This window comes from Monodelphis domestica, chromosome 4, assembly GCF_027887165.1.
Source record: "Monodelphis domestica isolate mMonDom1 chromosome 4, mMonDom1.pri, whole genome shotgun sequence".
Taxonomy (NCBI): Eukaryota; Metazoa; Chordata; class Mammalia; order Didelphimorphia; family Didelphidae; genus Monodelphis; species Monodelphis domestica.
This window is the reverse complement of record NC_077230.1, coordinates 195085312-195157400: the sequence shown is the minus strand read 5'-3', so window position 1 is coordinate 195157400 and position 72089 is coordinate 195085312.

Genomic DNA, 72089 nt, shown 5'->3' with positions numbered 1-72089 from the left:
AGGAAGGAAGGAAGGAAGGAAGGAAGGAAGGAAGGAAGGAAGGAAGGAAGGAAGGAAGGAAGGAAGGAAGGAAGGAAAAAAGAAAACAGAATCACTTGTAATAAACATGCATCATCACTCAGAACAAATTCCTATATAGCCCATATCCAAAAACGTATATCCTATCCTGCATCTTGAGGCAGAATTCCCTTCATCCCTCCTTGAATATGATGAATCAATGAATCCTAGAGTAGTAATCATTCCTATATAACTTGTCTCAGTATCCAAAATTCTGGGCTTAGTTGGACCAGCTCCAATAGTTATAGTAAACTTTAAGTATCAAAACAAATTAAGAAGCATTTATTGAGTGCCTGACGTGTGTTCCATTTTAAGGTCTGGAGATATAAAGAAAATTGAATAGGCTCTGTCCTCAAGGACCTAATAGGAGGCAGTTAGGTGGCTCAGACAGGAGGTCCTGGGTTCAAATCTGGCCTCAGACACTTCCCAGCTGTGTGACCCTGGGCAAATCACTTGACCCCCATTGCCTAGCCCTTAAAACTCTTCTGCCTTGGAACCAATACACAGTATTAACTCCAAGACAGAAGGTAAGGGTTTTAAAAAAATCAAGGACCTATTAGTCTAATGGAGAAAAGGACCATTATCCATAGTCTCCAAGAAAAATCATGGAATATAAATCAAATACCTAGATTTCCAAAATTAAGGGGTCTCCAGACAAGCACTCAGGAGAATAATAAATATGAGTTATAGGACAGCTTTTATTCTGTCTTGCAGAGAATACATAGGAATTCACAGTCATCCCTAAGCAATTCCTCTCTAGCCAGTCTAACCTTCTGCTCAGGACCTCTGCAATCTTTCAGACTCAGGGCACTATCTTGTGGTTTGGACTCTCCTCAGATGAGTAATAAATACTGGGTTGCTAGAGGAACCTCAACATGCTGGTGCATATTGTCACGCCTTTAGACCTATGAAACTGCCTTAGGGTCATAGAATCCCCAGCTGGGAAATATATTTGGAGACTTGACAGGGAAGTCCCCCAAATCCTGTAACTCTCATATATACAAGGACTGTGAGTACAACTATTCTTATTTTTCATCCCAGGTCTATGATTTCATAGATTCCAAAAGTTCAAGATTGCAGCAGGTCAAGAGGATTGCTGATTAGAAAATCCTTTGAGGTGATCTTAGATTTTCTTTAAAAAGTTCATCTCATATTCATTCTGAACTAGTCCAGAATAAGGGAGAATTAACTGAAGTGGAATAGGTGTTTAGAAATGAGATATACTGGAGATATAGAGACTCTGTTCCTATTAAATTATTTAGAAATTATCTAAGGATATAGAAGGTTGTACCAGTCAGTAAGAAAAAAAAAAGCCCTTGTTTATTTGGGTTTATGTTTTGATAAGATTACTTACAGGGGGCAGCTGGGTGGCTCAGTAGATTGGGAGCCAGGTCTAGAGACAAGAGGTCCTAGGTTCAAATCTGACCTCAGATACTTCCTAGCTGTGTGACCCTGGGCAAGTCACTTGACTTCCATTGCCTAGCTTTACCACTCTTCTGCCTTGGAACCAATACACAGTATTGACTCCAAGACAGATGATAAGGGTTTAAAAAAAAAGATTTCTTACAAAAATGAACAATATGGAAATAAAAAAAGAAAGAAAAAAGAAGCCTTAAAGTAGTAGGGAGAAAAAGAAAAAAAAGGTAATGAGATAGTTTAATTATACCTAGAGTTGACAGAGTATTTTAGGGTTTTCAAATCACTTTTAAAGTATTATCTCATTTTATCCTGATAGCAACTATGGAATTTTGGTACTATTATTATTCCCATTTTATTGATGAAGAAAATGAGGATGAGGAAGGTGAAAAAGTTTGCCCAGGGTCACACACAGGTAATAAGGTCTAACATTCTATCCACTAACCCCCTGCATATGCCTTTCTTGGTACCTGTTCTCCTTCTCTTCAATACCCCTCCATATCCCCACAAACATGGTAGGATAGCAAAAATTGGATTAATATTACTATGTCAATGGGGGAAAGTGTTGTTGCTGTAAAAACTGTAACTTCAGCAAGAAGCCCTCTTATCTGCCTTTATCACAGTCTCAAAATTAAGCCCGATGGCTATGAAGAAAGAGACAGGGGTGGGGTATATTCCCAGAATATCTCATTTTTGAACCCTGATTCCATCTCAGTTTGTTGTTGTTCAGTCATTTTTGTTCCTATGAACTCTTCATAACCCCATTTGGGGTTTTCTAGGTAAAGATACTAGAGTGGTTTGCTATTTCCTTCTCCATCTCATTTTACAGATGAGGAAACTGGGGCAAACAGGGTTAAGTGACCTGCCCAGGATCACACAGCTAGTAAGTTTCTGAAACTGAATTTGAAATCAGGAAAACAAGTCTTCCTGACTTTAGATCTGGCAATCTATCTGCTGCCCTACCTGGTTTTCCTCTTCTCAGCTAATTCTCTCTAATACTAGTCAATTTCAGAGTAAATATGAAATGAACTTCTTGAAGGCAAATCTAAGATTATGTCATAGGATTTTTCTATTCGGCAACCCTCTTGACCTTTTGGAATGACACGTTCAGTTTTTGTGTCCAACATGCTTAGTTTCCCTTCCCTCTTCATACTGTGGCATTTGGCTTTGGTATTCTTGACACTCTTCTCCCAACCCCCAGTCTGACTTCCTGGTTTCCTGAGAATGACCTGATTATTAAATTCCTCTTCACTTAATTCTGGCTTGAAAACAAGCTCCTCCATTCTGTGAAACTTCTCTAGTTTCTAGCCTGTAGTGTTAAGTAGGGAGCACACACATCACTGCTGCCCCCATCTGGGGCCTGCCAGCCACAACCTCTCCTAAAGCCTCAGTTATTCCTTCATGTCCTGAGTGGCCAAGCACAAATGCACACATGTACACACACCAATAACCAGTTTGTTTTACTGTCAGCTTTGTATGATGATGTGTGTATTCACTCCCTGAGGAGAAACAATGGAGATTAGTTAAAATTAAATGTTTCCTCAAAATGTTGCATGCTTATTGGTCTAGAATGAATGACTGAATCTGTCCTATGTATGATACACAATCAACATAAGTTCTTTGAAATTCCTTGTCCAAGTATGGTGACTTGAACTTCATAGATGCTATAAGATGTTTATTGAATTGAGTGGAATTATCCCTTTATCTTGCAAGCTAATCAGGCTCCATTAATACTTTATTTTTTGATCTTGTAACTTGATGTTCTTTTACTTTATTTTTAGACTAAAGACCTATTATGAAACAATTGGGTAAGATCAGGAAGTTTGAAGGAACAAAAAAGAAAAAGTGCTAATACACAAGCTTCTTGGCAACCATGAGCGTACTCAATTTAGTTGAACCAAAAAGTAAGAAAAAACTAAAAACAACCCCAACATAAGAGAAATCCACTTGTGACAATCTCTATCTCCAAGCTGTTCATCTGCATTTTGCATAATAATTCACCCATAAGAAAAAAGCAGATGACTTTCTAAAACTCTCAAGTTTTAGAGCAGTTGTCAATCTGTATTGGTGAAGGGTATTTCCTTTCTGGGAGTTTCTTACATCAATGAGGTCACAAATCCTGTCCAAAAAAAACCCCCTAAAATAACTTTCATTTTAATATGTCAATGAGAATTACAGGACCCAGATTAGATTTTTTTAAAAAGATTTCTTACCTTCTGTCTTGGAATCAATACTGTGTATTGGTTTCAAAGCAAAAGAGAAGTAAGAGCTAAGCAATGAGATTTAAGCTTCTTGTCCAGGGCACAGCTAGAAAATGTCTGAGGTAAGATTTTAACCAACATCTCCCATCTGTGGACCTGGCTCTTAACCCATTTAGCTGCCCCCTAGATTGGATATTTAGTGGTGATTCCCATTCTTTGATCATGAGTGGTCCAATTATCTTTCATATTGTCCCATCACCAAAGAGCAGGATGTGTTGGTATGTAAATGAATGTCCAATCTAATAAAGACTTTTAGGGGGGAAAATAATAGAAACTAAGAATTAGAAGAGTCCTCAGAGCCTGTTTAGCACAATCCATAGGTGATCAAGAATGCCCTCTCCTATATCCACAAGTGATGATCCATCCAAGTTTGAATAAGAGGAAGTGTTTTATTAACAATATTTGTTTTAAGTCTGGAAATTCACCAACTATAGTTCAAGAAACCTGACATAATTATCATGGTGCTCATATAGTTTACCAACAATATTAATTAAATTAAGGCTATGATTGGATTTCAGCATCTTTCAGCTATGAACAGAATTGAAATGGTCTACCCTTGGTCACTGGATCAACCGTCTTCTCTCCAATGTGAGAATTTATTTTTCATATATTGTATTAATTCCTATATATTGGGGAGAATTACTGTGTATCTGGGATCTCAGTCAGATATACCATCTAGTTTACTACTTTTTGCATTTTCTTTTTCCTTGGAAATCTCAATTAATGTCTTCAATTTTAATAACATTTGGTTAATAGATGAAGGATAGAAGGGTCCTTTTCTGTCATTTGTGGGGATATGGAGGGGTGGATAGGTTTATTGGCCACTTTTTAATTAGCTGTTACAAATTAAAAATGGCTCTGAATGTTCAAGGCAGGAACTGAATAAGGAGATTCTAAAAAAATCTATTTATACGACTGTCTGACCCAGGTCAGGTCATCCCTAGTTGTGAAAGAATGATAAAGACCTATATTACTTTATCATTTATTATGTTGGCCTAACCAATAAGTCTGATATAATCAATAAACTTATATTCTTACCCCATATATCAGTCTCTTGGGACAATTTTAATTGCAACACGTTTTCCTATAGGAGAATCTAAAAGTTTGACCCCAACTCCAAATCATTCTCCTTCCATCTCCTTTCTCTAAGGGTGTAAAATGATAGATGAAGGAATGTGCATTATACTGGACAACAGAACACTATCCCTGAGTGAATTGTTATTTAAAGTGGTGTTGTAGAGTGGGTAGAGTAGGGAGTTCATAGTCAGTCACCAAAATAGTACATAAACATAAAATTTTGACAACTCATATTCTAGAAAAAAGAGGTGGCAACCCTCTAGAGGTGGCATACCAAGTCTGAATTTAATTTTTCTTATCAATGTTTATGTGAAGAGGGGGAGGGAAGTTATGTAGTAGGAAGAGGGTAAGATGTTTATAAGCATATATTTATATTTCATTTCTCTCCAGAAGGAACTGTTATGGAATTCATTTTTGGACATTTCAAGATTATCTGAGAGATCAAACCTCAAAAGAAAGGTCAGGGCTAAAAATACAGAATGGAGAAATCATCTATGTGACCCAAAGATATATAGATAGATAAGATAGATGGATAGATGGATGGATGGATGGATAGAGAGAGAGAGAGAGAGAAATAGAGAGAGAGAAAGAGAGAGAGAGAGAGAGAGAGAGAAATAGAGAGAGAGAAGAGAGAGAGAGAGAGAGAGAGAGAGAGAGAGAGAGAGAGAGAGAGAGAGAGAGAGAGAGAGAGAGAGAGAGAGAGGCTTACAAATTATATAACAGAACCAAAATACAAGGTGATCTTGGTAAACAAAAAGCCCAGTGCTGAATCTAGTGGGATAAAATGTGATGGGACTAAATGAAGACCTGACCAGAGAATATTTCATCTGAAAAAATCTGAATATATTAGTTGACTGAGTACTATATAAGTCAACATCATAATATTACAAATAAAGAAAGATATCATTATCTTAGACTGCATTAAGAGAAATATGGAGTCCATAAGTAGAGGAAAAGGCAGGTAATGCTTGTTCTGGTATTTACGGTTCTGATTAGTCCAAATATAGAGTAGAGTTCTGAGCAGAGAATATAAAAGACATTAAGAAGCATTCAGAGGAACATGGCCAGGATTGCAAAAAGACCAAAGATCATGATATGCTAAGATAAAGGAACTCTGGATGTTTACCCTGAAGATGAGAACTTTTGGAGGAAAAGGAATCTTAATTGTCTTCACATATTTGAAGTGTGATTATGTGGATGAGAGATCAAAATTACTTTTCTTGGTCCAGGAGTAGTGAATGGAAGTGGCTAAGATGCTCTTTGGTTTGAAAGAGGGAGAGCTACCCAAAAGTGTAATGATCTGAGTAGGAAGGTAATAAGTTCTCCCCATTTGAGATCTTAAGTTAAAGATATATGTTTATTTATTGGGGAATGCTATGGAAAAATATTCCCTTTATAATAGGTAAAATTATCTATCATAAAAGAGACACAGAAGTTGGCTTCTGGTTGCCAAGATGGCAGAGCAAGAAACATTTGGATCCTACCAACCACCCTCCAAAGAAGAACAAAAAGAACCAACAGAAGAAGGTGTGAAGCAGTGTTCTAGACTAGAAAAGCATGGAGGGACAGCAAGGAGGACTCATCTCTTTGGAGCAGGAGGAGAGAATGCTGAGCAAGTTTTGATGTAATTCAGACTCCATACAGTAGAAGAGGAAATAGCAAAACTGACTTGGTCCAGCCTTGGCAGGGGAAGAGCAGAAACCAATGCAATAAAGAATAAGCAGCAGCTGAAGGAATGTGGCCTCACAAAGTTCAGCAGTAACAAAGGCCATGTATGACCCAGTAAGAGCAACAACTAGAAGGAACTCAGCCAAACAAGGTCTAATCTCAGCAGGATTAGGCAGAACCCAATTTTACTCTGTGTAAATTGTGTCTGAACTGAAGAGTTGAAACCTCCACACAACAGGTCAACCAGGCCACCTCTGCAGAGTGCTCAATCTGGGACCAAGACAGCTGAACTTGTCCAGTGTACTAGAATAGACCACATTAAAAGTATGGGACATTATTCCCTTCAACCCAGTAATGGAGCTAAATTTCAGCATATAGTCAGAACCAAGAGAAAAATAATCTCCAAATGAGCAAAAGACAGAGGAAAAAGTCTGATCCTAGGAAAAAAAAATATTACAGCAACAGAGATTACCAAGATAAAGCTGAGGAGAGGACAACAATACAAAAAGAAAACATGTGAAACCTCTAAGGAAAATGTGAAAGCAGGTCAAGCCACAAATTAACTTCTGGAAGACCTCCAAAAAAGAGCAAAAAAAATCCAAAACAAAGTTGTAATAACATCCATATTCAATAACAGAGAAATCAGGGAGTAAGTTGAATACAATGGGATAATATCCTCCCCACAAAGATCAAGGAATAAAGAAAAGGAATACATTTCACAGGGAAAAGAGAAAAGGAGAAAAAGTTGGGGATAAATTATCTAACGCAAGGAGGCATCTAATCATTAATACAATGGAAGGGAAAATGGAGGAGAGGTGTTGCAGGCAATGATTAAACCTTACACTCAGTGGAATTATCACAAAGTGGGAATAACATCCATATTAAATAACATAGTTAATTATCACAACTGTGAATGTGAATGGGCTGAACTCACCCATAAAATGGAAGGGGATAATAGAGTGGATTAAAGACCAGAATTCTATAATATGCTATCTACAAGAAAAATATTTAAATCAGGAACACACACACAGAGTAATGGTAAAGAGCTGGAGTGAAAATTACTGTGTTTCAGTCAAAATTTTCAAAGTACAAGTAGCAATTATTTCAGAGAATACATGTACACTGTAATAATTATACAGAAAAATGTAAGGGATTGAAGAACAGGGGATATTGAATGTTTTGTAACAGGGAAATGAGTTGAAGGGAGAGAGGGAATATGGCTGCCACTGAGGTAAAAGGAGAGAGATGCCCCCTGCCAAGAGGGGGCAATTTTAACAATGGGGTTTCCAAGAAATGGGCCACTTATAATAGCCTGAGGGGATTTCTTTTCTATGGATTGATGTTGAAGATATCCCAGAGCAGGTAAGCACAGACCCCCTGAGGGGCAAGTCTCTCCCCAGACCAACGTCATCCAATAGGGGTCCAATAAGGATCATCTATGTTGAATTGCTATCCTGAGGTTCAGCTCCCTTATTATGTCCACCTGAAATGATAGTCCTCTTATCTGACTATTGTTATTTAAACAAAGATGAATTTTAATAACAATTTGGATTGGGAAGTATCAGGAAAGAGGGAATCAGGATTTCCCTAGATTGGGTCTGGGTCTCTCTCAGCTTTTGAGCTGAGGCCAGGCCTTGCAGGCTGGTAGAGGGTTTCTTTTATTCCTGTCTATGCTAATCTATGTTATCTTTCTTAAGTTCACAGTCTTTAGCAGTAGACAGCAAGAAGAAGAAAAGGTTCTGATCTTCAGAACTGGTTGGGCCTGTCTCTTCAGGCTGATGCCCCTAAAAGACTGGCCTTACAGTTCAAACCACTTCCTTTAAGTCCTTTTATTTGATGACATGATCACAGGAATCCAGGTAGAGCACACAGTTGGGAAAATTAGGTATAGAGGCACTTCTTTCCAGAGACAGGAAGAGAGGTTCCTTTCAGTCCGAGGGTCAATAAGAGAAAGAATCATGAGACCAACTGCCACTCCCAGTTACCCCTCCCCCACCAACTGTTATTCTCAACAATATCTTCTCTCTAACATTCCAACTGCTGTTTGTTCCATCTGATTGGCAGAAAGTCTGAAACTTGCTTCAGTTTTCCTTTCCACAATACATATATATGTTGACAAAATAAACCAAAGACACTGAAGTGTTATTAAATTAAACATATATTCAGCTAATGGCATAGCATCCAAAAAAGAGAAATTACATGAGTTATAAGAGAAAATAGGCAATAAAACTATGTTAATAGGAGACTTTAACCTTCCCCTTTCAGAATTAGATAAATAAAACCAAAAAATACTAGTGAGGTTATTACAATATATCACAAGGATCATACAATATGACCAGGTGAGTTTTATATCAGGAATGCAAGGGTGGTTCAATTTTTAAAAAACTATTACCATAGTTGACCATATCAGTAACAAAACTAACAGAAACTATATGATTATTCCAAGATATAGAAAAAGATTTTTATAAAAAGCATCTATCTAAAACCATCAGCAAGCATTATGTATAATGGGGATAAGGTAGAAACCTTTCTTAATAAGATCAGGAATGAAATAAGGATTCCTATTATTACCACTACTATTCAATACTGTACTAGAAATGCTAGCCTTGGCGTTAAGAAACTAAGAAGAAATGGAAGGAATTAGAATAACGATCTAGGAAATAAAGCTATCACAGATGATATGTTTGTATTCCTAGAAAATCAACCCTAAACCAATTGAAATAATTAATGTTATCAAAGTTGTAGGATATAAAATAAATTCATATACATTATTAGCATTTCTCTTTATTACCAATAAAATCCATAGCAAGAGGGAGAAAAAGAAATCCCACTTAAAATAACTGTAAACAATATAAAATACCTGGGATTCTACCTGTAAAGATGAACCTAGTATCTATATGATCACAACTATAAAATACTTTTCACACAAAGTCAGATCTAAACAACTGGAAAAACATTAATTGCTCCTGGGTAGTCTAAGCCAATATAAGAAAGGGGATAATTATGCCTAAATTAATTTGCTTATCCAGTGCCATACCAATCAAACTATGCAAAAAAATATTTAATAGAGCTAGAAAAAAAGCAAAATCCATCTGGAAGTAAATTAATAAAAATATAAAAGAAGATGGTTTAGCTGTATTGGATATCAAACTATATCATAAAGTGCTAACTATTCAAAACAATCTGAAACTGACTAAGAAATAGAGTGTTGGACTAGTGGAATAGATTAAGCACTCAACACACAACGGTAAATCACCATAGTAACCCAGTGTTTGACAAACCCAAGGATCTAGGCTTCTGGAAAAACTTGCTATTTATCTGGGAAAACTAGAAAACAATATGGCAGAACTATGCAAAGAATAACACATCATTCCAAATACGAAGGTAAAGTTAAAGTTGATTAATGATTTTGAAATAGTGTTTGATACCATAAAATAATTAAAGGAGCATAAAAATAGTTTGCCTGTCTGAACTATTGATAAGGGAAGAATTGATGTCCAAACAAGACAAAGAGAACATTAGGAGATATACAATAGATAAATTTGACTGCAATAAATTTAAAAAGATTTTACACAAACAAAATCATGTGCAAATGGTATTAAAAGGCAAACAACAAACTGGGAAAAAATCTTTATAGCAAGTGTCTCTGACAAATGCCTCATTTCTCAAAAATATAGAGAACTGAGTCAAATTTATAAAAAAGAAAGCATTCCCCAATTGACAAATGGACAAAAGAGATGAATAGGCAATTTTCAGATGAAGAAATTAAACTATCTTTAGTTATATGAAAATTGTTCCAAATCACTATTAACTAAAGAAATGGAATTTAAATACCTCTGAAGTACCACCTCATACCTATCAGACTGTATAAAAAAATTATTAATGTTGGAGAGGATATGGAAAAATTGAGACACTAATACACTGCTTGTGGAACTGTGAACCTAAGATGATCCAGGATAAGGGGAAAGAGCTTGCTTGTATAAAAATATTTATAGCAGTTTTTTCTTTGTTTTGACAAAAAAAAAACAACTGGAAACTGAAGGGATGCCCATGAATTTTAGTACATGATTGCAATGGAATACTGTTCTATCATAAGAAGTGACAAACACAATGATCACCAAAAAACCTGGAAAGACTTATATGAAGTGATACAAAGTGAAATGAGCAGAACTAGGAGGCATGGTACACAGTAACAACCATAATGTATGATGATCAAAAGAAAAACGGAAGTATAAAGAGAAGAGCTATAAAACTTCTTACCCTTTTACCCAGCAGTACCATTCTAGGTCTGTATTCCAAAGATATAAAATAAAATGGGGAAGGATCTATTCATACAAACACTATTTATAGCAGCTTTTTTGTGGTGGCAAAGAATTGGAAACTGAGGGCATACCCATCAATCGGAGAATGGCTGAATAAGTTGTTATAATTATGATGGAATGCTGTGCTCTGGGAAATGATGAGCAAATGCTTTCAGGAAAACCTAGGAAGGCTTATATGAAATGATAAAGAGTTAAGTGAGCAGAACCAGGAAATCATTTGTCCTCAATACACAGTAACAAGAATATTCTGACAATGATCAGTTGTGAAGGACTTAGTACCACTGATCAATACAATAATTCAAAACCATTACAAAGGGCACGTTAGAAAACTTATCTACCTGCAGAGAGAGAACTAATGAACACAGTATCAATTGAAGAATAATTTCTTTACTTTCTCTATTTTTCTTGCTTTTTTTGCAATGTAACTAGTTAGGAAATGTGTTTTTTCATGTCTTCAAGTGTATAATTGATATTCCATTGCTTGCCCTATCAATAGGAGGGGGAGGGACTGGACGGAGAGAGAATTTGGATCTAATTTTTTTATTGTAATAAATTTTAAAACAATAAAATGTTCCCTCTCCTTGGGAAGACTAACTCCTTTTGATTCTCCATCCTACTGTATTTTCTGGAAGTGCATCCTCTCTATCTTTTCATTATACCCTCATACCATCACCTTCACTATCTCCTCATTAATTGGTTCATTTCCCATCCCCTCCAAACCTCATCCTTTAAAAACTTAACTCGACTTTGCAATCCTTTCAAAATATTATCTTATATCTCTTCTTCCTTTACCAAACTCCTAGAAAACATTGTCTACGTGCTTTCCCTCTATTTCCTCACCAGAAACTTCTGATCCCATTGCTTTATTGAAACTTTTCACTTCACCTATGCTCTCTTGACTTCTAAATCGAAAGGCCTTTTTTTCAGTCCTAATCCTTTCTGTAGCTTTTGAAACTGTCAGTCTCACCATTATCTGGGACTTTCTCTCTTTCCCTGGATTTTTTGATTCTGGTCTCTCTTAGTCCTTCTGGCTTGTCTGTCTTCTTCTGTCTCCTTTTCTAGATCATATTCCTCCACAGGTTGACTTAATGTGGGGATGCCCCAAGTTTCTGTTTTATACACTTTTCTCTTCTCTCTTTATTGTCTCCTTTGGCAATCTCATAAATTCCCAAGGGTTCATTTATTATCTTCAAGCAGATGACTTTCCAATTTATATACCCATCCCTAATATATCTCCTGAATTCCAGTCCTGAATTATCAACCATCTTTTAGAGATTTCTAATTGTATGCCCTATAAGAATCTCAAACTCAACATATCCAAAATGTAACTCACTATATTTTCCCCAATTTCATTTTTTATCTAAGCTTTCCTTATTTTGTTTATGTGAAGGCCCTTTATTCCTGTCATAACTAGATTTGCAACTTTAGAGAGAACCTAACTTTCCCTTTCCCTCATCCTTCATAACCAATCCGTTGCTAAGTCTTGTTTTACCCTCCACATCTCTTCTCTCCATATTCCTCCCCTTCATTCCACTACTGTGACCATCATTCCACTTTGGGTTCTAATTACCACTTGCCCAGACTATAAAAATAGCCTTTTAATTGATCTTGTTGTCTCCATTCTCTCTTCTTAATATATATTTTCCACTGCTTTTCTCTATGTAGGGTTTAATTCATATGATAACTAAATAAGAGAAAGAGATCAAAGGCATAACTATAGCTCCAACCATGTTATACTCCTATACAAAAATCTTCATTGGTTCTATAATTGTGTCTAGAAAAAATCCAAAATTCTTTAGTCAGACATTTAAAGCCCTCTATAAGCAGGCCTTTGGACATCTAGGTGGTGGACCTGGACCCGGAGTCAGAAAAACTCATCTTCATCAATCCAAAACCATCATCAGACACTTACTAGATGTGTAACCTTTGGCAAGTCATTTAACCCTATTTGCCTTAGTTTCCTCATTTATGAAATGAGCTGGAAAAGGCAATGGCAAATCACTCTAATATCTTTGCCACAAAAACCCCCAAGGGGGTCACAGAAAGTAAAAAATGATTTAAAATGACTGAACAACATGATAATCAGGCTTTTAAAGTCTTCTATAATCCATTATCAGACTCCCACTTACCTTTGTCATCTCATTTAAAATCTTTCCCCTTCCATGATCTCTGTTCTCCTCAAACTGACTTGTTAGTAAAGATGAATGCAGGGCAGTTCATCTTCTCGCTCCAAGTCTTGGGGTAAGGGGCATCCCATATCTGCAATATACTCTCTTGTCATTTCTGCCTCATGGAATACTGAGCTTCCTTTAAAGCAAAACTCCCATATCAGGCCTTTGCTGATTCATCCCAGTTATTGACATTCTCTCCCTCTTGTAATCACTTTATATTCTTTCGCATACAGGCTTTATTCATTAAGTAAAATATAAGATCCTTAAGAACAGGAACCGTATTGTGGTTTGCCATTGAATTCCCTGGTGCCTTGCATATGGTAGACACTTGATATTTGTTGAATTGAAATAAACCCTTGCTTAGATACCAACTATATTAGATGGCCTCTGAAGGCGCTTGTAGCTTTCAGTTTTCTGATTCTGTGACGTAGGGATATAGTTCATGACTTTATAAAAAAACAAAACTGAAGGGATTGGAGATTCTGACTAGATGTGCTCACATAACTGTGGGGAACCAGAAGTTGATTTGAGACAACAGTAGAAGGAAGGCTTGCAATGCCCTCCGTTCATCTTTCTCTGTTCAGCTCTAATATCAGCTTAATTTAAAATTTCCTTTTAAAAAGAAAATACCTGGTACAAGGAGGATCATTCATTAAAGAGGCTATTGTTAAGAATGTCTTACATTTGTATAGCACTTTACTATTTATATACTACCATTCTCCATGCCTCAATCTTCCAAGGTCTAATAATTTTATTGTCATATCATTGACCAAAATCCCCCTTCAAGCCTCTAACACTGCCACCATCCTTGTTCAGTCCTTCATCACCTAAAGCCTATTGCAAGAAGGCTGCTGGTGGGTCTGCCTGCCTTAAGTTTCTCCTCACTCTAAGCCATTCTTCATTCAGCTCTAAGATCTGACCTTTTCACTCTTCTACTCAATAAAATCCAGTGGCTCCATATCACCTCAAAGATCAAATATAATATCCTCTATCCTTTATAACCATCCCTTCCCCTACATCCCCTATATGCTACCTTTCCAGGTTTCCTTATTATTCTTTAAACACAACATTCTCTCTTTTGACTATCATTGCCTTTTGACTTCCCTAGCTTCCCTCAAGTCCCAGATAAAATTCCAACTTCTACAGAAAGTCTTCATCAATCCCTCTTAATCATATTGCCTTTCCTCTTGATCATTTCCAGTTTAACCTGTATGTTACTTGTTTGTAAGAGTTATTTGCATGTTATCTCTTCTATGAGCTCCTTGAGAGCAAAGACTTTTTTAGTTCAATTTAATTTTTTAATATCAATTCAATTTTTATAGTTGTTTTCTGAAATTTTGTGATTCGTGTTCTTTCCCTTCCTTCTACCCTTCCTTCTCCCCAAGATGGTAGACAATATGATATGGGGTGTACATATGTTATCATATAAGATATATTTCCATATTCATCATGTTGTGAAAGAAGACCATACCACACTAGAGAAAAATCAATGCAGGAACTAATATGAGGAATGATATGCTTAAATCTGCATTCAGACTCAGTCAGTTCCTTCTCCAGGGTGGGGTGGGAAGGTGAATAGCCTTTTTCTATTATGAGACCCTTGGAATTGTCCCAGAGCCTTGTATTGCTGATAATAGTTGTCATTCCCAATTAATCATGGTACTTTATTACTATTACTGTGTACAACATTCTCCTGGTTCTGCTCACTTCACTTTGTGTAACATATAAGTTTGTCCAAGTTTTATTGTTGCTCATCTTGTTTGTTTCTTATGGAGCAATAGACATTACAATCATATACCACAAGTTGTTCAGCCATTCCCCAATTGGCAGACATCACTTCAGTTTCAAGTTCTTTGCCACCATGAAAAGAGCTGCTAGAAATATTTTTGTGCAAGTCAGTCCTTTTCTCCTATCTTCAATCTCTTTCGGATATAATCTTAGTAGTTGTATTTGATGGTCAAAGAGTATGTACAGTTTGATGACCCTGTGGACATGGTTCCAGCCTGCTCTCCAGAATGGCTATATTAGTTCACAGCTCTACCAATAGTATATTAGTATTCCAGTTTTACCACATCCCCTCCAGCATTTGTCATTTTCCTTTTTTGTCATATTAGCCAGGCTGATAGGTGTGAGGTAGTACTTCAGATTTGCTTTAATTTGCATTTCTCTAATTAAGGACTATTTTTAAAAGTTTCCTTGTATTCTTAGCAAACAAATAATTTATTGATGGACAACAAAACATTTTCCCAGTGTATTATCTTATTTATATTTTAGTTATTCACAATTTTGTGAGTTAGATAAGACAAATATTTTTAATCCCATTTTACAGATTAAGGATATTCAAGTTCAAAGAATAACTAACTCCCTCAAATCACAAAGAATAAACCAATAAGTGACAAATTTGTGATTCATGCCTCTTCTTTCAGCTTCCAGGCCAGTATTTCTACTAGTATACCTAGAGACCTCTAGGTGTTATCAGTTAATTATCAGTTAATTTCTTATTAGGGGAATAATAAATTGGCAACCAGCTGAGATGTAGGCTGAGACCCAGAATAAGTGCCTAGAGGAATGGGGTGGGGAGAGAGGAAGAGATTATTCTAACAGAAATAAAAAGAAATATTAATATAGGAGGAGAGTAGAGGGATGGCGGAAACAATGAATAAGACATTTCATCCTCTTTAGCTCTTAGATCCTAGATCCTAGATTGTCTATAAGACAGATAATGATGGTGTAATGGATTTCATGCTGGAATTTGGAGTTAGGAAGACCCAGTTCAAATCCTACTCTTATTCCTATCAACTAAGTGACTCTGGACTAGTAAAAAACCTCAAATGTAAAGCTGAACTAATAATATCTAGGTTGTTGTTGTATAATCATTTCAGTCTTTGTGACCCCATTTGGAGTTTTCTTGGCATAGATACTGGAGTGGTTTGCATTTCCTTTTCCAGCTCCTTTTACAAATGAGGAAACTGAGGCAAATAGGATTAAGTGACTTGCCTAGGATCAAACAGCTGGTAAGTTTTTGAAGCTGGATTTGAAATCAGGTCTTTCTGACTCCAGGTCTGGCACAGAATCCACTGTGCCACCTAGTTGCCCTTATTAATATCTATACCTACCTCAAAGGGTTATTGTGAGTCTCAGAGAGCCAGAGACATTGTAGATAAGGTGTTTTTGTAAACTTTATAAACGACAAACTATTATTATTTTTTTTAAAAAAGGTAACTTCCATCTTAGAATCAATACTGTATACTGGTTCCATAGCAGAAAAGAGGTAAGGGCTAGGCAATGGGTGTTAAATCACTTGCCCAGACACAGAATTTGAATCCAGGACCTTCTTTCTATCTCTAGTCTTCACTCTCAATACGTTGAGCCACCTGCTTGCCCTCAGTGCTGTAACAGTTAAAATTTAGTTTCTCTGCTAAAAGTATTATATTTTATGAGGTTTATTAAAGATTATTAGAATTAAGAAATATAAAGAAAATGCAAAATAAAAATGTCTAGGCACAGAACCCATTCATAGCCACTCATGTCTTGCCTGTGTGTGCTTAGAAGCGGAAGCAGAGAGAGCAAGTGGGCAATACAGTCAGTTTAAATACATATTGTGTTCTCTGCCCAGGTGAGCACTCAGGTGAGATTTTAGGGAATTCTGGGAACTACCAAGGACTTCTGGGAATTGAAGTCTGGGTTTCAAATCTCCATTTTTACAGTGCTTAACTAGAGGCATGTAAAAAGTTCACTAAAGGCATTTACAGTCCTCAGTTCTAGGCAAAAGGTTTATGGACAACCAACATATAACTTCCTTTAGTTAAGGCAGAAACAATTAAATTATGACTGATAAGGGAGGCTGTTTTAATCCCCAGCCAACAGGGTGATAGCGAGGCTAAGTCCTCTTCACATAGTCCCTTCTTCATTTTCTGGCTGCTTTCTGAAGCCTAGAGAACTATCTTTTGGAAAATTCTCCATTCTAGAGGCTCTTCCAGGCCTCCTCCACACAAGCGATTACTTTGCATGCATTTTACAAGTCTGCTTACAACATTTCAAGTGAAGCTCTCAATTGTTGCAGTTCAATTGTCAAGTGCCAGTGTGCTAATTTATGTTTATGTTTCTCTAATTTACAGCAGGGCAAGTAGCTTGTACGGTAATTCTTGGGAAAAACAAGGCGTTTTCAGGAGAATGCTGTCCCCCAGACACCAGAAAGCTTTCCTTCTTTGGGGCACTAAAGCAAAAACAATCAGCCTACACTATTTAGGCTTGTTGTTGCAGGTAGATTTACAGAAGGCTCTATGAGAATTGTTTTCCAGAAAGCATCTTCTGGCCAACATCAAACCCCTCACTCATGTCTAGAAGAGCTCTCTCTCTTTGGGAAAGAGTAAATGACCTGTTTGCATTTCTTTATAATTTCTTGCCTGTGTGCGTGTATGTGCATGCCGTTTTGTTTTTTTTTTTTTGTCTGTGGGTGTGTGTGTCTCTGTGAGTGTATGTGTGTGTTTTTCTGTCTGTGTGAGTGTTTTCTAATTTAATTTAAAGAAACAAATGCCAGACTCCAGATAAACTATGAACAGCTTTCTCTTTATACTTTCATTTCCCACATTATTAATATTCTAAGTAAGGATTTTTGGAAATGTGTGGCAAAACTATTGACTTCCTTCTCTCATGCCTTAGGTAGCTTCAGACTGTCTGGTGGGTTGTATCAAATCATAGCTAGCTCACTAACCCAGTTCTTGGGAAGAGGTCATCCGAAATGTAGTCAATAAATGGGAGAAGGGACCTTAAAGGTTTTCTAGTTCAATTCCCTCACTTTCTAGGTGAGGTCATTAAGGCCCAGAGAGCTAGGGTCACAAAGGAATTAAATGGCAGAACTAGGATTTGAACCCAGATCTTCCAAATCCAGAGCCAGTACTTGCTTTTTCTATCCTTTTACTAAGAAGTGTCATAAAGAGCTTTTATTGTAGTGGACCTATTGGCATGGGCATTGTACCCCCAGAAACTCAGGCAAACTATTATCAGGAAAATTCTTCTGCTCCCATAGGCTCTCCTGACTCCCAAAACACCTGACCTTGGAGATTACCTTCCTTTGATTGCCCCATTGAATTGGGATGGACAAAGAGACCCACCCCATTCATCCATCCTCCAAATCCGGAGAACCACCCCCATGCCCTCAGGCAAACCTTCCCCCAACCCCTTCCCCCAGAAGCATGCCCTCACTGTTATAAAGAATATAAAAACCCCAGAGTTGAGGCATTCTGAGAGCAACCACCAAGGTTGCTCCACTCATCATATCTTGCTCGTCACAAGTTCAACATTACTCATAAATCTCTCTCTTTACTTTTAAGCTAAGTCTGCGTGTTTTGCATTCTTGGGAAAGGTATCCTCCCTGCACCCCAGGAGCACACCTAAACACCTCCCAACACTAGGACATTGTGGCAGTCATTGTAAGATCTCACTGACCCCAGATGCTTTCATAATGCTTCACACTCCTTGTCCATAGCCCTAATGACTGACTCCTAGACTATTATGTCTAAGGGAGCCATGGCTATTTCAAAGGATCTTCTCTGGGTCTGGATGAACCCTTTCTGGGAGATGGGAAGGAGAAGGGGGGGGGGGGAAGAGAGACAGACAGACAGACACAGAGAGAGAGACAGAGACAGAGAGAGAGATCAGGAGGGGTGTAGGGGACCATGGGGGTGGTTAAAAAATGACTTAATTCTATCCAGGACTGTTAGCCATATTTCCAAGGTTAGCCTGGAGTCAACCTAACAACATCAAAACTAATTGGGACAGAGTGGAACTGGATTCTACCACTGTCTAGAAATCTACACAGGAATACTTTTCCTCAAAGAACTGCATACACAAACAATCACACACACATATACATATATATATATATATATATATATATATATATATATATATATAACTCAAAACAATACTTTTTAATGGAGGAAAAATCCATTTTTAATTCTTTTATTTATCATTATCATTTTAATTATTATATAAATCTACCAAAGTAATCATTATAAAAGAAGGCAAATCATCTTTCCTGCTGGTTTTCTGAAAAATAACACTGATTAGATGTTGAGATGTGAATTTCCCTGTGCAATTTTAAAACAGATATATTAAATACCAAGTGATTAGATATATTTAACAAACAAAATGGAGCCATTTAAAAACCGAGGAAATGATGCAAAGCCTCAAATATTTGATTTTGAATGCTAGCACAATTTAAAGCAAGTTAGCTTTTTCAAATGTGATGAAAATGTTCATTATAGAACCTCCAAGATTTAAACATTCTCAAACAAATCTGTGATTTTATCAATGTGGACATTCACCAACAATGCAGGTAGCAACTCATTCATTTGTGTTCTTTCTTTAGGACTCCAGCCCACATTCAGCCATCAGTTCAGGATGGGAGGTGGGAAAGAGATTGTTAACACCCAATGTTCTTAGAACCTTCCTGGATTCCCTTAGATATGGGGTAAGTATGAGTGGGGCACATGAGATGCTTATCAGTTATCACTTACCCTTGTCCTACAATCAGTTTTCTTTTTCAATCAATATTTCTTTGAGAACATCCTTTCCTGCAATTCTTATTCTTACTTGCTTTGTGTTGTACTTAACTACATGCCTTTTCATTTTTAATTGAATAGAGAACATGAGTTGTAGGGCTCAGTGGTACAGTACCAATCAAATGGTATTTTTAAAAAGATATATACATACATATAAATGAGCTTTATTGGTTTGTTCATGAAACCAATAAAGCTCATTTATATGTATGTATATACGTATGCACATTACATACATATGTAGGTTTCTTGGATAGACATAGCAAATGGACAACGTGTTAAGTTTAGAAATAAACCTAAGTAGTAGAGTTGGCCAGGTTGATCTCAAGAAATGGTAAGATCCCTTTAATAACTTAATATTCTCCCTGAAACAAAGGTTCATCTTTTTAAATGATCAATGAAAAGGCATGTAGTTAAGTACAACACAAAGCAAGTAAGAATAAGAATTGCAGGAAAGGATGTTCTCAAAGAAATATTGATTGAAAAAGAAAACTGATTGTAGGACAAGGGTAAGTGATAACTGATAAGCATCTCATGTGCCCCACTCATACTTACCCCATATCTAAGGGAATTATAATTTGGACTAAGTCAAACTCAATTAAGTGATTACTGATCTCTTGCAGATCTCGAAAGTGTTCTAGAATATAATTACCACATCTTCAAATTGGTCCCTGTGCTAGACTTCCTCCATCACCATGGTGCACAACTTTGAGAAGTAAATGAACTTCTTGATTTATGTCTAGTCTTATATTAATGATAAGAGAAATGGAAAAAGTTACATCTTTTGTGACACATGACATTAGAAAAGATATTTTTATATCTTAAAAAACATTTTTAAATTTAAAAAAGTATTTTTAGATAATTCGGATTGGAGGACATTGCTTGTGAAAGCTTTCTTGTTCCATATAAATACTCAAATCAATGATACACTGGATGTTTATAAAATTATTGTTACAAAAATTATACATAGTTGAGAAAAGACATGTAGAATGTTCTTTCAAAAATCTTTTTTTTTTTAATTTATTAGTTCTGAGAGTTGGGGGAGGTGCTCTGTATATTTTCCCTTCCTTCAGAAAATTTGTGAATTCACTCTTCAATGACCCATATTTATATAAAAAAACAAGGATTTCTCTTATGTATTCTGAATAATAATAATAAGAATAGTAGAATCTATATGATACTTTATGACTTGCAAAGGGCTTCCTCTGTTATCCTAAAAAATAGGTCTTAAGTGCTTTGCCCATCTTTTTTCACTTTAATGTTATTTTCATATCCTGTTTAGACACATCTGGTACTTTTATGCTAAAGCTCACGTGTAGTGTCTTTACTATCTTTGATGGTGAAAAGCTAGTTATGAAAAATGTGGCAGATCATTCCATTTGCCTAATTTGGTGTCATCTTCCCATTTTCATCTAAAAATAGCTTCATGATAAAATTGCAAATTAATTTCTAATGAACTCTCTTAAAACTTATTTTACCTCCACTGCTTCTCTATTCTTTATGTTTCTCGGAATTACATGTAATGCTTTTTTTGTAATATTTTCCAAATAAACTTATACTATATATAACTGTACTCTTTGATGTTAAATGTCTTTCCCTGGCAAGATTAAGAGTTTCCCAATTAAGGTGCTTATTAAGCTCTTTTTGACCTCCTTGTTATAAGGATTCCTGTTGACCACATATTGACTTAGAAAACCACAAATCAACATTATCTGTGTTGTATTGCATTGTATTTATTTAACATTTCCCATGACATTTTAGTCCAATTTCTACTGGGACATGGATTTGACTTCTAGGTAAGTCTCACTTACTCATTTTACAGAAAAGGAGATTGGTGTCCAGAGAGATGAGATTTGATCTATCTGAGGTCACATAGTTGATATACAAACTAGAGTTTAAATCTAGATCTCATTCCAGTTCTACTGTTTTCTTTTTTTGTTTGTTTCCTTTTGCCAGCACCATGTTTGCCCTCTTCTGTGTCCCTTGGAAATTTCAGTAGTCCATTTGCTTAACCAAATCTACTTGTTATTCCAACTCAAACTGTTGGCAGCTACCTGCCCACTTGCCCCAGAAATCTGATTTCAGATTCAGTGATAGAAAGAGAAAGAGAACTAATCTTGCCCAGCCTTCACATTTTACAGAGGATGAAACTAAAGTGACTTTCCAGAGGTTACAGAAGTAGTAAAAGATAGTGTTAAGGCTGGAATGAAAGCCTTCAGATTTCACCAATTTCATCAGTTTTTCCAAGACACCTGAGGGACTCCAAAGAATCCTAATGGAGCAGGTAAGAGGTTGGGCAGGCATAACTGATTCTGTCAGGGAAGATCAAGATAGGACAATCATCTAGATGACTGACAGTTGCCCAAAAGTGTGGGGTATGGGGGGGGTGCTAAATAAAGGTTTAAAAAAGTTGTGACTGGGTCATATTATACAGATTGACTGATTACACTGATGATAGTTAATAGTCAATAGCCCAACATGTTTTTGTTTGTTTGTTTGTTTTTTTGCCTTGGCTTCTTAAAGTTAGTCAATTTGGGTTCAAAGGTACAGGATGCATTTTAGAGGGGGGAGGCCCATTTTTGACATGTAAAGTATAATTGATATCAATATCTTGTGATTCCAATATACTAATATCCATTTAGCAAGTAGCTTTCAAAGAAAGAATAACAGAGCATAATAACAGAATTTCTTATAAAAAACATCATTAAAGTTTAACATATAGAAATTCCATTTGGTGTTGGCATTTATGATTTTTACTGTCAGGGTAGAAAACTCAGTAATCAGTAAGTTGACCCTATCCCAAGAATTAAATGCCTTTGACATTTCTGGATGGGATGGCTCCATCATAAGGGTGGGGGGACGTACACCATCTGTCACAGCTTAGTTAGGCTGGTTCTGAATACCTGACAAATATACAAGGAATCTACACAAAGCTAAAGTACTATTCTTCATTTCTCTTTAACCTAGTAATAAGTTATCTGAAGTGCTGAGAAAACATGTGAATAGTGTGCCTGTGAGCTGGAAGCTGCTGAGTTATAGCCACTCTGGAAAAGATTAATTATGGGAATTTGGAGAGAGAAAAGACTTACACAGAAGCTATCTGGACTCATTACAAGTAACCTTTTTCAGCTGTCATATAGGTATGAAGACAAGACTTCTCTGTTTGCTTGGATTCTAAAACATCCCCCCAAATAAAAGTCTATACTGATAGGAAAGATTATTAATGGAAATGGAGGATATTGATTAATGTGGCTAGATGAACACAGAAAGTAAGCTTATTCGGTAAAATGAGTCATGAAGGTAATGTGATGTAATAAATAGTATGTTGGCTATAAAGCCAGAAAAACTTAATTTAATTTTTAATTTTAATTAATAATTTAATTTTAAAGTTTAATTCTAGCAGACCTTTGGCACTTATGAGCCATGTAACCCTGGAAAATCTTTTGCCCTTTCTGAGCCTATTTCCTCATGTGTAAAAGAAAGAGTTGGACTTGACATTTCCACTCCAAATTTATGATTTTTAAAACCCTTACTTTCCATCTTAGAATCAATACTTAGTATCAGTTCCAAGGCAGAGGATCAGTAAGGGCTGGGCAATTTGGTTAAGTGACTTGCCCAGGGTCACCCAAATAGTAAAATTCTGAGGTCTTATTTGAACCTGGGACTCTATCCATTAAGCCACCTAGGTACCCCTAAACTATGATTCTTTAAGAATGCTATTATCAATTTTTTTTTATTTAGAGTCAGTGATGACCATAAAATAAGAATGTATCTGAGGACATACTATCGTCAAGAAACCATATTTTTTTGCCCTAAAATTACCAGTATAAGGAGACAGGTAGGGGATTCAGTAGATTGAAAGCTAGGCCTAGAGACATGAGATTTGGGGTTCAAATGTGGACCCAGATACTTCCTAGGCAAGTCACTTAACCACATATATATATATGTCACATATATATATGTGTGTGTATGTATATATATATATATATGATCTTCATAACAATCCTACATTTATACACACACACACATATATATATACACACACACATATATATATGTGTGTGTGTATGTATGTATATATGTGTATATATGTAAATTTCTATATAAAGATATAAATAATCATTTTATAAATCTTAAGTACAATATAGGTGCTGATTTTTATTCTATTGCATACATATAATCTTTTATTTTTAGTTTGTATACATATAATGTAGTTAGTATAAATCTTATTATCCCCATTTTAGATTTGAGGAAATTGAAGTAAATAACTTATTTGCCCATGATTGCACAGTTAGTGAGAATCAAAGTTGAGATTCAATATAGCTTTCTTTCCCATATGTAAAACCCATGGATACAATATCTGAGTTAACATGAGCTTCAAACTCTGTTATTTGCAGCCAGTAGGGGCTCATCTATAGGTGACACTCTGGATTTAGGAGGACAGAGTTCAGTCTTGGAGGAGAGAGAAATCTAAAAAGGGGTCAAGCTTGTTCTCTTGCTCATGTCTCTGTATGAATAAAACTCTGGAGGAAAAGCCCTTTAAGCTTAGGTTTGATTCATGTGTAGAATCTCCCCCCAAAAGATTAGCAAGGTCTTTCTCCAGACAAGTTACTCAATATTTAAACTAGTAAATACTAGATTTATTGAGAGGAAACAGAATATAGTTGTTAGAGAACCATTCCCAGAGACAGAAAAATATGGATTCAATTCCCATCTTGACAATTACAGGTTGTGTGACCCTGGAAAAGTCATTTAATCAATAAGAACTTTAGAGATTAAGACTGTCAGTTATAGAGAAGAGATTGATCTGTATTAGTAAAGGATGTCTGACACATTGCATCCTAAATGGGTGCTCTCACTTTATTCTCTCCCATGGATGGGTTATATTCTCATTCTATCTCCCATGGAATACTCCCAACATATTCCCTCCCTTCCCTCTGTATTCCTTTTAAAGAAACATTATATAATTTGCCAGAAATTTATTCAGAACTATTGAAGTGTAGTGTCATTTAGGTCAAATTCGATTACATAAATTCAGAAAACCCTAACTTGGTCTAATCTCATTCTCCAAATTATGAGATTTGCATATTTATTGCTCCTAGGGCATTTTTCTTTTCATCAGCTCTAATTGCAACTAGAATTTATGACTTGGGATCTCTTTAAATCCTAATGCAATAGCCAAGTACTTAGGGCCTGGAACTTTGCCACTCTGCTTTACAAAGAGATCCTCAGCAGACTAGAATCTAAAAAAAGAAAGGAAAAAAAAACTAAGACCCTAGTTGATTTTCATTTCATGTCTAGTTTTTTGGAGTATTTTTTCCCTTCCCATAGGGTAGTACTCACCACCCCATTTAATAAATATTGCACACATTCCCAACAAACCTCACTGCCAAATGACATCTAGGAAAGTGTATTTATAGCTCCCTAATTGAAAATTTGCATTTCCATTTCAATTTAGGTCCTCTCCAATGACCAAATTCAAATGAAATCCAAGAGATCCAAGTTTCTCCTTTGGGGACACAACTTACGAAATATCTGATGTTTTACCAAAGTCCCAACTGTGAAGGGAAAATTAGATCTCCAAGAGCCTTTCTAGCCCCCAAATTTTATGTTCATATGATTCTTTCATTCTTAAAGAAAACAAGTTTCCATTTTTATATTTGTATTTCTTCATTCAATCAAACATTCATTTACAAAGTAAGGATGGACAAGAACAATTTGTTCTAATGTTTAAAGGTGTTTAAAGCAGAGACGATGAAGTACTTCGAGCTTGGTCAGTTATCAAAGGCAATAAAGTCATTCATTTCATCCCAGACCATCACCAGTCATCTGGACTTTTGTCTTGCCACTGGACTTCTATGACTCTAGAAGAGAGAATGAGGCTGATGGCATTGTACAGCTCTGCTTCATGAAAATCCAATTCAAGTGCAAGTCAAGACATTGTCCCTTGGTGCCATTGGTCTTCTTAGAAAAAGAAAAAATGACTGTCAAGTATTATGCTTGATACATAAGGAAATATACATAAGAGCTAACTTTATTTTGGGAGAAATACAAAATAAGTAAGTCTTATTATATAGGATATTTTAGTCATTTTTCAGTTGTGTCTGACCCTTTGGGATGCCCTTTGGGTTGGGTTTTTTGGGGGGTTAAGATATTTTGAGCGGGTGACCATTTTCTTCTCCAGCTCATTTTAAAGATGAGGCAATTGAAGCAAATAGGCATTAAGTGACTTGTCCAGGGTCATACAACTAGTAAGTATCTGAGGCCAGATTTGAACTCAGGATTTCATGACTCAAGTTCCAGATTAAAAAGCAGATGAGATATTTAGTAGACAAGTACATAAGAAGATATAAAATATGTTAGAAGGAAATACAGGATAATTTTTGGGTGATTGAGGCAAAAGCAGATTAGTGGAGCAGGAAGGCTTTGTGCATATAATAGGTGGTGCTTAAATTAAGCCTTAAAGGAGGTCAGGGATTCTAAGACATGAAGATGCTGAAAAGACATGGAAATGGGAATTAGAATGGTATGTGTTAGGGACAGCTTGTTTGGCAGTACCACCGAAGAGGGAAAAGAGATTAAGTATAAGAGGCAGGGGTTTGCTGATAAATGTTTAACAACTGACCCTCTGAAACAAAGAAAATATACTAAATACTTTCTTATGCTTAATCCACAGTGTTAACACTTTTTTCCAACACTTTTTATAATCTAGGCAAACAAAAAACAACAACAAATTAAGCCTTGATTTGCAGTATTTATTTCTAAGATATAGATATTCATATTGAAATTTTAACAATCAACAAATTTTAACAGCCAGTGAAGCTGGCACTAGTACATACCTGGGAGAAGGCTCAGAAGGTAGACTAGGGACAACTAGGTGACTCAGTGGATAAAAACCCAGGCCTGGAGCTACCAGGTCCTGGGTTCAAATATGTTTATAAATGTGTGATCCTGGGCAACTCACTTAATCCCAATTTCCTAGCCCTTACTGCTCTTCTGCCTTGTGACAAATACTTAGTATTGATTCTAAGAATAAAGGAGGGGGTTAAAAAAATGAAAGTTGCATAACTTTCAGAATCAGGTTGTGAAGGGTTTTAAATAACAATAGATTTTGCACTTGATCCTAGGGACAATAGGAGTCATTGAAACTTATTTAACAGAAGAATGACATGGGCAGAATTGTGCATTAAGGAACCTACTTTGGCAAAAGGGTGAAGGATGGTTATTACAAGAAGAGACTGTAGGGAGTGAGACTAATTAGGAAACTATTGCAATCATTCAGTACATCATCTCTGATTTCTTTGCTGGAGATAGCATTAAAATTTTAATGCTAAAAATATTGAAAATTCAAGATTAAATTATATTCATCTCATTAATAATTGCAATGACAGAGTATTGTTTTGTTAAGGATTTTTCTTATTCCATTAAAAATGGCAGGTTGGTGGCACAGTGGATGGAATTCAGAGCCTAGAGTGAGGAAAACTCAACTTCCTGAGTTCAAATCTGGCCTCAGACACTAGTTGTGTTACCTTAGGTGAGTCACTTCACTCTGTTTGCGTCAGTTCCCTCATCTGTAAAATGAGCTGGAGAAGGAAATGGCAAGCCAGTTCAGTACCTTTGCCAAGTCAGACACTGTCCTCAAGGAGCTAAATTTCTACTGGGAGAAATAAAAAGTAGATAAGTACTATAAATGGCAGGTAAACATATGGGTTATTTTAGTCATTCTTCCATGATGTCTGACACTTTGTGACCCCTTTGGGGGTTTTCTTGGCAAAGTCATGAAGATTTGGATACAACCAAATTGACAACAAAAAGAAACAAAAATCTCATAAAAGTTTCTTCTTCTCTTTCTCCTTTCCCTTCCCCTTCTTCTCCTTCCCTTATTTTTCTCCTTCTCTTCCTACTTCTTCTCTTCTTCCTCTCCCCTCTCTGTCCCAGGCCTTCTTCCCCTGCCCAACACCTTCCTCTTCATTTTAGGAATGAAACTGAAGCTCAGATAGGTTTCGTGCCTTGTCCAAGGTCATACAGCTGGGAAGTGGCAGGAAAAAAAAAAACAAACCTGTTTTCTGATTCCAAGGCCAATCCATTTTCCAATATACTGTGTTGGTATAATAAATATTGTAGAATGTGATATGTTATATAATATAACCGTATTACATAATAAATATGATAGAAGTACCAAAAAGGGAGATGGGTTTTTTTCAGAAATGCTGGAAAATGACAGGCAAAGCTTCTGTGAGGTTTGACTGGGCTTCAGTCCTCCAGCTACAAGATCATAAATCATTTTCAGCATTCAAAATATAGTTGAACCTGAGTTACTTCCACTGGCAGAGAAGTGTTTCAAGAGATGAACTAAAGGCTACCAAGGCACGAGGTGGGAGAGGTAGATGGAGACGAGTCGCAATTATCTTTGGATAATCATTGATGCATCCTAGAAAAATATATAATGTTCCCTATTGAAGAAAAAACATGCACATGCACCCTCCAGTCAATGTTCCTTCTTCTACCAGGTGCTTGGCCTTGTGATAGGAGATAAGGGGGCCTCTTTTCCTTGTACAAAACAAGGAGATGGGGCAAGGGGAAGGTTGTCCTGAAGGCGAGTTTTGCAGCTGAATTTCAAGGCTACTGGACTGGGCATCAAAGATCATGTGTTCATATTTTGGATGAACATTCACTAATCTTTTCTCTCCTTTTTTTCTTTTTTTTTTGGACATTGTAAAAATGATTTGGACTGAAGATAAGTGAGATATAATAAAGTTTGTGAATTTTTTCTATCATATGGAAGCCCCACGAGTTTCTTAGCAAGCATTTTGTGGTTAAAGACAGTCAGGTTTAAAAGTTAATGAACTGTTTCTTACCTTCCCAATGCACTGTATTAAAATAGTAAAGGCGATGGATTCTTTCTCTTCCTCCAAATATTGTATAATCAAATGGATGCATCAGACCTAGTTAAAACAAAGTGAAGAAGATGAAGTTCCTTTTTATGTCTTTCCCATCTCCCTCTCTAGTCCTGTCTCTTACTTACCTTTTGAACTCTCTCCTCTTGGAGCCTCAAAACCCCAGAGTCAGCCTGCCAATTTGGGAGAGGGAGGGAAAAAATGGGCCACTGGCCAGATAGGGAAGAAAAATCAGGAAGAAACTAAATTAGAACGTGCTAGAGTGGATTGGTAAAGGAAATCAGAGATTCCAAGAAGAAAAAGAAAGAAATCTATTTCAGGAATGGGAAATTGACAATGCACCACTAAGTGTCATGGCTAAGAACTAGCGCCAAGGTTAGTTTGCTGGTGCTCTTGCCCTCTACCAAAATTTCTCTCCTATATCCTCTAATAATTTATCATATTGGAAAACTATATTTCCCAAATTTGAAAGACAAAAAAGCATTTCATCTAGCACTGCATCAAAAAGTTAAGGAACAAGGGGCAGCTAGGTGGCTCTTTGGATTGAAAGCCAGACACAGAGCTAGAAGGTCAAACATTTCCCAGCTATGTGACCTTGGGCAAGTCACTTAACCCTGATTACCTATCCCTTACCACTCTTCTGTCCTGGGATGGATACTTAATATTGATTCTAAGAGGGAAAATAAGGTTTTTTTTTTAAATAAAGGAAAACCCTAAATGAATTTGTGGTTGTATAAAGTCCACAGCCCAGAAGCAGCTAGGTGGCTCAATGGAAAGTGTTGACCTTGAGATGGTGATCCAGGGTTCAAACCTGGTCTCAGACATTTCCTAGTTATGTGACCCTGGACCAGTCACTTAATCTCAATTACCTATCCCTTACCACTCTTCTGTCTTGGAACCAATACTTGGAAACAATTTTTTTTTGTAAAATACTTAGTGTTGATTCTAAAACAGAAGATAAAAGTATTAAGAATAAATAAATACAGCCCATAGCCTGCTATGATAGATCCTTCCAGCATCGGTCAGGTCTTCTCATTTGTTAGCCTAAGGTTTATATAGATATTCTGAACTTAAATAATAGTCTCTAATAGTAAGATTGGAAAATCATTGGTCTCAGGTTTTATGAGTCATATATGAGTCCAGTTCAGCATGTAGGTGTCCTTTGTTTTCAACATTTATGTATCAATCAATCAATCAATCAATCAGCATGTATTAAGTATGAAGCACCAGGCAATGTGCATCCAGTTTGTTGTCAAGCTATTCCTTGGTCAGGGAGGTTGAGCAACACCTCTGTTTATATTATGTCTCTCTAAGTTGTGAGATCCTTGAGGCTAAGGGCTCTATCTTCCACTCTTCTTATGCCCAACAGGTCTTACCTTCAAGACTTCTACACTGTAGTTACTCAATAAATATTTGTTCATTGTGGGTTAATTTTACTAATTTTTCTCTGAAATGAATTTAAACGACTGTGTCTTCAAGGGTCTTTAGGAAGCTTATTTTGGACTACATATAGTCTCTTTCAGTATCAATCAAATTAGCCTATGAAATTTAACCAATTTATTATGAATCTACTAACAAGAAAACATTCTCAAACGTTTGTTTGGTTTTTGCTCAGAGCACAATATTTTGTGCTGTGAGAAATCAGACAATGCTAAAAGTTTAAGAAGGGTTCTGGGGTACCTCAAGAACTATTACATAGGCTCTGGGATTTCCTCTCTCCTTTTTTTATTCTCCAGGATTTTCAATGGAAGAAATTTCTTGGCATCTTCTTAGATAGAGCTATTATCATGATCTTGGTGGGAAAGGACAGGTATTAAATTGCTGAGAGGCTAGGAGGAGGCCTGGAGAATTTTGAAACTTAAGGAGAGGAACACTTGGAGGAGGAGGGGGAATACAAGATGTCACTACAAAATAAATAAAAACCTAAACCTCTTGTAATTCAGCAGGACATTTTGTTTTGTTTGGGCTCTAATGATTCATAAAAGTAATTTCAAGCTCAAAAGGAGCTAGAATTCTAGTGGATGCCAAAATGGGTAGTTTATAATTTATAAAGCTTAAAACGGATATGTGTGGAGAACAAAATTTTGCAGCTCACTCAGCAAAATTCAGGATATGCCCATTGGTTTTCTGGTTTGTTTGCTTGTTTGTTTGCTTTTTTAGCTACACACCAATTCACTGATCTGATTTCTGCTCTCTTTTTTTTTAAAAATGTGTTTAGAATTATAATTTCTCCTCTATGGATGGCTTTGACTACATTCCCCAAAATTTGGTGTTATCTCAATGTCATGCCAGTTGAAAACCACCACATTCGGCATGGGGCAGCTAAGTGGTGCAGTGGATATAACACTTTGCCAGGAAGATCTGAATTAAAATCCAACTGCAGATACTTACTAGCTGCATGACCCTGTGCAAATCACTTAACCCCTATTTGCCTTGATTCCTATTTGTGAAATGGTGACACACTGGAAAAGGAAATGCAAACACCTCAATACCTTTAACAACAACAACAACAACAACAAACAAACAAAAAAAAAACAACCTAATAAGCAAAACAAACACCTATCATCAAAGTCCATGAAGTTATATAGAATAAACAGAGCTGAATGACAGCAACAATAGTAGGCATAGATATATGGGAAGAGAAAAGAAGGGAAAGGGAGTGGAATGGGTCCTTTCTCTCAAGAAGCTTACACTCCATTATAGAGATGCAACACATACAAAGAAAAGCAAATCCAAGATAATTTAGCAAAGGAGAGAACATTAAGTAATAGGAGGTCATATAAAGCTTGGCCACAAGGGAACACTTGAAATGGGCTTTGTAGGAAACAAAGGATCCTAAGAAACAGTCTAAGAGATAGTTTATCCCAAGTGTAAGAGGACCTTCTGTTCAAAGTCAAAGGAAAAGGAAATGTGAGATCAAATTTAGGGACCAACTTGTTGAGCAATTAATGGGAACATAGTATATGCAAAGGAGAATAATATGAAAAAGGAGTGGAAAGGTAGTTTGGAGTCAGATTGTGAAGGGATATCACGACCAGGCTGAGGAGTTGACATCTTATCCTTGAAGGAGGCTTCTCAGGGTTCTGAGCAGACAAGAGATAGCATTAGATGTCAAAATAACTTTAGAAAGATTATCTTGACATTTTTATCTGATATAGGTTAAAGAAAGGAGACATAGGAAGCAGGGTGCCAATTCAGAAGCAAATGTTATAGTTCAGGTGAAAGCTGGTAAGACTCATAAAAGTCAAAAGCAAGGAGTTGGTAGGAGTCAAATATGTTTTTATGGTACATAAACCCTGCTATACTAAGTAAGCCAACTATCTCCATTAAAATAACATTTTTTTGCTTTATGTGTCACACACTCATTCAAAATAATACATACAATTATCATGATATTTCCTTGTTTCCATGTGGATTTTATGACCCTTCACCAACCCTAGAATAGTTACGATAGATTTTTCTGGAATAAGCTAGGAAACATTTTGTCCTAAGAAGGAGAGTCTTCTTATGAGTGACAGAAAAGGAAAAATTAAACTAATGAAACTCCTCATTTTGCATTCATGTGGTTTAGAATAGTTTTAGGATGGCTGATAGAAATGGCCCAGGAAGCTCTATGGTATGGATATTGGGTATAGAATTAACTATCCTGTAGACACAGATGCAGACTGATGAACCATACTTGGACTGGGACTAATCTAAGGTTGAGATGGGGAGTCCTGGAAGAATATAAAGCCAGATCCAGAAGTTTCATAAGCGTTCTGGTTCACATAGAAAATTTAAAAACTATAAGCAATTAAGTTAGGGTCAAGGAAAACCCAAATAAGAATGAGCTGAAAGTAGGAAACTCTTTAGGTTCCCTCCTAAATTCACTTTTCACTTGCTCTCTGAAAAGGTCAGAAGCCATCTCCTTGAAGCTCTGTGGACTAGAGCTAAGCCAAATATCAAGAGAGATATTCCAGTCGATACTTATATAAAATTAGACTGATCTACCTCAGAATCAATGAGGGTTCTTGGAATAATGACAAAAGGGGAGGAAGTTCTATAGTGACTGAGCCTTCAAACTGCCATTTTTAGATTTGATTACAAGAAAAAAAAATCAAAGTAGTACATCTCCCTAAAGCTGGCATCTGTAAGGATTTCCTGAAGGGCAAACCAGTCATGCAATGGTGCTTAATACACAGTGATATAGGATGAGTATAAAATAAGCAATATGATAAAAAATGAATAATTTAATTTAACTATAAATATTCTGCCAATTTATCTTACCAAATGAGTAATTCAAAAATATTTCCTAACTTTTTTGCTGAATATTGTGGTTGATGTGGATGGACATGAAAGCATCAAGTAAATTCATCGTTGCTGTTTTTGTTGTTGTTGTTGTTTACTGTTGGCTAAAAGTTTATGGTGTGGGGACTTCTGGGTTAACATGGCTACAGTGTAGTGGCAGGACTCTTTATCTCCTCATCCCCTACCAATATAGACTACTCAAAAGGTAAAAAAAAAAACCCAAATTCATATGAACGAAGGAATTACACAGTAGGGCTCAGCACTGAAGGTACATGGGATTTGGGCATTTCTACACTATAAGAGGGTGAAATAGCTTCCACAAAAACGTGAGCTAATCAACCCTCCCCCACCCCACCTAAGGAGCCAGAGTCAGAGCCAGCACAAGCTAGAATCAGCAAGTGAACAATAGGTACCTCTAGGTTCTTAGCAGCTGACTAAGACCACCAAGGACCTACCCCTAGGAACAGCCAGACTTAAGACCCCAGAAGGCTGAAGAGCACAGAACTTGGGTGCATAGATAGCTCATAGAAGAGTGGCAAATAATAGAAGCTGGGGAGACTGGAGAGGTGGCCTCAGGCAAAAACTGCACTCCTTAGTTCCATACACAGAGAGCCTGCCCTCCTCACTCAGACTTCTGACTGGAGAGGGAAGGAAAAACTAGCATAGTAATGGTAAAAATGCCCAGGAAAAACAGCTTGCAAACACCAAGAAGAACAAGAAGGCATTGGCCTTGGATCATTTTTATGGAGAAAAAATTCCAGCCACAGAGGAAACAGCAGAAGATGACAAACAAACAAATGCATCCAAACCTTCCCCCCCAAAATGGAAATTGGCCACAAGTCCTTAAGGTATTGAAATCGGAGCTTATGAGAAAAATGGAAGAGTTTTGGCAAGAAAAGTGGGAAATAGTTCAAAAAAGAAAATAACAGTTTAAAAGACAGGAACTCCCAAATGGAGACCAAAATTAAACATCTGGAAGCCATGAAAAGCAGTATAAAGCAAATCAAAAAGAAAAATCAAAAGATTATAGCAGAAAATCAAAAGATTATAGTGGAAAAATTAGTCCTTAAAGACCAGAATTGTGCAATTGCAAGCTAATGATCTCGCAAACAGCAAGAATTAATAAAGCAAAGTCAAAAGACTGACAAAATAAAAGGAAACATGAAATATCTCATTGAGAAAACAAATGATTTGGAACACAGATTGAGAAGAGAAACTTGAGAATCATTGGTCTACCTGAAAACCCAGAAATAAACAGAAATCTTATCATCTTACTACAAGAAATTATCCAAAAAAACTGCCCTGATGTTTTTGAACAAAAGGGTAAAATAGACACTGAAAGTGTTCATAGAACACTCTCTATACTAAATCCTCAAAAGACAACACCCAGGAATCTAACAGCCAAATTCAAGAGCTTCCAAGCTAAGGAAAAAATTTTACAAAAAGCCAAAAAGAGACAATTCAGATATCAAAGAGCACCAATAAGGATTATACAAGATCTGGCAGCTTCCACACTAAGGACCACAAGGCTTGGAATATCATATTCAGAAAGGCAAGAGAATTGGGTCTTCAACCAAGGATCACCTACCCATTACAACTGGCTATATATTTCTAGGGGAAAGTTTGGGCATTAAATAAAATAGAATATTTCCAAGTATGTGTAAAGAAAAGACCAGAACTAAGCAGAAAGTTTGATATCCAAACACAAAAATCAAGAAAAACATAAAAAGGTAAATAAGAGAGGGGGAGGAAAAAAAATTATTTAAATTTTCTTCTTGAATGGTTTAAATAAGATCAAATTGTTTTTTAATATATGAAAACATGTTATTTGCAACTCTCAAAAATTATATTAACTATTACAGTATTTAGAAGAATCATTCATAGGTAGAGATAGGGGTAATAAGTGGTCTAAGATAATATACAAAAAAAAGAAGAAAATGGGGGAATAGAAGATGGCACCAAAAGAAACTTGAAGGAATAAGATAAATAGTATAATATATATCACACAATGAGGTGTATGGGAAGGGAGTGGAAGAATACTATTATGAGAAGGAGAACAGAGTGCTGATAGGTAATACTTAAACCTTACTCTCAGTGGGATCAATTCTGAGAGGAAAGAGCATCTAGATCCATTGGGATATCGAATTCAAGAAGGGAAAAACGTAGGCAGGGATGGGGTGGGGAGTACAAAAAGGGAGGGAAAGAGAGGGGGGAGGCATCTTAATAGATCCTAAAATAATTAGAAGGGAACAAAAAGGGAGGAAGCAGAAAGGAAAGTATATAAGGGTGGGAAATAAGGGGACTGATGAAAAGCAAACCACTGGTTTTAAAAGGATATAGTGAAAGAAGAAAGGGCAAAACTAGGAGAAGACAGCAAAATGTTGGGGAATACACATGTGGCAATCATCATTAAAACAAAAGCAAATAGCAGAATGGATTAGAAACCAAAATCCTACCATATGTTGTCTGCAAGAAACACACATGAAGCAGGTAGACACAAACAGGGTAAGGGTCTGAAACTGGAGCAAAATTGATTGGGCTTCAACTGAGAAAAAGAAGACAGGATTTGCAATCATGATATCTGACAAAGCCAAAGCAAAAATAGATCTGATTAAAAGAGATAGGGAAAGTAATTATATCCTTATAAAAGGTAGTATAAACAAATGAGGAAATATCAGTAATCAACATGTATGCACCAAATGGTATAGCATTCAGATTTCTAAAGGAGAAACTTAGTGGAGCTCAAGGACAAAATAGGTAGTAAAACTCTATTATTGGGAGACCTGACCCTTCCTCTATCACATCTAGATAAATTAAACCAAAAAATAAATAAGAAAGACAAAAGAGATATGAATGAAATCTTAGAAAAATTAGAGTTAATAGATATGTGGAGAAAAATAAATAAGGACAAAAAGGAATATACCTTCTTTTCAGCAGCACATGGTACATTCACAAAGACTGACCATTTACTAGGGCATAGAAACATGGCAAACAAGTGCAAAAGGGCAGAAATAATAAATGCAACCTTTTCAGATCATAATGCAATAAAAATAAAAAATGATTATTAGTAAGGATTCATGGAGAGGCAAATCAAAAATTAATTGGAAATTAAATGATATGGTTCTCCAAAATTGGTTAAAAAACAAATCAAAGAAACAATTAATAATTTCATTGAAAAAATGATAATGATGAAACATCCTTTCAAAATCTATGGGATTCAGCCAAAGCAGTACTCAGGGGGGAAATTTATATCCTTGAGTTCATATATTAAGAAATTAGGGAGGGCAGAGCTCAATAAATTGGGCATGCAAATTAAAAAACTTGAAAGTGAACAAATTAAAAATCCCCAGATGAAAACTAAATTAGAGATCCTAAAATTAAAGGAGAAATTTATAAAATTGAAAGTAAAATAACTATTGAATTATTAAATAAGAGTAGAAGTTTTGTGGTAGCAAAAAATTGGAAAATGAGGGGATGCCCTTCAATTGGGGAATGGCTAAACAAATTATGGTGTCTATTGGTGATGGAATACTATTGTACTCAAAGGAATAATGAACTGGAGGAATTCCATGTGAACTTGAATGACCTCCAGGAATTGATGCAGAGTGAAAGGACCAGAACCAGGAGAACAATGTACACAGAGACTGATACCCTGTGGTACAATCAAACGTAATGGACTTCTCTACTAGCAGCAATGCAATGATCAAGGACAATTCTGAGGTACTTATGAGAAAGAATGCTATCTACATTCAGAGGAATAACTGTGGGAATAGAAACACAGAAGAAAAACAACTGCTTGATCACAAGGGTCAATGGGAATATGATTGGAGATATAGACTCTAAATGATCGCCCTAGTGCAAATATCAATGGTATGGGAATGGGTCATGATTAATGACACATGTAAAACTCAGAGGAATTGCATGTTGGCTATGGGAGGGGGTTTGGGGGAGGACTGGGAAAGAATCTGAATCTTGTAACCATGGACAAATATTCTAAATTAATTAAATAAAATGTTAAAAAGGTTTATGATGTAATTCTATTTTGAAAAACAAAATTACAAGATCAAAACACATAGAGCATTTGGATCATATGAATAAATGTAATTTCATTTTTGCCAGTTAGCATCTCATTGAACAAATGATTCCATTTTACTAACAATTACCAATAATTTAAATAATTTTCATGGAATCAGCATAGAAGGCATCTTAGATATGCATCACTGTAATACTAATACAAAGCAGAGAATCCTTCTTTGACTGTGAATATGGAACTTCCTGAATTCAAATACAGCCTCATACACTTACTAGCTGTGTGAACCTGGATGTCTCTTAACTCTTTTTGCCTCTGTTCTTTATCTATAAAATGATCTTGGAGAAGGAAATAGCAAACCATTCCAGCATCTTTACCAAAAAGACCCCAAAAGGGGTCATGAAGAGTAGGACATGGCTGAAACGACCAACAGCTAGAGCAAACAACAACAAATTTCATTTTACAAATGAGGAAACTGAGACCCAGAATTATTAAGTAACTTATCAAGGTCACACAAGTAGAATGTAATAACTAATGTTAAAAAACAGAACTTTTGATTCCAAATCCAGTACCTTTCCCACTACACTGGCTGTTCTATGTCTCTTTTTATCTATTTTTCCTCTTCTTTAGTGAAAAGCCATTTAAATACTAACTCATATCCTCCAGCTATGGATAGGAAAAACAAATGCAAAAATAAGGGAAGTTTAACAAAAACCAGGCATCAGGGCTAAAATAATATCAAGATTCTTTACCTTTTAAATTCCATTTTTCTTTGATCTTTATTAGATTTTGTGAGTATATCTGTATAGATTACCCTAATTTATATCTGGGATTTGGTAAATGTCACTTTTCACATATTACCTAGTATTGTCAGTAGTCTATTCACCTATCCATGTTACTCCTAGTAGATTGCAAACTGCCTAAGGCTGGAAACTATACCTCCAAATACACAGACCATATTACCTTACACAATGTCTTATATACACATAGTAGGTTCTCATTAAGTATAAATAATTGGCCTATTTTTTAACCACAGTAATTTCTGAAGTAGAGAGGAAGAGTGACATGATGGATTGAGAGTTGAGTTGGTCTTCAAGTCTGGAAGAAATGGATTTGAGCTCAACTTCTGACATATACTGCCTATGTGACTATGGTCAAGTCACTTAACCTTTTAATGCACTCATTATACCAATTCTCTAAGTCTGGAGGCTGCAGAAAAGATGCTGATCTGCTTGGGATAAAGAAAATTTCTCACTGAGAGCTCCATACACTAAAGAAATCACCAGTTGGGCACAAAATATATATATATATATTAGTGTAATTGACTGTTGAGCAATTAACTCAATTTAACCATTAAAACCAATTAAGCTTCAATGGTCTTTGATTTTAATGACATGAGTACTCCTCCAATGGTATACATTACAATTCATCTATGCCTTCTCATCTAAATTAGAACAACAAACTGAAAGAATCTGGATGAGGGCTTTTTTTATGAGTTCTAGGAATTTTAAGATGGAAAATATAATTAATCAGTTTCTCTTAGTCATTTCAACAATACTATAATGAGTGATCATGTGGCAAACTTGTATCCACTCTAGGGAAGAGAAAAGGAGAAAACACATACACAAAATTTAAATGTCCAAATGAAAATAAAAATTTTCCAAATTATCTATTAATACAAATTATAATAATCATTTCCTGACATTTTGCAATTCATGTTCTCTCTCTCCCTTCCCTCTCCCCAAGATGGCAGGTAACATTATATAGTTTATACATGTCTTATCATATAATAAATATTTCCATATTTGTCACATTGTGAAAGAAGACACATTGCTTACACTAGAGAAAAATTCATGGAGGAATTAAAATGAAGAATGGCATGCTTCAGTTTGAATTCAGACTGTCAGTTCCTTCTATGGCAGTGGACGGCCTTTTTCATCATGACTGAATGAGATTTACTAAAGGATATTTTCACTTCTGTCTAAATATGATAGAAACGCTACAATACTCTAAGTCTTTATCTACATTGGTTTTGGTAATGTCATATCATGAAAGATAGTTTTTGAGAATTCTCAACTGTACAAGACAAATTCTATTTTTTTCTTCCCAGCTATCTTCTCACCAGCCATATGGCTACCCCCAACCAGGCATCAGGCTCTGAAAGACTTAAGACTTTCACCATGGGAACTCTCCATGAGGCCCTACTTTTTCTATATATTTTCCATTATACTAGCCTGTTTCTAGCCATGCTTCATCTTGGTTTCCTCAGTATATTTCCTCTGCTACCCCCAACCACCACCACTGATTTTTAGTTTTTGAGCCAAAATTAAATCAATACTACCACTGCTACTAAAAGGAATATACCAATTTATTCCCGTGAGTCCACTTTCAAATTTTTAGTTTCCCTATAAAAATGCAGCTCCCTGGCCACTGCTCCCTTTATATGTTGTTTTCCCCCTATTAAAATGCAAAAACTTCTTGAGCTCAGAAACTGTCTTAGTTTTGCAGTGTGTTTCCAGTTGTTGGCATACAAGTAAGCACTTAATAATTTTTCCTTCACTCCATCTCTGCTCCTTCTTTTTTCTGGGTTTCCAGAGAGGTAATTGATAGAGTAGCAATATCCTATATGGATCAAGTCTATACTTTGGGATGAAACAGTGGAAGGTTTTAAACCCTTTATAGTGGGGTTTATGAGGGGCTTGGTCTCCCGTAGGATCTAACACAACACCATATTAATCAGACATCATCAGGGTATAAGGCAAAGAGCACTCTTTTATTTGTTTTAAGATATTTGGCAAGTCATTCCTGGCAATATACTGTAGCCAATTATGCCTTGCATATGTTTTTTCCCCTGTCCTTTGGGTGACTTTCATATTTGATTCCTTGTTTATTTTAATGTGTTCTATAGTTTGCAACCATTTAGTGAATTTTTTTTAAAAGAAGAATAGTGGCATTAGAAAATAAAGAAGAGGGATGTGTGTGTTAAAAAAATTTAGAGTCATTTAAAGAATTGCACAATTGTCCAAATGTAATTCAGCCTCACCTCTTCCCTGCCAGTCAATTCTGTGCCTACTTTTTCTGTATCTGATGTTCCTACCTATGACAGATGTACAAATGGATGAACTGAACTGATTTTACATCTAACTGAAAAACACAGTCTTGACAAGTGATTGATTTCATCCATTGGGTTTTCTGGCATGGGTGGTTAGGCGGATCTGCTTTGAATAGTGAAGGATAATTTTTTAAGCAGGTTCTGTAGCATTCTCAGAGCTGATGAAATCTATATTTTATCATCCAGAGGCAACTAGATGACTCAGTATACAGAGTGCTAGGCTAGAAGTCCGGAAGACTTGAGTTCAAATTTGGCTGCCTATATTTACTAATTCTGTGTCCCTGGGTAATTCATGTAAACTCTGTCTACCTCAGTTTCCTTAACTTTAAAATGAAGACAATAATAATAATACCTGCCTTGTAGGGTTGTTATAAGAATTAAATAAAATATTTGTAGAAATCTTAGGAGAGTGCTGAGGATACAGTAAGCATTTTATAAATTCCTATTTCCTTCATTTATCTATAAATCAGAATATTTGCTGGACTTCATCTATAGGGAATCTCTTGCATTTTGAGTCTGAATAGAATGTTTTCTATGATAGAAGTGAATAGCATTGAATAACCATAGAGCATTATTGGCCAAAGATGTCTTTGTATTTACATTTATCAGTGATCATATGAACCTGGAAGGAATCATAGAAGCCATCTAATCCAACTTCCTCATTTTATTGAGGGGAAAACTGAGTCTCAGAGAAGTTAGAGAGCCTAATACATGGTCACTTATGTAGTAATATCCAGCTGTGATTTGATTCCAGGCTCTCCAATTCTAGAGAGAGTGGTCTTTGCCTTATACCCTGATGATTTGTGATTAATATGGTGTTGTGTTAGATCCGATAGGAGGCCAAGCCCCTCATAAACCCCACTATAAAGGTTTTAAAACCCTCAACTGTTTCATGATCTTGTGGTTGCCTAGTTGTTTTTCCAGTCATGTCCATCTCTCCATGACTCCATTTGGAGTTTTCTTGGCAAAAGTACTGGAGTAATTTTCCATTTCCTTCTCCAGTTCAGTTTATAAATTACAGTTCATTTTATAGTACATATTACGAATACAAAAATAAGGAAACTGAGGTAAATAGGGTTAAGTAACTTGCCCAAGGTCACCCAGCTAGTACATGTCTGAGGCCACATTAGAACTCAGAAAGACAAGTCTTCTGGACTCCAGGTCTGGCACTCTATCCAGTGCACCATCTTGTTGCCCCTTGGGAAGAGTTTACATGATGTTAATATTATTATGAGGTACTCTTTTTTGAAATCTTTAAAGCTCTGTTTTGCTCACTGATTCAAATACATTTCCATAATAAATGAAAAATAAGCACATTGGGAACTTGTGTTATTTATTATACTATGAAGATATCAGCCAAAATCCTACACAAATGGTTAGATCATAGAAACATAGATTAGAAACATATAATTAGAACTGAAAAGAACCTTCAAATCCAACTTCATTTTATAGTTGAAGAATGGGAAGCACAGATGGTAAGTGACTTGCCCTGGATCACAAAGTATGTTGGATTTGATATCAAATTGTCCACTATTCTGCATATCATATGCTTATATTCATTGTGTCTAGAGATAACAAGATGATGCAATGGATAGAGTGCTGGCCATTGAGTCATGAGAAAATTACAACTAATAGACTAAACAACAACACTTGTTTCCTCTTTATTAAAAAGGAATACTTGGGGGTAGCTGGATGGCTCAGTGGATTGAGAGCCAGGTCTAGACATAGGAGGTCCTGGGTTCAAATATGGTCTCAGACACTTCCCAGCTGTGTGATCCTGGGCAAGTTACTTTACTCCCATTGCCTAGCCCTTACCACTCTTCTGCCTTGGAGCCAATACACAGTATTGATTCCAAGATGGAAAGTAAAGGTTTAAAAAATAAAAATAATAATTAATAAAAAGCAAGACTTTAATATAGCTATATGAAAAAATGATTGTGAAGAAAAGACAAAAAGTATAAGCAAAACTCTTTCAGAAGAAAGACCTATTATGCTATAGAAAATGTTTTGACACTATCCACCTTTATATTGAAGTCCCTGGGTGTCAAAAGATATGTTGACTTGATTTGGAAAATCTTATCAAACATTTCACAGAATTTGTCTTCCTTTGCATCCTTTGTAATGCACATTGGAAGCTAAGGTACAATCATCTTCATGATCATCTTTTTTCCTTATCATGGATATTGCAAGAAAAAAAAACACAAACTAGATGTCCCATTAAAGTGTATTTCTTGTTGCTTCAAAGCAAGCAATGAAATCAAATATGGTGACTCCTTTACCTACCACTTCAAGGAGAACCTGTGAACCATCCTTTCAATTAGCTTCCAGATATGTATGCCTAATGTTTTTTTCAAAGAGAATCTCAAAAATGATATGGTTCAGATTCTTCTCTGATATATCACTTTGTTGATCATGGCTGTATAGTTTATAGAATACCAAGAGCTAAATTAATGTTTATCAGTGGTCTAAAAGCTATATGATTGTCTACACTCTTTTGTCCTCCTTTTTACTATCATTGCAGGCCTTTTGAGGAGTCTATTCCTGCCATATTTTTTAATGGCTAAAAGAATAAAAGTACGTCTTTTGGAAAAATAAGTGAATTTAATTTAAACAGTAGTCCAGTAGAACATGATTTGAGTTAATGGAGAAAAGAGAGTAAAATAAGTAGGGTGAATACTAAACATTCTCTATGTAGTATTCCCTCTGACCTTACTTCCTCAAATTCCATATTCAGTTACAGATTGGGTACCCACAACAAAGCTGTTGTTATGCCCTCAAGATTCCAGGGGAAAAAAACAACAGCTCTGAAGAGGCTGTGCTTTCCAGAAACTGCATCTCATGAGTTCTAATCCTATCTCAGACACTAGCTATATGACCCTGAGCAAATCATGTAATTTCTTTCCACCTCACTTTCCTCATCTGTAAAATAGAGAAAATAAAACTATATAACTAACAAGGTTGGTGCAAAAATTAAAAGAAATATTATTTTAAAGGACTTTGAACCCCCCCCCAAATACTATATAAATGATAGGATTGTTATTATTTGAGTAGCTCTTGTTCAATTGTCCAACCTCTTGTGTCGGTTCACCATATCTCACTGATTGATCTGAGAGAGTTGGTTCACATATAAGGTACTGTATAAGATCCGTGAAATATAGACCAAAAAAAATGTGAAATTAATTGCTTGAGATAACATATGGAAACATTTTCAATTAAATTAAATTAAATTAAATTACTATATAAGTGCTAGCTATTCTTTATTACACTTAAAGTCACGGTTAGCTACTCATGCTTTTCCCCTTTCTGACCCAATTTAATAAGTCACTATCAAAAAATCCTGTTTATGCAATCATGTCAAGAAAAGTATGAGGTAGTAGAATATTTTATTAAATGATATATAGTATGTATGTATGGGAGGGGATAGAATGAGGTAAAACTCTACACACACACATATATACAAATATGCAAAGTAAAAAGCTGATATAGGTGGTATAAAAGTTGTCTCGATTACCTGGAAATTTTAACTACCAAGAGTTTCTGATTTCATTTACCTGGAAAAGGCATATGATAAAATAATGATAATAAAGATGATACATGGTGATGATGATGATGAATTCAATTCCACAAGCATTTAAAAATTCAAAACCTATCATGTGTCAGGCTCTATATTAAGAGATAGGGATAAAAAGGCAAAAATGCAGCTGTCCCTGACCTGAAAAGCAAGTTAGTATTAGTGTGTGAAGTGGCAGTGTCAAATAAAAGAATCCTGGAAAGATCCATTGGAACCAGATTGTGAAGGACTTTATTTACCAAGTAGAGGAGTTTGTATTTGATTGCAGTAGTAACAAGGAGTCACTGGAGTTTATTCATCAAGAGAGACATGATCCTATGTGTACTTTCAGCATATCATTTTGATAGCTTGAGGAAGATGAATTGTTGAGGAGAAGGACTTGATGATAATGGGACTCCACATTACTATAGAGACATTTTAAAATAACTAATTAGTTAATTGATTTAATTAATTAAATTTACAAAGCATTTGCCTCAGGACAGACCCATGAGTGAAGTAGCACCATTTTAGAACCCCCATTTTACAAATGAGGAAAATGAACCTGAGAAAGGGGCTTGCCCAAGATCATCCAGACAGTAATTATCAGGTAGTAGTCTATTCTAAATAATTTGAGTCTTATTCTGGCACCATTAGACAGGTAAATAAGACTGAGGAGACACCGGTTGATATTTGGTATGGCCAGTGTCAAATGATGGACCTGCTCACATTTTCAAAAACTATATTTTTAAAAAACTATATGTAAGGATCATTTTTAAAGTACTATTAATTCAGATTTTGATTTATTTAAAATTTGTCTTTGTGTCTTCTAATGTTATCCAAAAGGTGTTACAATGTTTATGTAACTTTCACCTTAACCTAAATTATTCTTTATTCTCTGATAAGCGTCATCATCAGTGTTCAACCAGTTTTGTTTGTTTGTTTGTTTAATTTTTAACTTGTTTGAATACCTTTATAAGTTGTTCAGGGCATAGGCAATTCATAGGAATTTTTCCTATAGCAAGGATGTATTTGGGGACAAAACACAAAAACCTCTACATGTTATTAATGTTTCATCATTTAGAACGTGTTTTGAACCCCAAACTGGTGACAAAATGAGAAGATTAAATGAGATTTGGTGACACAATGCCATTAAATTCTGGGCTGCAAAATGACCTACAGCTTTCTCAAGACATTAAGATGTTGGCAAACAACCAAATTCCTTTGTAGACAAAGCAATGAATGTAAATGAGACATCTTTTATTCATGATACTTTTCTGTGATGAGGATTTCATCCTTCTTGAACTCAAAGAGAACAATGTAAAGGGTATCTTGAAGTTAATTTATCAACTACAAACACAGTGACCTACTCTACTCTTGAACTCTTCTTTGTGTTTTGAGTAAGGGGAAGAGGAGAAGAAAGGCAAATACTCTGATGTTTAGAATTACTGCATCCTTTTATTATTCATATTAACCACCAAATTCTCAGTAGCTTGTATTTGTGGCTCATATATTAGACACTAATCCTGTAATACATCTCACTTTATAGGGAGCTGTTAATGGCATTCTGTGAGGATTAGAAAGAAACTAAGAATTTTAAAGTGGGAAATGAGCTCAAAGGGAGTCATAGACTCATCAAATTTTAGAGCTGGTAAGAACATTAGAGATAAATTTGGCCAATCTACTCATTAAAAAAAAAAAAAAGAATCCAACACAGTTAAGTTCATACAGTTTAGTTAATGTTAGAACTACAATTAGAATTTGGACTTCCTGCCTCCCAAGCTTTTTTGCTATTGGTCAGCTAGCATTTCACCTCTCTACTTTCAATACTACCTTCAGAATAAGATTATCATTTATCTCTATATAATCTTTTTCCAACAGTCTATCATTATCAATGATAATTCAAAATTGGAGGTGATATCTTGATAACGCCATAATTGGCAAAGAGATAAAGCTTATTTAATAAATTCTGAAAACACTCATTTTTTTATTTATTTTTTTATTTTATTACTATGAACTTGATAAGCATTAACAAACACGACATTCCACATTCAAAAAACAGGAAAAAAATAAAAAGGACCACCTATGAAACTGTGAATCTTTGTTATATACAGCTATTAAAATATACATATTTCAAATTTAACATGGTAGTCCCAACATTGCTTGTTTCCATCCCATTTTGCATATGCTTTTGCTCTCTTATTTGGATTTCAAATGATTCTTCAATGTTCTTTTCTTTATTTCTTTTTGATAAGATTATCACTAACCTGACTTCTTTTCAAAACCCTCCTATTCAACAAGAAATTAACAAACCTAAGGGGGGAAAAACCTTTCTTCCCTCCCATCCACTCCAAGAAAGCTGACTGGTATATAGGTTGTAGATATATTATCATAGAATATATATTTCCCTGTTTGTCATATTATGAAACAAGATACATATTGCTTACACTAGAGAAAAATTCATGGAGGAAATAAAGAATTGTATTTTCAATTTGCATTTGGACTCTCTTCCTTCTATGCTGGTAGATATTCTTTTTCATCATGAGTCCCTTGGAGTTGCCCTGAATCCTTGCCTTACTGATAATAGTTATCATTCCTAGTTGATCCTCACAAATTATTGTTATTACTCTGTACAACATTCTCCTAGTTTTTTTCACTTCACTTTACATTACTTCATATAAATCTTTCTAATTTTGTTATTATCTGGAGTCATAATTAGCTACTTCTGGGATTTTGAGGGGGAAATTTTAGTTCTTGGACATAGAGGGAATTCTCCATCCCTGGAGACACAGCTGCCATCAATCAGGGTGGTGGAAAACTGGCCTGTCAGATTTTCTGACACCACATTTTCAATAAATATCCAGAATGAATTTGAGGTCTTTCATTTACAAGTGCTAATTCCAATGTGGGAGTGGGAGTTTGTGGGAGTATTATGTGTATATTTTTTAAAGACTAGATTGAAGTAGGGGAATACATGGAATATTTGCTCATATTGTTATCATTGCTAGAAAAAATGTATTTTTACCTCATTGTAATGAAAACAAGATAAAAGACAACTATCTCTGCTAAAAATGTGTGATAGTTACTAGAATGTAAAGACTCTGAATTCCTCATATATTTATGCTTCAGGTAAAATGTCATTACATTTAAGTGTTCATCAGTGCCTTGTACATTTCTATTAGCCTACTATTTTCAATCATAACCATATAGCTTTGAATTAATTAAGAGATTGGCAGGATTAATTATGCCCCTGGCAACAAGTTTGGGATTATTAGAATTTGTTTTAACACGCCTTTATTAAGACATAGTAGTAGGCACTTAGAATTCAAAGAACAAATGAAAAAGTCCTGCTCTTTTCCTGTTTCCCCACCCATTTAACAACAGGGAAGTTTGAAAAAGGTTAAGAGATTGAAAAATGAGAAGCACAAATCCCTGGCAAGGTTTGTACCTTATTGGATCAAAATTGGGGTTCATAGTCTTGCCTTCAGAGATTAAAAACTGGGAAGTATATAGAATGTCCATCACAAGTGGGAGTTAAGTGTTTGACTAAGTATACTTGATCTTCCGGGTCATAAGGGAGAACTCAGAAGACACAACACAGAGGGGGAAAAGTAAGCAATAGAAAGGATTTTTTTTAATGCTGGTAGAGGGAGAGTCTAGAAGGGGTGATAGGGAGCAAGAGTATTTCAGCTTCCCCACCACTGTTATTTCCATGGAAAGCAAGAGGAAGTCTCAGCGAAAATGCAATTGATACTTCAAAAAGTATCCAAAAAAGCTGCATCATCAGAAAGGACATGGTTCCCAATGAATGCAAGAATATGGAAGGGAGGAAGAAAAGAAATGCTACAAAATGAAATCCAGTTTGTTACCTATGAAGCAAGCATTTCAGAGAGCACAATGAAAGGATAGGTAGTTTTCGAGAGGGAGGTAAGGGCAGAGTTGGGTTGAAGAACAAGGGAATAAGTGGAATATATCACCCCTCAATACATATATTTATATGTAAAAATGTACACACACACACAAATATATATATATATATATATATCCTATGTATAAAATATGCACACAGTTTTTCTAATGTATTATCTCCCTTAAGAGTTTCTTGAGGACAGGGACTATGGGTTTTTTTTTTTTAATCTCCAGTGGTTGTTCTTAACAAATGCTTGTTGTTTGACTGAAATCCTTGTGGTCTCTGGATGACTATTAAGGCAAAACATATTGTGGAGGCTCATGAACTACAACTTTAAGAGATATAAATACAAAGAGAACCTTGAATCTGAATTAGTCATTTTCTAGGTATCTGCCCTATAAGTGCCCCTAAATACCATATAAGGTAATATATATACACACACATGCATGCACATGAATGCACATGGATGCAAATCTTACAACAATACTAGAAAAAAGAGATTACTTACCATTAAGGGTATCAGTAGTCTTGAATACTCATATAGAAAAGCAAAGTAATTAAGAAAAGGAGAGAGTTTTGGCTACTTGGGTTGGAAAGAGTTCACAAATGAGGTAGCATCCAAACTGAATCTGCAGTGAAGATAAAGATTTTGAGAAATGCCAAACATCAAATCAAGTTTTTAAGAGTCTGAAGCTCACCGAGTTGAAGTGAGTTGTCCATTCTTACTGGTAGTAAAGGCAAGAACCTAACTGTGCTATGTGCTAGAGATACAAATAACAACAACTAAAAACAAAATAGAGCATAGTCTTTGCTCTCAAGGAGCTCATATGTTATTGAGGGAGACAACATGTAAATAATTAAGTATATATGCAATGAAAATGCAAGATAATCTAAGAGGCAAGACACTAGCAGATGTAGCAACTGGAAAAGCCTCCCACAGAAAGTAGAATTTGAGCTGCGTCTGGAAGATAACCAGGGAAATTAAGTGGTATAGGCAAGGAGGAAGAAGATCCTAGATATGTGGGACAACCAGCTGAAAGAAAATAGAATGACTGTCTTGGGCTAGGGATAGTATATAGGTCAGTATGGCTGGATTATAGAAAGGTGATATATCTGAAAATTACAGAAAGATTTAGAGGCATCTAGAGAGCCAGGGCTGGAGATGGGAGACCCTGTATTCAAAGTTGATCTCAGACACTTCCTAGGTGTGTGACCCTGGGTAAGTCACTAAACCCCAACTGCCTAGTCCTTAGTGCTCTTCTACCTTGGAATCAATACTTGTATCGGTTCTAATACAGAAGGTAAGGGTTTTAAAAAGAAGGAGAAAGATTTGATTGCCGTTTAGACTTCTAGGCTGAGTAAAAATGAGAAGTCAAAATGTAAAAGGAGGTTATGAATTTGAATGACTAAGAGAAGCCCTCAATAGTAATAGACAACTTTGAAAAAGGGATAAGCTTTTTGGAAAAGATAATGAATTCGGTTTTGGACATAATGAGTTGGGATGCCTCAGGAAACAGAGTTCAGATTTTCCAATCAGAAGTTGGTGATGAGTGGCTGAATTTCAGGAGAAAGATTAGAAATGGATGTATAGATTAGAAGTCATCTTCATAGAGATAGTTCTGTGGAGGAGGCATGAAGAAAGAGAGGATTTACAAGCCAAACCAAGCATGCAAACCAAAGTAAAGGACCTGATTTGTCAATGAAGGCGAAGATTCCAAACTGAATGTTCCCAGGAGAGGCAGTTGGAACTGGCCAGAGGAGATGAACTGAAACCTTGGGCTCTGGGTTTAGCCTCTTCCACAGTAGTAGTCAAATCTTCTGGAGTAGCTGAGATTACCAAGTGAGGAAAGAGAAGATGCCTCATGACACCCAAGCATTTATTGAAAGTGACAATGAAGGTATAATTTCTACAGTCATCCAGACTACCCGTAGAACAAGCTTTGGGATCCTTCCCTGCCCTAGTACTTCCCCACCTCTCAGGAATGAGGGAGGAAGGATAATCCATCATCTCTTCTCTTGTGCCATTACTGGATTTTTCAGTTACATAGAATTCAGCTTTCCATTTACATTGTAGCAGTCATTACATATATCACAATGCTCCATGTTTGGCACTTCACACAGTACTGGGCACATAGTAAGTGTTTAATACATGCTGATTGATGATGATGATGATAACTAAAGTACAAAGAATGAGAGTATTAAATAGTGAAGATCAAAAAGAAAAATCTCCTTGGCTTCACCATTTTAAAACACTCACATGAACACACATACTTCTATTGTTGCTGACATGTTGGAAAGAGGACTACTTCTGAAGTCAGAGGACCTGGGTTGAATGATTGCCTTTGACACTTACTTTCTCTGTGACCTTGACCAAGTCACTTAAATTTCCTATGTTTCAGCTTCCTCATTTATAAAATGAGGGGGTTGGACTAGATGGCCTCTGAGATCTCTTCTAGATCCAATTATCTAAGAAAGTCAAAATCTGTATTTAAAACAAGTCAGATCAAGGAAGTATATAACCTGAGGGAGATTCTGGGTGGAAATTACAAAGAATTCACCAAGAACTAATGGCCTCTTGAAGTGAATATTTGACTATCATTCATTTTCATTCCTAAATAATTCATCAAATTTTTCACTAAAATGGGAGCTCTGCTAAATAAAAATCACATCATAAAGGATAATGTATTTTGGGATGTTCCCAGAGTTATTGAACTGTTAATTAAACACAGATCAGGGTCTGGTTACATACCCTGTTAAGAGTTATCTCCCCTTTGGGTTTGAGGAGCACAGCAGGTCATCTTGTTCAACACAGCCTCTCATGCAACATTAAAGACTGTCATTATTCCCACTAAATTCTGTGGGTTTCTTTCAAGTTTGCTGAAAACTAAGGCTGCTTAAATATAAGTTGATCACTCCTAACATTAGCAGTATCATAAAACAATAATTAGCAGCTCTCAATGACTGGGTGAAATGTTCTATCTTTCTTGATGATCTATATTCATTCATGAATAAAGAGGCACTTTAGGATAACGAGACTTTTTTAATGAGAAATATGTCAGAAAAGATAATAACAAACTGAGCCTGCTGAAGGCATTAAAACTTCCTAAAATGGCTAATGAAGTCTGAAAATCTGTCTGATTCTTGGGGAAATTAGTGTTTTCTGTAAATGAGTCTTCCTTTGAGTGACTTGATCGACCTCAAGTCTTTCAGGGTGAGATGGAACAAGTAATTTTAACTTTGATGTATATCTAGCTAGAAACAATGTGGCAGTGGATAATGAGCTAAGTCTAAAATAAAGAAGCCCAAAATATGGATCCAGATCCTGAAACTTTCTACTTATGGGATCCTGGCCAAAACACTTCATTGTCTCTTAGGAAAATCTCTAGGAGTTATTTACTAAAGTATAGATGTGTGGCAATCTCAGTGGAGAGGTTCTCACATGGGAAGTTCTCAGCTGAAAAAATCACATTTTTTTAATATTATATGGGTCTAGTGAATAAGGCATTGAACATGGAGTCAAGAAAGCCTGCCATTTACTTACTCTGTGTCCCTGAGTCAGTCATTTAACCTCTTTCAGCCTTAGTTTCCTCATCTGTAAAATGGAGATAATAATACCACCTAGCATGTAGGTTTAACAGAATGTATAAAATATTTGTAAAGTTCTTTGCAAACCTTAAAATGTTATTATTATTATTATTATTAGTGACAGTTAGTAGTAGTGGTAATAACTGTTTTATTCAGTTGTGCACATCCTTTGATCCATCAGTACCATTATTAGGTCTGTAAAGCATATTTATACAAAAATATTTATTGCAGCTCTTTTTGTGTTAGCAAAGAATTGGAAATTAAGAGATTTTCCATCAGTTGAGGAATGACTGAAAAGTTATAGTATATGATTATGAGAAAATATTATTGTGCTATAAGAAATAAGAAAAATAATTTTGGGAAAATCTGGAAGGATTTACATAAACTGATGCAAAGTAAGGTGACCAGAACTAGAAAAACATTGTTTATAGTAATAGTAATATTTTTGATGAACAACTGTGAATAACATAATTGTTCTCAGCAATGCAGTGATTCAAGACAATCCCAGAGACTCATTAAGAAAAAAAAAGAACTGACAGAATCTGAAAACATACTATATTTTACTTCCTTCCTTCCTCTTCCTCCTTTTTTGCTCTTCTTCTTCTTCTTCTTTCTCCTCCTCCTCCTCCTCTTCCTCCTCCTCCTCCTCCTTCTTCTTCTCCTTCTCCTTCTCCTTCCCCTTTTCCTCCTCTTCCTCCACCTCCTCCTCCTCCTCCTCCTCCTCCTCCTCCTTCTTCTTCTCCTTCTCCTTCTCCTTCCCCTTTTCCTCCTCTTCCTCCACCTCCTCCTCCTCCTCCTCCTCCTCCTCCTTCTTCTTCTCCTTCTCCTCCTCCTCCTTCTTCTTCTTCTTCTTCTTCTTCTTCTTCTTCTTCTCCTTCTCCTCCTTCTCCTTCTCCTTCTCCTTCTCCTTCTCCTTCTCCTTCTCCTTCTCCTTCTCCTTCTTCTTCTTCTTCTTCTTCTTCTTCTTCTTCTTCTTCTTCTTCTTCTTCTTCTTCTTCTTCTTCTTCTTCTTCTTCTTCTTCTTCTTCTTCTTCTTCTTCTTCTTCTTCTTCTTCTTCTTCTTCTTCTTCTTCTCCTTCTCCTTCTCCTCCTTCTCCTCCTCTTCCTTCTCCTCCTCCTCCTCTGTCTCCTCCTCTTCCTTCTCTTCCTCCTCCTTCCCTTCCTCTTCCTCCTCCTCCCTTTTTTCAGTTGATATCTCTTCCATAAATGACTAATATGGGAAATGTTTTACATGATTAGACATGTAAAATCTATATCAAATTGCTTACTATTTCAGGGAAGAAGCAAGGATGAGAGAGAGCAAAGAAGGGAGAGTGGGAAGGATGGGAGAAAATTTGGATCTTTTTCATTTTTATTTTTCATTTTATTTTTATATGTAATTGGGGGAAGTAAAATATTATCAAAAATATTATTTTAGCCCCAAAATCCTAATACACATGGGTGAAACAATTCCTCGTTTTAAATTCACTTTAATCTGCATGACATTCATTTTTAGGATCTATGCTTTGCTAATTGGGAGGAAATTATTATTGTAGGAGGCAAAATGGAAAGTGAATTGGATTTGTTGTTAGAGGACCTGAGTTTAAATCCCAAATTAACTACCCATATATGGCAATGGACCTAACATCTATGTTGTCATCTAAAATCTCTGGGCATCAGTTTCTTTGTCTTCAAAAAACAGGTAAAGGGACTAGATGATATCTGAAAGGTTTTCCAAGCTCTCAGAAAATTTCTGTTTAGGAATCTTACAGTTTTCTTTCTAGAAACTCCCTCGTTCCATTTGGAAGTCATGTTCCTTATTTCAAATTAAAAAACAAACACTATAGTTCAACTGCTTCCAAGTATCCTGTAAATTTTGTACAGATTTTGTCTGTTAGGAAAAGATTTCTTTCTTTGGAATTTTGTTGAAAGATTTTTTCTTAATTAAAAAAAAATATTTCAAATTACTGATAAGAAATAAAATGATGGAGGCCGAGTCAAGATGGAGGCTTAGAGTCAGTGAAAGTTCAGACCTCTGAAGGCCCTTCTATACTGACTAATAACTAAATACCCCTAGGGGACTGAAAACCAAACCTAATGACATGACAGAGCCAAGGAACCCTCCTGCTAGACTCAACTTAAAAGGTATGCCCCCCAAAAAGCCTGAATTTGAGAATACTCTGGGTTAAAGGAGAAGGAAGAAGGAAGGCCCAAGGATTCCTCTACCACCTAGAGCGCTAAGCCTTCAGCAGTGGCTGGAACCTCCGGGTGGGCAAGGGTGCTGATCTGGAGGGAGTACCTTGTGGGAAAATCTGTGCCAGGCTCAGAGTGTCAACCACAGGTGGTAGGGAAACAGTTGGAGAAGAAGTCCAGAGCAGGCAGCCTAGTTGCAGCAGCAGAGACACTCCATATTGCCACCACCTTACCAAGGTTTTGGCCTCAGGGCACATCCAGCTCTGCAAGGTCAACACAACTAGAATTAATCTCGTCTAGCCCTCAGAGGGCCAGGAAGCTCAAGCCCCAACACCCCTCCCCCACAGACTACTCTGAGAGATTTGCTGACTAAGGTCCAAGAGTAAAGGCTGACAGAAAAGCCCAAAACCACAGATCCAACACAAAATGAGAGGAGCTAGAGGATAGGCAACTATAGGGAGTAAAGAAGGGGTAAATCTGAGCAAACAACAGCAAAGGAAAAAAGAAGTTGCAATTGACAGCTGCTATCCAAGCAATGAACAAAAAGCAAATGGAACAAAGAAGGATGAAGGAACACCAAGTAAAAAAAAAAAAACTAGAAACTCCAGTGAATTGGATACAGGCTTTGGAAGAACTCAAAATGCAATTCAAAACACAATTAAGAGAGGCTGAAGACAACTGTGAAAAGAACTTAAAAAGGAAGATAAATCATCTGGAAACTGGGGCACTTGAACTAAAATGAGAAAATAGTGTCTAGAAATCCAAAATTAATCAGCTTGAAAATGAGGCAAATGAGATTAAATATGAGGCAAAGAAGATAAAAGATGAGGCAAAGAAGACCTTCAAAGAAAATCAGACCAGAAGGAGAATGATGACCAAAAAGCCAGGGATAAAATTCAGTCTTTAAAAAACAGAATACAAAAATTAGAAGCAAGCAACTTCACAAGGCAGCAGGACACAATAAAACAAAATCAAAAGAATGAAAAAATTGAGGAAAATATGAAGCACCTCATTGACAAAACAGAAGATTTAAAAAGTCATTCCAGGAGAGACAATTTAAGAATCACTGGACTACCAGAAGTCCATTCCAAAAGAAAAAGTCTCAACATCATACTACAGGAAATTATCCAAGAAAACCGCCCCCAATGTTCTATAACATAAGAAAAAAATGGAGAATGAAAAAATCTAAAGATTACCTCCTGTACCTAATCCCTAACTGACAATACCCAGGCATGTTATAGACAAATTCAAGAAGTATCATACCAAGTAAAAAATATTACAAACTGCTAAGAAGAAGTCATTCACATACCATGGAACTACAGTGAGGGAACAAAGGATCTGGCTGCATCTACACTGAAGGACCAAAAGGCATGGAATATTATATTCTGGAAAGCAAGGGAATAGGTCTACAACCAAGAATTACCTACCCAGCAAAATGGACTATATTCTTACAGGTGAAAGTATGATCATTTAACAAAATAGAAGAATTCCAAGCATTTGTAAAGAAAAGACCAGATCTGAACAGAAAATTTGATGTTCAAACACAGAACTCAAGAGTATCATCAAAAGGTAATTAAGAAAAAGGGAAAAAAGAAAAACAAAAAAACCCTCTTTTTTAAGAGATCAAATAAGTTTTAATGATATGTATGCCTATAAGAAAAGAGGTCACTGGTAACTCTTAAAAATTATTATCACCTGGGTAGCTAGAAGAATTGTACTTAAAGGAAACAGTGACAAATTGTATAGGATGAAATGACAAGACATAAATATGTATATAGATATATATATGCAAAAATACACACACACACATATATATATATATATACAACTAGAGTTTTAAAAAGAGGTTAATACTAAGAGAAATGGGAAAAGAAACAAAAGGGGGTAAATTTATATTTCACAAAGAAGCTCATGACAGGAGGGGCCGAGAACATCAATACACTGGAAGGGTAAAGAGGTTTGAGTTAGGAAATACTCAACTCTTATGTGAATTGAAATTGATTCAAAGAGGAAAGAACAATCAAATACATTGGGGAAGAGAATTGATTTGCACCCTAATGGGAAGTAGAAGGGTAACAAATGGACTGGTGGGAAGGTAAGCAATACAAGGGGGGGGAGGGTTAGTTTACAAAGACTGTAAAGAAAATAAGAGGGGAATAAGAAGGGAAGGGGTAGAAAGGGAAGTAAAATGAGGGTGAGAATTAGGGGGACCAATTAAAAACAAAACACTGGTGTAGAAGGAAATAGTGAAAGAAGAAAGGGCAGGACTAGGAGTAGAAATCAAAATGCTGGGAAATACACACCTGGTAATCATAACTCTGAATGTGAATGGAATTAACTCACCCATAAAATGCAAGCAAATAGCAGAGTGGATTAGAAACCAAAACCCTACCATATGTTGTCTACAAGAAACATACATGTGGAAGGTAGACACACATAGGGTAAAAGTAAGAGGATGGAGTCAAATCTATTGGGCATCAAATGATAGAAAGAAGGCAGGAATTGCAATAATGATATCTGATAAAGCCAAAGTAAAAATAAAACTAGTCAAAAGAGATAGGGAAGGTAATTACATCCTGATAAAAGGCAGTATAAACAATGAGGAAATATCTGTACTCAACATGTATGCACCAAATGGTATAGGATCCAGATTTCTAAAGGAGAAACTAGTGGAGCTCAAGGATGAAATAGATAGAAAAACTATACTAATGGGAGACCTGAACCTTCTTCTATCAGATCTAGATTAATCAAACCAAAAATATAAATCAGAAAGAGGTAAGAGGAGTGAATGAAATCTTAAAAAATTAGAGCTGGTAGATAAGTGGAGAAAAATAAATACCAAAAAAAAAAGGCATACACCTTCTTTTAAGCAGCATATAGTACATTCACATAAATTGACCATGTATTAGGGCATAAAAACATTGCAAACAAGTGCAAAAGAGCAGAAATAATAAATGCAACCTTCTCAGATCATAATGCAATGAAAATAATAATTAGTAAAGGTACATGGAGAGGCAAATCAAAAATTAATTGGAAATTAAACATTATGATTCTCCAAAACCAGCTAGTTAAAGAACAAATCATAGAAACAATTAATAATTTCATCAAAGAAAACGGCAATGATGAGACATCCTTTCAAAATCTATAGGATGCAGCCAAAGCAGTACTCAGGGGGAAATTTATATTGTTGAGTTCATATATTAACAAATTAGGGAGGGCAGAGGTCAATGAATTGGGCATTTAAATTAAAAAACTAGAAAGTCAACAAATTAAAAATCCTCAGAGGAAGACTAAATTAGAGATCCTAAAAATCAAAGAAGAAATTAATAAAATTGAAAATCAAAGTACTATTGATTTAATAAGACTAGAAACTGGTACTTTGAGAAAACAAATAAAATGGACAAAGTACTGATCAATCTAATTAAAAAAGGAAAGAAGAAAACCAAATTGACAGTATCCAAGATGAAAAGGGAGACCTCACTTCTAATGAATAGGAAATTAAGACAATAATTAAAAACTATTATGCCCACTTATATGGCAACAAATATGACAATCTAGGTGATATGGATGACTATTTACAAAAATATAAATTGCCTAGACTAAAAGAGGAGGACAAAGAATACCTAAAGAACCTCATATCAGAAAAAGAAATTGAACAAGCCATCAAAGAACTCCCTAAGAAAAAATCCCCAGGTCCAGATGTATTCACAAATGAATTCTATCAAGCATTCAAAGAACAACTAATCCCAATATTATACAAACTATTTGACAGAATAAGCAAAGAAGGAGTTCTACCAAATTCCTTTTACAACACAAATATGGTACTGATTCCAAAGCCAGGCAAGTCAAAAACAGAGAAAGAAAACCACAGACTAATTTCTTTAATGAATATAGATGCAAAAATCTTAAATAGGATACTAGCAAAAAAACTCCAGGAAGTGATGATGAGGGTTATTCAATATGACCAGGTAGGATTTATACCAGGAATGCAAGGATGGTTCAGTATGAGGAAAACCATCCACATAATTGACCATATTAACAAGCAAACTGACAAAAATCACATGATTATCTCACTAGATGCAGAAAATGCCTTTGATAAAATGCAACACCCATTCCTATTGAAAACACTAGAAAGCATAGGAATAGAAGGGCTTTTCCTAAAAATAATGAACAGTATATATGCAAAACCATCAGCAAACATCATCTGCAAACATCATCTGCAATGGGGATAAACTAGATGCCTTCCCAGTAAGATCAGAAGTGAAACAAGGATGCCCATTATCACCTCTATTATTTAACATTGCACTAGAAACACTAGCAGTAGCAATTAGAGAAGAAAAAGAAATTGAAGGCATTAAAATTGGCAATGAGGAGACCAAGCTATCACTCTTTGCAGATGATATGGTGGTCTACTTAAAGAATCCTAGAGAATCAACTAAAAAGCTACTGGAAGTAATCAACAACTTTAGAAAAGTTGCAGGATACAAAATAAACCCACATAAATCATCAGCATTTCTATATATCTCCAACACATCTCAGCAGCAAGAATTGGAAAGAGAAATTCCATTTAAAAACACCGTAGACAATATAAAATACTTAGGAATCTATCTGCCAAGACAAACACAGGAACTATATGAACACAACTACAAAACACTCTGCACACAATTAAAACTCGATCTAAACAATTGGAAAAACATTGATTGCTTGTGGGTAGGATGAGCTAATAAAATAAACATGACAATCCTACCCAAATTAATTGACTTATTTAGTGCCATACCCATTGAACTACCAAAAAACTTCTTTACTGAATTAGAAAAAACATAACTAAGTTCATTTGGAAGAACAAAAGATCAAGGATATCCAGGGATATCATGAAAAAAAATGCGAAGGAAGGAGGCCTTGCAGTCCCTGATCTCAAGCTATACTATAAAACAGTGGTCATCAAAACAATTTGGTACTTGCTAAGAGACAGAGAGGAGGACCAGTGGAATAGACTTGGGGTAAATGACCTCAACAAGATAGTCTAAGATAAGTCTAAAGATCCTAGCTTTTGGGACCAAAATCCACTATTTGATAAAAAGTGCTGGGAAAATTGGAAGACAGTATGGGAGATATTAGGCTTGTATCACTACCTCACACCCTACACCAAATAAACTCAGGATAAGTAAATTAGGTGAACACAGAATAGTATACATTTCAGATCTTTGGGAAAGGAAAGATTTTTAAAACCAAGCAAGAGTTAGAAAAAATCACAAAATAACAAATACATTAATTTGATTGCATTAAATTAAAATATTTTTGTACAAACAAAACCAATGCAACCAAAATCAGAAGGGAAGCAACAAATTGGGAAACAATATTCTTAACAAAGAACTCTGACAAAAATCTAATTACTCAGATTTATAAAGAGCTAAATCAATTGTACAACAAACCAAGCCACTATCCAATTGATAAATGGGCAAGGGACATGAATAGGCAATTTTCAGTTAATTAAATCAAAACTATTAATAAGCTCATGAAAAAGTGTTCTAAGTCTTTGATAGTCAGAGAAATGCAAATCAAAACAACTCTGAAGTATCACCTCACACCTAGCAAATTGGCTAACATGATAGCAATGGAAAGTAATGAATGCTGGTGGGGATGTGGCAAAGTCCGGACATTATTGCATTGCTGGTGGAGTTGTGAATTCATCCAACCATTCTGGAGGGCAATTTGGAACTATGCCCAAAGGGCACTAAAAGACTATCTGTCCTTTGATTCAGCCATAGCACTGCTGGGTTTGTACCCCAAAGAGATAATAGGAAAAAGACTTGTACAAGAATATTTATAGCTGTGCTCTTTGTGGTGACAAAAAAAAATTGAAAAATGAGGAGATACCCTTCAAATGGGGAATGGCTGAACAAATTGTGGTATCTCTTGGTGATGGAATACTATTGTGCTCAAAGGAATGATAAACTGGAGCAATTCCATGTGAACTGGAATGACCTCCATGGACTGATGCAGAGTGAAAGGAGTACATTGTACACAGAGACTGATACACTGTGGTACAATCAAATACAATGAACTTCTCCATTGGCGGCAATGCAGTGATCTTGAACAACTTGGAGGGACCTAAGAGAAAGAATTCTATCCACATTCAGAGGAAAACTGTGGGAGTAGAAACACAGAAGAAAAACAACTGCTTGATTACATGGGTCAAGAGGGATATGACTGGGGATATAAACTCTAAATGAACATCCCAGTGCAAACATCAACAACATGGAAATAGGTTCTGATCAAGGACACATGTAATATCCAGTGGAATTGTGCTTCACCTATGGGAAGGGTGGAGGGAGGGAAGGGAGGTAAAGAATATCATTCCTTTAACCAAGGAATAATGTTCTAAAGTGACTAAAAAAATAAAAATAAAATAAAATAATAAAATGGAAGGAAAAGGTTAAAAAAAGAGAAAGAAAATTATGGTAATTTAGACTCCATAGTTAAGTTAGTTTAATAAACTATTTCTTAATTGACCTTTCTAGTAACAGAATAAGATATGTAAATTAAAATGGGGTCATTTGATCACGTAGACTTTTAAGTGTCATTCTTTTATTCCAATATTAGAGGCAACTTTTGAAAATAATGATTCCAGGGGGAGCTAGAAGGCTCAGTGTTTAGAATGCCAGGTCTGGAGATGAGAAATCCAGGGTTTAAAAATGGCCTCAGATACTTCCTAGCTGTGTGACATTAGGCAAGCCACTTATCCTCAATTGCCTATCCCTAACATCTCCTCTGTCTTATATCTGGTACCAGGTAGCAGTCCTAAGATTGAAGGTAAAGGTTTTGAAAAAGAAAAGAAAGTAGTGATTCCACAGTTAAAAAAATCTTTGTGGCTTTAATTTGTCATCAATTAATCTCTACAACAATGATTCTCAAATAGAATCCTTTGCTGTGTTGAATCAGGGCAAATCAATAGCTGGCACTGACCAGAAAGAAGGTTTCAATACCAACACTGGGGCTCTACTTCTCCTTTTCCGTCCAGTATCTCTAGCTGTCTTTTTTCTTTAATTCCCTAGGACTCTCTAAAGAGGGAGCTTTGCATCTCTGCAGGCCAGGAGAATGGACATAAACTATAGCTATGGATTTCAGTCCTAGTGTACTAAGCCAACCCCTTAAAAAAAACTACCGTGCCTTTGCATATACAGCATATATGAACAAGTTTTAAATACATTAATCAGGAAACTGCTTTTATAGCGTCCAATTCTCAGGGAAGGAGCAGGAAACTCTATTTATGCTGACACCTTGCCCTGGCTTTCTGTGCCACCTAACTGCTTTGTGAATATGGTAAACTCAGCTTCCTTTATTCCTGGTAGTGCTATGCTCTCTCAGCCAGTGAATTATCTATCAGACATCTAGATGTTGATTTACATGAATTCCAGGCTATTTCATTATCTAAATTTATGTCTTTTGTTGAACTGGTCGCGTGGTGAGAGTGCAGGATATCTCATGGACAGTCGTCCTGCTTTAATAATATCAATCTAATGTCAAAAGGAAGGTTCCCCAGAGTCTGGCTTGACCCCCTCTGATTGATATGTAGGACAATGGGCAGGCTAGAATGAGTGGCAATCTATATCACTGAAAACAATAATCATATCAATAACCAACCTATCAAAGTATCCATCAATCAATCAGCCAATTAATCAATTCTAAAGTATTTCTTGAGCTTCAACTCTATCTTGTTAGGTGTGGAGGTGGTGGGGAGTAGAAATACAAAAGAAATACTGTATAAGATGTAGTCTCCGCTCTAAAAGACCTTGTGATATGGCAGGCAGACAAGAAAAACACCAGTAAAATAAGTAGCCGGTTATAATAATTATAGTTAACATTTATATAAGACCTTACAGTTTTCCACATGCTTCATAGGGTCATTTAATTTTCAGAGAAATTCTATGGCATCCATAGAAGGCTTTTCAGTTCACCCTGAACTCTACAAATATAATTATCTCATTTGGATTTCATAGCCACCCTGACTGTTATTATACATGTTATCCACACTTTACAAATGAGAGAACTGAGTCTCAGAGAGGTGAAGAGACTTGTCCAGAGTCACACAGCTGATAAATAAATAAAGCATATTTTGAACATACATCTTCTGGTTTCCATGTCCAGTGCTCTATCTACTACAATGAAGAGTGCAATTATTATTGTTCCCAACTTACAAAAGAGGAGGATGGGACCCAGAGAACTTGCAAAGTCCTGCTGCTACTGAGTGGCAAAACCAAGACTCCAACTGCTCTCTTTCCCTGGCCAGTGCCCTTTGAAAGCCATCATGCTGTGGTAGGTAATTGGGTGGTAGGCAAGTGGGAAGGTCAACAAGTCCTAGGATAGCTACAAAAGAGAAGGATTAATGTGCACTAGAGGATTCATAAACGTCTTCCTGGGGCATGTGGAACTGCACCTAATACCTGAAGAATAGTTTGGATTTGTAAGAAACATGAGCTGCATTTCAGAGAAATGGAACAAGTAATGGAATGGGATGAGAAGGAGCATGGGGCAGGCCCAGAACAGTGAGACCACCAAACCAACCAAAGCATTTCCATCACCATTCAATTATTCACTCTTTACCCACTTTGTATCCCAAATGCCAAGACAAAATAAAACAGTCTATATATTAATTAAAAGAGACCAAATTTAAAAGATTGCTCTATTGCAAAAAAATGAATAATATGGAAATAGGTATCAAGTGATAACATTTGTATAACCCAGTGAATTGCTTGTTGGCTCTAGGAGGAGGAGGAAAGAGGAAAGGGAAAGAAAATGAATCATGGAAACATGAAAAAATAAAAATTAAAAAAGGAAAAAAATAATAAATAAGAGACCAAATCAATATGAGTTATGGACTTTGCCCTAAAAGGAGAAATAAAAGGGGCTTTCCTAGAGTCACATAGCTTTTTGGCACTATTCAGATAATCAAATGAGATAACATTTGCAAGGCATTTAGCACAGTGCCCAGTATAAAACAGAAATTTAATAAATGTTTATTCCATTCCATTTTAGGAGAGAAGAATTCCATTCCATCTCCATTTTAGAGAAAAGAATATGGTTTTAAATACCAAATAGATTCTGTTTTCAAGAAGGTTATAATCCAATGAGGGAATTGCATTTATATAAATAAGTATATTATAAAGGGGAATATTAATACCAGGGAAAGAGCCAGGAAAAGTACTATAAGAAATGTAAAGAGGAAGAGATTGCTTTCAGTTAGTGAGAGGGAGGTCAGAGAAAGCTCCCGAGAGAAGGCAATACCTTATTTAAGCCTTGAAAGAATGGAATGACAACAGCAAATGATGGGGAGATTAGAGAAAACTGTCTCCTAGGGATGTAAAATGATCTAAGCAAAGGTAAGAAAGAAAAAGATGAAACTAGGAGATGGAAATGGGTCTAGTTTGGAGATGTATATGAAGTTCATTGAATACCTAAACCACGAGTCAATATTTTATTTGGTAGAGATTAGGAAGCTATTTAAGATTTTCTAGTAAAGGGGTAGTCTGATCTCATTACTGAAGGTTGCTCAGGCAATAATACAAAGACTTTCTTAAGGAGTTGATAGATTTGAGAAGGAAAGACTAGATTTCTTCTCTGTCTCTTGTTCATTCTTTAATTTTTTCTTGACTTCTTCAAAGTACCCAGAACTTCAATGATCTTCAAGCTATAAGAACAATTCATAAGAACCTTGGAAAGGCAGAATTCTATTAAATATCTTTCCATGTGCACTTCTATATATGAATATGCTATTAGATTACAAAAAAAAAAGAAATTTATATTTAGTATGACACCATGAACTGTAATTAAATCTAACATATGTCAAATATGTTGCCCACAATACTTTTCAGTGTAGCCCAAACCAGATAAAATTATAATTAGGAAATATTTAACAAAATAAATGAAAATATAATGAAAAATAGATGACATCAATACATCTTTTAGAGTAATAGGCAATTCACAAGAATCTTTATGAATGGCTGACTGGTTCCCCTTTCTGTTTAAGTCTGACCACTGATTGAGAAGACTGACATATGTGTTTGGACTAAAATTTTCCTATGATTATTAATGTTTACTTTAACAGGGTGTGTTCAATAAATATAAACTGTTTTAAAGGCAAAATTCCTCTGTGAGATGATGCATATAATCTGGCATCATACAATAAAGCTAGAAGGTATGTCAAAGACCATTGAGTTCAACTCCCTCCTTTTATAGATGAAGAACTGAGGCCCACTGAGGTTAAATGATTTGTCCAAGGCCACATAGGTAGTGTCAGAGGAGATTTGAATCCATATTTCTTCAACTCCAAATCCTGTACATATTCCTCAGTGCTTGAGGCAATTGGATCATGATGTGACTGGGAATCAAACTATCTTCAGATGCTTACTAATTATGTACTACTGGGCAAATCACCTCATTTCTGTTTGCCTCAGTTTTCTCGACTGTAAAATGGAGATAATAATAGCACCCTTCTGCCAGGGTTGTTGTAAGGATCAGAATGAGACAATATTCATAATGTGCTTAGCATATTGCCTAGCATATAGCACTTTAAAAAGTTTGTTTTCCTTTTCCTTCCTTCTTCTTTCTTCCTTTTCTCCTTCCTTTTTTCTTTCCCTCCTTTTTTCTCCCATCTTCCTTCCTACTTTTTCCCCTTCTTTCCCTCCCTTCTTCCTTTGCCCTTCCTTCTTTCCTTACTTCCTTCTCCTCTTCTTTTCTTACTTCTTTGTTTCCCTTCTTCCTTCCTTCCTTCCTTTCTTCCTTCCTTCCTTCCTCCATACTAAGTATAACAATTCTCATTTCACAGGAGCCCTTAGAATTCACATAAGCAAGACCTATATATACAAAAGGGAAGTTTTAGAAGATGAATCGCAAATTATTAACTAATGTACATCACACAACCAATGAAAGTGAAAGCACAAGGGTTCAACTATCATACAACCAACTAGGAACTCCTTTGGTGATAAATGCTAATCAAGCAAGAAAAGCTAAAGAGATCCTTATGAATATTGTCCACCCAATGTGGAGAGCGTGACAAGCACTGTAGGCTTCCCAGTGGTAGATGCATTTTGTGCTTCAAAAGTGAGCTGAAGAAGTGAACAAAATAATTCTTTGCTTTCATTTAATACTTGGCCTCTTCACCAAGAACCAACAAAATAGTCAGCTGATGAGAACCTCTCTTCTATAAAATGAGTTCACTTAGGGTAGCAAGGACCATAAAACTTGAAGCTGGCAATTTAGCAAATTGGGACCTCACAGGAAATGTTTATTTATCCCAAGAGAGGCATTACAGCCTTCTGAATCCAGGAAAGTGATAGAATATGTAGTTGAATGTTCAACAAAATCCACATGTCAGCTGCCCCCATAGGTATACCAGGAGACTCTCCCAGGCATTTAGTAGCCTCATGGTGAGGCTTTAAAATGGACCAAAATAAAAATAAAATATAAATAAAATAAAATGGACCAAAAATATGGATATTGTGATAATAATAGAAATCCAGTTCTGAATGCTGAGACCAGATATGGTTTTTAACCACACCATGGACTACAAGGGAGAACTCATTAGCCACTAATCTAAGCACGAACCCTGTCAGCTCTACAGTGGAGAAAACTCTAGATTTGGAGTTAGAGGACCCAAGTTTGATTCTAGCTGCCATTTAATATCTCTGTGACCTGTAATAAATCCCTGCATTTTTCTGGGTCTCAGTTTCTTCATCTGCAAAATAAGAAGGCAGGATCAAGTGGCCATTAAGATTCCATCTACTTCTATGTCCCTGCACCTATGACCCAAGTGTAAAATATCATGTAGCATTCTTTCCTGTAACTACAAGATTAGCACATTTTTTTTAAAAGTAGAGAAAGCTCAACAGCTTCCATTTTCATTTTTCTGGCCCATGGTATCTTTTTAAAAGGCAAACCCTGAACATTTCAGCCTTTGAAATCCATTTCTGATTTAATATAATCATTTTATCATCTGGAAGAGTGTAACGGTAAAGTACATCCTAAATATTGGCTTAACTACTCAAAAGCTGTGCCAGCTCGCTTCAGAACATTAACAGAGCTAAGGCCCAAGAAAGTGTGTCTCCTATAATAGGCCTCATTCTGCACAGCTAAAACTGCCTTAATAGAAATCATGGCAAAGGAGGAGAGAGAGGCATCTGCAAACCATGAAGCTTATTAAACAAATTTGTTTTCAAAGTCAAGTACTTTTGGTACCCTCAGTCCTAATTAATGCCTCACTCAAATGCAACCTCATAGCTAACATTCACTTTCTTAATCTGAGCCATATGTTGCTTCCATCACTGTAACGACATTAATGAAAATTATTCTTTTTGTACCAATATTTTTATTCCAAAAATGTAGCTTCCAGTCTTATGCGTAGTGCTGAGAGCAATCAATGAGGGAGAAAAAGCTCTGGAAGGAATCCTACGGTCTGCTTTTTTTCCCCTTTTATCTCTGTTTTTTTTTTCCACTATACACAGAAAAGAGACAACATGAAATTCATAGATTTCTAAAATGTTTCAAAATCGAGTAAATCTTTTGCTTTTAATAGACTTGACATGAGTTGGAGTCTCCACCTAAAAAAAATTTTTAAGCATAAATTAGACAACTATTTAATTCAACAAACACTTGTTAGGTGTCTGTTGTATACGCAACACTGGTTATGGGCTGAGAATACAGAAACAGAACTAAACTCTGCCTAATTCTTACATGTGGTTAGAAAGCTAAAGAAAATGATAGCCAAACACGATATAGATCAATGTTTTTGTAGTGTGATGCAAAAACAAAATAACTAATGTATATGAAAGGTAATTATCACATTTCTCCTAGAACATAAGATTATGAGGCTTAGTAAATATTTAACATTTTCTTCAACAGTCAAAATCTTAAAGCAAATATTCTTTCCCTTTGTTAAACACTGGTAGGTATCTGTTTCCTACTCCAGCTGTTTCCTTTGTAAATGGGAATTGTAAACAGGCATGCAGCGGCTTTCTCACATAAATATATTTGGAGTAAAAGAATTTTAGAGCTAGAAGGAATCTAGGGAGGTTAAGAGGTTAAGTGATCTACTCAAGGTCACCCAGCCAGCTAATGTAAGAGTTGGTTTAGGGATTGGAATTCCCAGGCCAGGGCTCTTATTCCCCAAAGCTGCATGTCCTTTTAAAGTACATACATCAATGTATGCTGTTTGTTCCCGTATTAAAATGCAATTAAAAGATAAAAGCCAGCAGTTTCTTCTTAAAATCTGAGCCAGCAGCCAACTACTAGTCATACCCTTCAAGGATTTAGCCATCAAAATCCAAAGACAGCTATTTACATAGGTATTAGGGCTGGGACTAGTCACTATTTCAAGGCACTGGTATATATTTCATGTAGACAGTATGTGCTGCTAGCAATCAGTCAATATAATCAAAATAAAATAAAACTGGCTGTAAACACCTTGGAAAGGAACACTCAGCTTTTAAGATGAAACCGTGACTATCACAGAAATTCATAGGTGCATTCTGAAACAAAGAATAAATTGTGGCAAATCACTGCAATTGCTATAATTCATACAGCTCTGCAAAGATTTCATTGTGTCTCCTTTTTATCCTTATTCACATAATCCATGTTTACCGATCCGCAGTAAAGTAGGCACGCACTATATTTATTAGGGAAAAGGAGCTCACAGGAGCCAAGAAGAAGGATTCATTCATGATCCGAATGCAATGGCCTTCATTATATTCCAGTTTGCTTATAAATGACTGATGGAGAGTTAGCAGATGGTGTTTTCTTTCACCCCTTGCCTTCTTCTGATTTAGTTATTTCAACTTAGTTTTGTGCTGGGGCCATGATGCCTCCCAAGCAGTTATATTCAGGAGGGCTGCTTTCTACTATATTGACCATAGCTGTAACAAATTTCTCAGGCTCAGAATCCTAGACTAAGTATGGAAACCATATAGTAACAATCATGAGTCTTAGAGATCTTTAAAAAATAACCAACATTAAAGATCATAAAATAACCCATAGATAGAGAAGTCATGTAAGGGAAAAAAAGGGGGGTGAGTAAAAAAATCTCCTCCCTGACACTTTCTTGTTGTATGACCTTAGATGAGTCATTTAACTTCTTTCAAACTTGGTTTTCTCATATCCAAAATGAAAGGGTTGGTCTAGATAATGATTTAGAGTTCCTTCTGTTTTAGCTATGCAGATCCAGGTACAGATTTTACAACCCAGAGCAAGTCATTTCATCTTCTAAGACTCAGTTTTGTTATCTGTAATCTGAGTTGATTATACTAGATCACCTCTGAGATACCTTTCAGCTCTAAAATAATAATTGGAATATTTTGAATATTTCAAGTTCTTAAGGAAGGAAGAAAGGATTGTTTTTTGCTTCAGCAGTTCCTATGTCTTGGATAATAATGGGTTTCAATGAATAGATTTATACTTATGCATGTTTTCTAAATGAAAAGGTGTTCCTAATAGTACATTGATGAATTCAACAAACAGTGTGTGCTGTGTGAAAAGAACCATGTTAACCTGAGGAAGGTCCAAAATAGGCATCCTATACTTGTGACTTCATTGAGACTATTATCTAGTCCCACAGCTACCTGGCTTCCACTGAAAAATTGCCATGGACTTTGTGGAATTACCCTTTGAATAGAATATTTGCTACAAGATTGGTGTTTTTATTTTTGTATTTGTTTTCCCCTTTCTTATGTAGATAAGATGATCTCTTCTGGAAGGAGGGTAATTCATAAGTGATTGACAAAGTTATATCCTTCTGCCTCATCATCCTTTTACCTTTAAATTACCAATTCAACACAAAAGAAAGTACAATGAAATAGGTCCAGAACTGGGACACTAGTAAATGGAATAATTAACTAGGACTGCTAGGATAAACTTTCCCACCAGTTGTTTTTTTTTTTTTTCCATCAGTCCTACATTATTCAACCAGACTTTCAGGTTTGGGGCTAGGGTACAAGCTGATGAGAAAGAGGAAAAATAAGGAAGGTGAATAGGGAAATCATATTCAACAAAGTCCATTATTAAAATCAATTACATGCCAAATGGTTAGGAACCAAAGACTAAGTGCAGGAACTGTGGGACAAAGGTCAGGAAAAGTAGACAAGAAAGTATCCATATGCTCTGTTATGGTAGGATTTGAGATGAGGAAAGAACAAGAGGGAAACATATAAATAAATTCAGATTCACTGTTTGGGAAGGGTAGGGAGGAATAAGGGCTTAGGAATAAACTTATACTTAATTTAAAAGCTAATATCTATAACTAACTAAACTATATTACTAAGCTAAACATTAACTTCCCAATATCCAAGTTTCACACCAGGAATCTAATCAAATAGGGTCAAGATCTCAAGTTGGTAGATGTTCAAGTAGGTCCAGAGATCTTCTCAATGATACTGCCAGCAGAACAGACCCAGAAAACCTCTTTCCTATGTTGGTCATAGGAGAAAATCCTCTTCCAACCTTAGTCTCAAATCCTTCAGGAGAGAAGTTAGTTGGGCAAAGAGAATCTTCTCCCAGATCCCTCAGGGTCCCATGTGACCCTTGATCATATATACTCCTGTCAATCATTCTCTAAGGTTTGCATCTCTCAGTTTTTGCAACAGTTTTTGCAAACTTTTCATCCTTTATCACAGCTCTCAAGGAATGTCCTAAAGGTACAACCTCTTACTCTTCTTGTAGTATGGGATTTCCCCTGTCTATTGGGTTTATACCAAGGATGAGCAAACTATGGCCAGATCCAGTTAAAAAAAATACTTACATTTTATAATTTTTTTTTACATTTTAAATATAAACACCATTCTTATCTGGAAAGTCCTGCAAAATAGAAAGTAGATTTTGTCCTTATGATGTAGTTTGCTGACCCCCTGGTTTAAACCATGTCATTATATATATATATATATATATATATATATATACATATATATATATATATATAATTTAAAAAAGAACAGGCAGAAACCCTGAAAAATGTTCAGACATTTCAAAATTATTGGAAATATCTCTTTTGCTCTCTGCAATAGATAATATTTAGATGAATACAGTTTTTATATAAATGTGTTCAATTCAGAGAAGTTACATGTACTCAATTTCAATCTAGGAATTTCCATAGTCTGCAGTTATAGAAGACATGATTCAGGGCTTACCCACTGAACAATATTTTTTAAGGTGAGCTCTGTTCTTCACATTTCAATACTTCATTACAAGGCCTTTGAGGATTCCAGTAATGGAGGCTCTCACTCTAGTCCCAATGCACCCAAACCTTCTCATCCAGGATAATTCTTATGATTTTCTTCCATAAATACTCCTTAGAAAGGCAAAGAAAACTTCTGAAAGCTTTACTCTGGGTCTTTGGTCATTCTTTATTCATCTTTTGTCTTTGGGCATCCTTGTAATCCTTTGTCCATGCTACATAAATAGCCAGCATCCTTTTTCCCAGTTATATCTTTGCTCAGTAATACATTTCATGCCATATCCTGCATAGGTCATTGTTAGGATTATTGTCCTAGCCAGAATTACTGATACAGACTAGAAAGAGTCCACAGAAGTGATATAATCTAACCCCCTCATTTTATAGATAACAAAATAGAGACCCAGGTCACAGACAGAGGTAGGGAAACATCACTCTACAAATAAGAGATATTGTTATGACTGCTCTTTCCATGAAGTTTTATATGGTTTAATTTCCTTATATTCTACTAAAAAATTAAATTAAAAATTAAACATAGAAGAGGCTCAAATGAAATAGATGCTACTTTATAATAATGCATATTAATAGCTCACTTTCATATAGCACTTTAAATTTTTCCACGACCTTTACAACAAACCTGAAAGGTAGGTAGATAAAGTACAAGACTTTAAGTCAGGTAGACCTGAGCTTCTCATTTAAGATTATATTGGACTATTTTATGGAATTAGAAAAGATGTAAATTCACTTTGATGAAGAGAAATTATACCTACTAAAAGTCAAATGATATCATAAAATGTATATTACACCAATCATTTATGCTTCCAACCTCTAAAATTTTTTAAATTTTGTACATCTTTTTTATTTACTCACCTATATACATATTATTTTCCACCACACACCCCAAGTAAAATGTGAATTCCTTGAGGGAAATCTTATCTCCTTCCCCTCTTCCAACACTCACACTTGTAAGACACACCCTAGTCTCCTACTATCTTAAGGTTATGGTCATTTGACACTCCAACTCCAATTTCCTTCAATCTTGAAATTTATCATTTGAGTCTTTGTATTCCCCATGTCTAGCACAGAGCATGAATTTGACAGGCACTTAATCAATGCTTAAATTGGGTTGAATTGAATTGGATTTCATCCAGAAAGTCTCTTAGTAGACTATGACTTGGAGAAGAAATGAACCCAACATCAACCACAAGTAGGAGCATCTAGGACACTATACAAAGCATACTGAATCCCATTTGGATTCTATTCAAACAAGACATTCTTCATAAAGGAGGCAGTCAACGCAGGTGAGTGGATATCTCTTGTTTCATGTCTTACTTGACATCAAATTAACAGAATTTTTGTAAAATAACCTTTAAGGTTGCAACTATTGAAATTTCTCAAATGGTCTTAGCAGAGTGATGATAGTCATTGGGTTTTTTTATTTCAATTTTTCCAGATTACATATTAAAAAAATTTTAATAATCATTTTCTGACATTTTGTGCTGCATGTTCTCTCCCTCCTTTCCCATCCTCCCCCCTTTCCAAGACAATGGATCATATGATATAGACTGTATATGTGTGATCATACAATAACCTTATTTCCATCATATAATAATGAAAGTAGACACATTGTTCACATTTTAAAAAATTCCTGGAGGAAATAAAATGAAGAATGTTTTTCTTCAATCTGTATTCATACTCTATCAGTTTTTTGTATGGTAGTGGATAGCCTTTTCTGTCATGAATCCCTTAGAGCTGTCCTGGATACTTGTATTGCTGATAAGTTATTCACAGTTGATTATCATACCTTATTTCTATTACTGTGTACAATGTTTTCCTTACTTTACTTTGCATCACTTCTAGATGTCTTTCTAGGTCTTTTGTGATCATTTTGTTCATAATTTCTCATGGAGTTTGTTCAGACATTCCAGAATCAATAGACATCCCTTCGGTTTCTAGTTTTGCAATATCATAAAAAAAAAGAGCTTCTATAAATAATTTTTGCACATAGGTCTTTTCCTCCTATCTTTAATCTCTGTGGGATATAGACCTACTGATGGTATTGCTGGGTCAAAGGACAAGCATAGTTTTATGGTCCTTTGGGCATGGTTCCAAATTGCTCTCCAGAATGGAAGACATATTGCTTATTATAAGAGTGTCTTTAAGAATGCATTCCTTAAATGAAATATCCTTTAAAATAACCAATAAACAAGTGTGGTGGGTTCTTTTCCATACCTTTCAATCAATCATATGACTAGAAAAACATGGTCTCCTATAACAAACCTCTTGGTACTTAAACTGGAATGTTTCTTTTTCATATTTTCACTTTGGGTGCATTAGATGTGTAGATGATTCTCATAGAGATTTTGTAGACATGAGAAAATGGGCATACAAGTTGGTTATTAGTGGTATATTTTCAGTCACCTTTTGGAGGAAAATTATTGCCTGTGGTTTGTCAGTAATTTCTCCTTATTCAAATTTCTTGCAAATTTCTTCCTCAGAATTTTTGTATGCAAAGGAAGGAAATAATGCCTCTTCTGTATTTACAAATGCCTTTTTCAGAATGTTTCCACTAGAAGCTGTGAACTTTCACTGAATCATATGCAGTTTATCTTATTACAAAATAAATACCTGTATCCCAGAGAAAGCAGAGTTTTATGTCATTAAAAGTAAATTAAAATTAGGAGTTCTTAGCTGGTTGTTACTATTACCATTTATAGTAGAGTTGCTTATTCTGCCTACACATACAGTCTGGCCTTTGGCACTGTAGGCAAGGAAATAATGATGGTATGATGATCAAGACA